Here is a 72,089-nt window from a genome sequence, read left to right as displayed (position 1 = left end):
TCCCTGGGAAGGAATATGATACCTATGAACAAGAACACTACACAAGAGCTTTCACATAATGAATGCTATTTACTTTTTTTGCTTGTTGGGTAAATGCTCATAAACCATTCCACAAACGTGTCACAGTCTAAAATCCCACCGCTCAAATGCTAAAATATATGGAGGACTTGTGACACCTTAGAGACTAACAAATTTATTTGAGCATAAGCTTTCGTGAGCTACAGCTCACTTCATCGGATGCATTCACTGGAAAATACAGTGGGGAGATTTATATACACAGAGAACATGAAACAATGGGTGTTACCATACATACTATAAAGAGAGTGATCAGGTAAGGTGAGCTATTATCAGCAGGAGAGCGGGGGGGCATGTTCTCTATGTATATAAATCTCCCCACTGTATTTTCCACTGAATGCATCCGATGAAATGAGCTGTAGCTCACTAAAGCTTATGCTCAAATAAATTTGTTAGTCTTTAAGGTGCCACAAGTCCTCCTTTTCTTTTTGCAGATACAGACTAACACGGCTGCTAGTCTGAAACCTGCTAAAAATATATATATCTCAAAGTTTGCTAAGGGTGAAATCATTCCTTTAGCGCTTAGGGGAATACATACCTAAGAAAGCCCCAAAAGACAGAAAATGCAACAGTACCACCAGGCAAGAAGAAGAAAGTGGAGAGGCTGTACAGGGAGACTTCACAGAACCTTGAGTACCATTTCATGTCATCTCTACATGAACACAGAAGAGGAGTGTTGAAGATTTAGGAGTGGCAGGTGTGTAGTAGTGGTCCATGCAATTCTCATAGAATCTTCATTGATAAATTGGAGAGAGTCCATAGAAGAGCCATGAGAATGATTGCAGGATAAGAAAACATGCCTTATAGTGAGCAATTCAAAGAGCTCAATCTGTTTAGTTTAATGAACAGTAGGTTGTGATAACTTGATTTCAGTCTGTAAGTATCTACATGGGGAACAAACATTTAATAATGGGCTCTTCAGTCTAGCAGAGAAAGGTATAATATGATCCAATGGGTAGAAGTTGAAGCTAGACAAATTCAGACCGGAAATAAGGTGTACATTTTAATGGTGAAAGTACATAATCATTGGAACAATGACAATTTTTAAATTAAGATTTGATGTTTTTCTAAAAGATATGTTATAAGAATTATTTTGGGGAAGTTCTATGGCCTGGTGTTATAGAGGAGGTCCAACTAGATGATCACAATGGTCCCTTATGGCCTTGGAATCTATAAAGTGTGACATCTCAGGGGGCTGCAGTCACTACTATAATCTAGCTTTTGCAAGTACCCAGTGCCCAGCCACTAAGATGAGGGAAAGAATCCATCCCTAAAAAACCCCTGCACTGGTTCCCATTACAAAGTCCTTGTATTCAGATTTCGTACTAAAAACTACAATTTCACTCTAATGATTAGCTGTACCACCTGAAAGATCAATTTTTGTATTTTTCTTCCCTTCTTTGAATTTAGTCATTTTGTCATGAAGTCTTCCAGCTATGCTAGCAACTTCTATTAGCTTTTCATATGCTGCTGAACTGTAAGTGTGGATTTAAGAATAAATGACATTTAATCTTTCTGCTGTGCATAAAAATTAGTCCGATTCATGATTTTTCAAGTGGGGTCTAAAAGCTCACAACTAAAATTGAAGTAAATAGGAAAGTAAATGACAATTTTGACTGTTGTTGGTATATATTCTAAACAAATTTAAGTCCACTTTCTACCTTTAAATACTGACCAACAATGAAGCAATGAAAATATCTTTAGTGTTTCACTTCTATTCTATAATCACATTTTCTCCACAAAATTTTTCGTATTGTAGGAAAATTACACTAATATTTCAGAACAGAACAAAATGTTTTGGCTTATTTAAGTTATAACCTACATAGACATAATAAAAAGCTGCTCAGATTTCAGCAACTGATAAGGAGCCAAATAATGCAGCTTTACCTGTAGAGGGCAGGAAAACAACAAGCCTAAAAGAATGAGCCAAAATTTGTAAGCGAGCAATGGCTAAGCTTGAGTGGCATCATCCCCTTCTCTCCTTCCAACTCCACAGAGGCACATATGTAAACTTGGAAAAATTAGATTTTTATCAGTAAACATAGATTTTACTGCACACACACAAATCAATAAAAAATGTTTCCATCAATAACAGAAATGTACAGATAAACAAAGTAAAAAAAGTGCTGCTTGAGAACTTATTAGAGTTTGCCTTAAGGATATTTACTTTGTATATTCTGACATGATGTTGATAATTGGTATTTTAATGGTTATCAAGCTTTAACTTTTTGAATCTCAATGTCTACAGTCAATAAATATTTATTGTCTGACCGCGACCCATAATGTCCCACAACTGTGAAAATTTAAATTGCTAAAAATAGAAAAGAGTGCTTAAAATTAAAAATGTATATTATCCTTCAAAATTATATTAAAAAAAGCCCTACAAAATCAAAATGTCACATCTACACATGTATAATCTATTCACATCCGGATGGTCACAGATGGGTTCAGTGTGGGGCCTGAGGAGAGTTGTTCTCTGTACCTTCACTCCCCACCAAACCCATGGAGATTTCTTCATATAGGATAATGCTGACCCTATCAATATGATCTTAGACTCAGAGATTTTAAGGACAGAAGGGACCATCATGATCATCTAGTCTGACCTGCACATTGCAGGCCCGAGAATCCCATCCACCCACTCCTGCAATAGGTCCATATAAATTGTGACTTGAGTTACTGAAGTCCTCAAATCTTGATTTAAAGTAGTGGTGGGCAATCTGCAGCCCATTTAAAGTAGTGGTGGGCAATCTGCATGTGGCCCATCAGGGTAATCCTCTGGCAGGCCACCAGACAGTTTCTTTATATTTGCAAGGCTGCCCACAGCTCTTAGTGCCACGGTTTGCTGTTCCCGGCCAATGGGAGCTGTGGAAAGTGGCGTGGGCTGCAGGGACGTGCTGGCCGCTACTTCCTGCAGCTCCCATTGGCCGGGAACAGCAAACCGCGGCCACTGGGAGCTGCGGGCGGCCGTGCAAATGTAAACAAACTGTCTGAAGAGGAGGAAGTGTTAGTTGCAGGAGTGGCCTCCTGGTCTAGAGCCTCCTCTGTTTCCTCAAAAGTCCCTTAGGGGGTTCACAGAGTCCTGTCTCTGACACCAATGGGGAGCTTTTCTGTCTTTCCCTGGAGATACTGGGACGCTTGAAATAATGTTGCCTATATACTGCCCACAAGTCCCAATATGGCCACTGTGGTGGGAATGGCATTGGTGGTGGCATCCATGGATGCCCATACTATCCCTGAGTGCCAGCTCTGGAACAGTGTCCTGGCTGTTCCTTTAGATCTGGTCTGATGATTCCCTGGATGAGTGAAGAGCGGTGTGAAGAATAAACATCTCCTTCCTCATCGTTGCCCTCCTCCCTAGAAAAAGGAGGGGCAAATCTGTTTGTTGGTGTGTGTAACAGTGCTGAATGTACCAACGCTATATTGGTACTGAGAAGAGGTGATACTGGTGCCTGAGCAACTACTAGATCCTTGCGTCAAAGAAACTGCTGCATTCCAAGAGATCTCAGTACTGAAGATGGCATTGGCAGTGATTGTTGTGGAACCGTGAGTTGTTGCGGTACTGGGAAGATCAGTGCCATGGATGTCTGTACCAAAGGAGGTAAAATAGACTTTGGCACCACTGTCTCTGCGCTATGTGCCAGAGAGCCAGAAGATGGTGCCATAAGCTGAGGCACTGCCAGAGGTGCTCAGTACTGAGTGTTTAGCTGCTGCAGTCAGTGCTGTAGTAGAAGGGGCAGTCTTGTCTCTGCTGTCTTTCTGAGAGCCTGCCCACTTAGGGTCTTTGGCTTTAGGGGTTATCTGCTGTACCAGAAGATCTTGCCGACCCGTAGGTACTTAGTTGCAGCGCGGTCAATACTGAGGATACGGAGAAAGTTGAAGAACGCTTCTTTTCCGAGCCTCCCTTTGTAGGAGAAGTGGAAGCTCTCTTCTTTGCCCTTTTTCTGGGAGACAGGTCCCTCCCATGCAGAGTCAGTGGGGGAGGTCTGTCAGAAACTGAAATAGGCAACTGATGACCAGGAGAAGTTTGTGGTCCCGGATCAGAGGCTAGGCAGAGAGATTTCTCCATAAGAATTCATTTAAGTTTAAGGTCCCTCACTTTCCTGGCATGGGCCTTAAGATTGTGGCAATGGGAACAATTCTGATGTATGTGCATTACCCCCCAAGCAGTTGACACACTGGGAATGTCTGTCTGAGACTGAAATTGCCTCTCAGCAGGAGAGGCAACATTGAAAGCCAGGAGACCTGGGCATTCTCAGGTAAAATTGTCCCCAAGAGGGGTGAATGAAATGTAAAAATAAAAATAAGATATATGTATTTTTAATGGGGAGAAAAAAGGAAAAAAGGGAACAAATGCTAACTAATTATTCTATCTACTGCACTATAGCGCTAATCCTATATCTAAAGGTAAGTTATGCAGAGGCACTGCCGAAGCTCCAACTCAGGTTAAAGAAGGAACTGAGGGGGCGTTGGCCGCACAATGCTAGTTAACCACCGCTACAGGTGTGTCGAGCCAAAGGGTGTGGGCTCGGATACACTCAATGAAGTCACATCAGGTGCATAAGTATAACTGGTTTTATTGCCAAAGTATAATAAGCTTCCCAGCCTTCACGTGTTACTAAATATGTGCTTTCCAGCAACCAAGGAAGCAAGCAAGCAACAATGCTTATGCCCCTTCTGTTATGGACAGTCCCAGACCCTCCAGCCTTGTCCTTGAGGGCTCATAGCAGGCGCTGCTTCAGCGTGGGGAATTCCTGGGCACCCACAAGGCCAGGGTCTGCAGGTGAGACTGTTCATCTAAAGCAACTCGCATAGCCGTTTTTAATCATCATCTCTGTCATAAAATATAAAGGGAAGGGTAAACCCCTTTAAAATCCCTTCTGGCCAGAGGAAATCTCCTCTCACCTGTAAAGGGTTAAGAAGCTAAAGGTAACCTCGCTGGCACCTGACCAAAATGACCAATGAGGAGACAAGATACTTTCAAAAGCTGGGAGGAGGGAGAGAAACAAAGGGTTTGTGTGTGTGTCTATATTCTGTCTTTGCCGGGGATAGACCAGGAATGGAGTCTTAGAACTTTTAGTAAGTAATCTAGCTAGGTACATGTTAGATTATGATTTCTTTAAATGGCTGAGAAAAGAATTGTGCTGAATAGAATAACTATTTCTGTCTATCTTTTTTGTAATTTAAGGTTTTGCCTAGAGGGATTCTCTATGTTTTGAATCTAATTACCCCGTAAGGTATCTACCATCCTGATTTTACAGGGGGGATTTCTTTATTTCTATTTACTTCTATTTCTATTAAAAGTCTTCTTGTAAGAAAACTGAATGCTTTTTCATTGTTCTCAGATCCAAGGGTTTGGGTCTGTGGTCACCTATGCAAATTGGTGAGGCTTTTTATCCAACATTTCCCTGGAAAGGGGGATGCAAGTGTTGGGAGGATTGTTCATTGTTCTTAAGATCCAAGGGTCTGGGTCTGTAGTCACCTAGGCAAATTGGTGAGGCTTTTTACCAAACCTTGTCCAGGAAGTGGGGTGCAAGGTTTTGGGAAGTATTTTGGGGGGAAAGACGTGTCCAAACAGCTCTTCCCCAGTAACCAGTATTAGTTTGGTGGTGGTAGCGGCCAATCCAAGGACAAAGGGTGGAATATTTTGTACCTTGGGGAAGTTTTGACCTAAGCTGGTAAAGATAAGCTTAGGAGGTTTTTCATGCAGGTCCCCACATCTGTACCCTAGAGTTCAGAGTGGGGGAGGAACCTTGACAATCTCCTTCTAAGGGGTGGGGGGTGTACATCCACAAGCAGGCTCTGGCAGGAAACACTACTGTTTTCTATTCCCACACATAAACCTCCTTATCTTTTTTCTTGTTTATTCAGTGGAGTGGCTGCAAACCAGCCCAGCCGGTCAAAGCCACTTCACTACCAGCTCCCCCCGAACTATGCTGTAACAACAGCCCAAGGTAACTTGCGGTCAGCACCAACAAGGTGCAAGATGGGGCGAGCGCATGTGTGGCCCAACCAGGTACTGCTGTCGAAATTCTCTGACTAGAGGCGCAGGGGCGCACAATCACTTGAAGTGGAGTACTCACCGGGACATCACTCAAAGAAGAAACTTTATTTCTCTATAGCATTTGAAAAGGAGATTTGAAAAAGCTGTCCTGAAGTACTACAAATGGAAACCAAAGGTCAGTGCACTACAATATGACATTTCCTCATGCTCATGGAAAACATTTTTTTTAATACCTCAAGTAATGTCCAGATATACATGCAGATTTCTCTACATGCTGCACCTATAGAAGCTGCTGGAAGTGGAAAGCAAAATCTATAATGAAGACAACAACTATGTGGTACAGAAGAGGCAAACTTTGACTAATCCTTATTTTGGCATATTTCCACTGAGTTCACTGGGAATTTTGCTTGAGAAAAGACTGCAGGATCAAGCCTCACATTTGTTTTGTCACTCACTCATTGACCAACAGTACATAGAGCTTCTGATGGGTCCTGTAATTTTTTTCCCCCTTAGACCCTGTATATACACAAACTTGCACTCTTTTAACTTGATTGGTTGAAAAACCACACTGTTACAGACCTAGCTGAGTCCCCCTCATGAACTGTCAATTGGTCTGTCGTACCCCACATACTTCCAAGCCAGACACATCTGGGCACCATTCAGTCACCATTTCTAACTCTGGGCCTTTGAGGTACTCTCCCGGGTGAAGACCTCCTGTCTAGCCCCTCTTCTTGGGATACAGGACTCAACCGTGCAAATGCCTTAGGCCCTGAGACCAGTTCTCTGACTCCTGGCCATTCATGAATGCTCCCCCGAAGCCCACCTCCATATGGCCTCTGGATTATATTTTAAAGCCTTGAGGGACACTGTGATGATTCGGATAATCTGTCCGTTCAATTTATAAATTCTGGATGAGATTATGAACCCTTGGTATGCATCTTTACCAAGCTGTGGGGACGGTGGGGCGGGGGTAGCTGTCATCTCTGTTTTGCCTCCACTCTGGACTGACATTCCAAAGGTGACTGGCAAAGGGCTAATAAAGATGGTGGTTGACTTAAGGGCCCAACCATTGAAATACAATTGCTTTAGACAAATGGCTGATCCCTGCCAGAGGAACTGGCTTAGCAGGGGAAAGGTCTCTTAGCACTGAAGTCATCTGTTGGGACTGACCAGGAAGTCACCTGACAGAAGGTCTGAAAGGCTATAAAAGGCTAGGAGCTTATCTCCTCACATTCTTTGGCCATTTTCACCTGCTCAAACTGAAGGGAGCCACAGGTAGGACCCTTATTAGGCAGTGGGAACCCTGCCTTTCTGACACAGATGGACCCCCAAAAACTCCCAAGGGAAGAGCAATGTAGTGAGGGGCATTGTGTTTAGGATGTTTGTTGTTTCCTAGGTGAGCTGTACTCTCTCTTGTGCTTTATTTCTTAAGCAAAAAGCAATGATGTTAGCATTCTGTGCAAAGTGTCTGGGTGTGCTGTGTGTCAAACTTTGTCGCATGTCTCTTGAAGGAATTACACTGTAAACTAGAAAGCTCACACCTTTGGGTGGACTTCTTAGAAATGGTGAGTCTGAGGAGCCAGCACTGGGTCCAGGGACTGGGTTGAGAAGCCACATGGGGTAAGCTCTCAGGATGGGTGCTAGATACATGGATCTGCACCCCGAGAGACTCCAAGACAGGGATATTGGCCAGGGCTCTATGCCCAAGGGGGTCCGCAAAACTAAGTTGCTCAGGCTTCGGCTTCACCCCCGGGGGCAGGGTTGGGGCTTGAGCTTTCGTTCTGGGCCCCAGTGAGTCTAATGCCGGCCCTGCTTGGTGGACCCCCTGAAACCTGCTCACAGCCTCCCAGGGAGCCCCAGACCCCTGGTTGAGAATTGCTGCTTTATTAGATAGGAAAGTTAACTAACTATAAATGTACATCCTAGTTCTTGTTTTATTATTTTGTTTTGTATTGCAACCATTTGTTTCCATCAGACTCATGTTTCCAATGGGACTTCCGTTCTTTCTTAAGTAAACCCTCTTTGATTTTATTGTAAGTGCTCATAAGTGCAGTGTGTTATACAAGAATGATGATTTAACATAAAACTCATAAACTAAGGGTTCAATGCTCCTTTGGGAGCAGAGAATCTGGGATTTCTGAGAGAAGCCAGTACCAGGCGCTGGAAACCACAGGGGAAGGCTTCAAACAGACAAAGGAACCTCTTGTTAACCTGCAAGACAAAGACATGGTTGGCAGAGCCTGCAGGAGAGTGACTGAGTGGCTTTAAGGCTGGTGGTGCCAGGGAGCTAACCTCCAGTCACCATAGGCAAGAAACCCTACAACTAGAGGCAGTGGGTAACAAGCTGACTCATAGTCCTGGGTATCCTGAAAATCATCACACCAACTCCTCCATCCAGTCAAGGCTTCAACACCTTCTTGCAGCTTCCCCGCTACCCCCGCCATGTCCACATCTTTGTGGCACTCCCTCCCCAGTGCATACTCCCTCCCCAGCTTCCCCCACCTCTGGCTGCAGCGTCCACACCTTCGCACATCTGCTCATACACATCCATCCACACCGCTGTACAGCTTCCCATCTTGCTGAGCAGCCCCCCAGCGTGACCCTTTTCATCCAGCTTCCCCAACAGCATCTTCACAGGACTGCTCGGTGCCTGACACCCCCTTGCCTGAAATTACACACCTTCCCCCCAGCCCTGCCTGTAGGTGCACAAGGCCTGCACTCCCCCCAGCTCCCTCACCTTCATGAAGCTTCCACTCTCACTTCTGCATACAGGTGGTTCCCACCCCCACCCCTTAGCTCACCCCTCTCCTCCCCCACTCACTCTTCCCCTTTCCACCCCACTCCTCCCCCAGCTCAGCTCTCCCACCCCAACACTTCCCCCTCCAGCTGGGCTCATCCCCACCCCCAGTTCTCCTGCAGTGCCGGCGGCTTGCCCTCTCCGAGTCAGGCTCTGCTTTCACCTGCATGGCCCACACGCGGGTGGGATGGGGGGGCACTCGCTCTCCCCACCGATGCAGCTGGGTGTACTCGCGGATGCGGGGAGGGGTGTGTCAGGGTTGGGCCCTGCGGGCGGACGGAGGAGCGGGGGTCGCGTGGCACTGTCCTTGCCGCAGGGCAGATCCCGCCTTGGCTGACGCTGTAGCACGTTGGTGTGAAGCAGGCGCGAGGCCAAACAGTTATTTAGCTGCTTAGAACTGCCTCCGCTTAGACACAGAGGAGTGGGCGGGGCCATGAGAACGGTTATTTGCGTATTCAAATCAGTGTCCCCGACGGCCGGTAGAACCTGGCCGGGCTACAGCGCGAACGGGCGCCCTCTCCGAGGTTTAACGGCCGCTGCGCCAGCTCCTGACGTTCTTCTCTCAGTCGGGTTCTGGAGGGGGGCGCTGGGCTGCCTCTCGCCTGTCGCTGTCTCACGGGCAAATCCATCCGCCGTGAAACGCGCGGGAGCTCAGCTCCCGCTGCATCCAGCGCTCCCCCAAGCTTTCAGGGCTCGAAGGGCCTCGAGTGTGTATTTCGGAAGTGCGTGTTTGCGGTGGATGTGGAAATACATAGCGCGAGTCAATGTATAAATAATGTGACCCCTTACACCAGATGCACCGAAAACTGGCACGTTCTCTGTACTGAGTTCCCACCTCAGTGGCTACATTCCCTGGGTTATGTCAGAAGAAGGCGATTAATGGACCAATGCAGCTGGTTCCCTCCGTCCCCAACGCTAAATTGTAACACATAGGGGCGTGGGGAAGGGTGTGTGACAGTGGCGCTCAGTAAAAACAGCTGCACGTGGTAGACTGCGTGATCATTAAAACTGATGGTGGCATCAGTCCTTTAGAACCTTTTTTCTGTACCATATTAATGAACCTATCTGGCGTGGTTATTTGGAATCTCCAGTATATTTCATAACAAACCAAAGGGTGGTTAATATTTAGCAACTTTTACTGTAACTTATGTATGTATTTTATATCACTAGGACTGATTGTAAATGGTGGATTCACAGGATATTCAGATAATATGTCCTTACAGCTTAGGATCTCCAGTCCATACCCTCTGAATCTCAGCTGACCTGATCCAAGAGATTCACCATTCTCTTCAAGAAGCAATATATGTAACAGGCTAAGTATGGCAGCTACTCAATTTCAAACAGATTTTGGCCTATTTTAGTGGGTTTTCAGCTATTTTTATTCCCTCTGTACCTAAAGATGGAATGAATATGGCCTACAATATTTGTGTCTGAAATATTTATCAAATCTATACAAAGACTGAAATTAGACCACTCCTCTTTTGCTGAATTGCCATTTCAAGAACTCAGAGTGGATTAAAAAATATAACTAAAGACAAAACAAGAGGGTAAAAATAATATGGTATTTTGGTTTATGCTGTTTGATACAAATAGCTTATTGGATCCATTCACAAAAACTTGGTCTAGCAATGTATTCCAAATATTTGTTTTATGACTGCTTTGTTTAAAAAAAAAAGTGTATCTTTTCTGATACCATGCTGGCTTTTGATAAATAGTGATTTGAACTGATTAGTTCATCTAAGGAATCTCTAATGAGACCAGCTCATATCAGGAAGTAATTCAAAATTCCAGCTAAGAAGAGCATGGATTTTCCATTTGGGGAGATTGAAGAGAGCACTATGCTCTGCTGGTGGAAATCACTCTGAGGTATCTCTTTGCTAACAAATTAGGTTGTGTTACAGCATGACTTTGAGGAGTCATGGTGACTAGGTGACTACTACAATGTTAAGCACTCTGGTCTTGGCTACACTGGGAACTTACATCCTGTTAGATTATGACCCTGAAGAGTTGTGATAACTCCCTTACTGTCTTGTGCCAGCTATACATACCACTACTCAAAATGCAGGAGGGGAAGAAGGCTCCGCAAACCAGCTACATCTCTGCTACCCCTCATGCAGGCCAGTGGGTAGTGTAGCAGTGCTGGTGTGCTGGCAGATACTGTACCACATATAGACACAGGATAGTTTACTTCCTCCTGGAAGCAATGGTGAGGCCATAAGATCATTAGCAAAATCACAATCTCCTTCCTGGGCTGCTCAGCAACATACTGGCCTTTGCTCAGGGTGGATCATTACCTCATGATCTATTGTAGCCCACAGAGTTAACACAAACTAGTACTCAGTGGAGACAGGGACTGTTGTGTTTATTATTGTGTCCGCAGGTAGTGGGTAACTCGAGGAAGAACTCTAACCATGACCAGTAGACACAATGTTAAACACAACAATACCTGTCAACACTGAGTGATGTTATGTTTACTATTATGTTAATTACCATAACCCCTCAAAATCATGCTCTGACACAACTTAATTTGTTAATGAAAACAAACCCTGAGACATGTGAATTCAAGCGATGAAGACTGAGAGGCCAGCTCTGCTCTTGTGGGAAGAATTTGTTATCTCCACATAGGAGAGAGATTCCACATCGATGTGCTTAAGTGTTTTTCTAAATCAGGGCCATAATGCATTTGTGTTATGCCAGCTAATACAATTAATTTATGATTATATTTTAATTTAAATAAATTAGAGCTATTTCTCTTCTAAAATAGTACAAATTGTTTCATTTTCCAATCAAAATTAAACAAGGTTGACAAAACACTCTTTGAAAAGGGCACCACTTTTTTTATTCATCCTTCCTAAAAAATGATTGAAATGATTACTTGGAATGTTTTCTTAACCAACATATTTGCATTCTTTCCAACTACATACTAGTCTAATGGCTCTTCAGGTACTGTTTTGTAATAATGCAGTTTTATATACAATGGCATTGCAATGAAAATCATATTGGAAGAGTGAGATTTCATGCACTATTTTAGAAAAATCAACGTATGGGGAAAGTTTGGCTGGCTTTTATGTATATATGTGTGTGTGCGCGTGCATGTGTGTATAGAGTCTGATTTTTCTCCTTCACATGTTTTACAAGGATGTAAGTCTCTTGACTTAAATGGAATTTCTTACTTTATCTAGGCATGAGAACATACTCGGTGCTCTCGTGTACAGAGATAAGCCTATTTGACTCTGAATCTGCATAGAAATATTATATATACATACACACACATACACACACTATGCTGTGTTAGTTTAACTTAAAAATGCCTACTTTCAAAATGTATTATGTAAAAATTGAAAATTCCTCAATAAAACATTCCATTTAAAACAACTCTACTGATTGCTTTTTACCAAATAAATAAATTTGATTACCAAATAAATTACCAAATAAATTACCTGATTACCAAATAAATAAATAAATAAGTGTATAGCAATACTGGTAGGGACAATATTTTTTGCATGCAAGGATCTTACACTAATCTTTTTGTTTACATTTTTATTACACACAACTGTATACATCATGACACTAGAAATCAATTGAATAATTTTAAGATGCTTTTAATATACTCAAGAAATTAAAGAAACATTGGCAATTTTAACAAAATCTGATTTAGGAACATTTACATTCTAGTGGTTTTTTAAGAATTGTACAAGTGGTAAGGAATAATTTTTGTGAGCAAAACACTATGTCCATGTATTCTGCATTCCCACAGCATTAGTTCTAGGTAAGGAAAAAAATCCTGAAAAAAAATAAAACAGTAGTTGTTTATACAGTTATATGATGTGATTCTACATATCTAAAGTACAATAAAGGGAATAAAAAGGATACTCAAATACTGAATCATAGTATTGGTAAAGGAAATCTTTCATGTACCTCTCTGAAGTTTTTCAATTAGCTAACTCATTTGGGGTCCAATCCTGAAGTCCTTACATGGTTTCAATGGGAGTTGTGTCTTTGTAAGGACCTCTGGATTTGGGCAAAGCTCTGTTCTCGTCTCAGTATACACATGCAACTCTCCTTGATGCTAATGGGATTTGTAGTGAAGTTCTACTCAGAAAAATAATTATAAAAATGAGATTGCGGGGTTTCCTGTTCATTCTTTTTTAATGATTTCTGGATGAAATTTTCACAGATTACAAGTTTGTTTTTTCCTCCCAAACAGTCACTGGCACTAGCTCTACAAACTTGACTTTCAGGTTCCAGGTTAAGTTGGATTCTGTCTGGTTCATATATTGTCACGGGTAAGTAGTAACTTTCCAAACTGTCCGTAGATTTTGGGTTCCTCAGATTTTTTTACTGAGACACCTATGGCCTGATTCTTAGGCTATGGTACACTCTGAGCAGGGGATATGATTCCCAGGTCAAGTACACATACTCAGCACTAGCTCTCATTAGCTAGTGTACTAAAAATAGTAGTGTAGCTGTGGTAGCATGGGCTACTCACCCCAAGTATGTGCCCATCATGTCCAGGTGGATTTATATTTGGGGCGGCCAGCCTGTGCCAGTCACTGCCCATGCTACCACAGCTACCCTATTTTTAGGGTGCTAACCTGATGACAGCTAGCACCAACTATGTCTGCTTGAGCTAGGAATCACACCTAGAGCACCAAGTGTAGACATACGCTTAGAGATACTAAGCATCTGAAGCTCCCATTGACTTCAATTTGAGATGTGGATGCTCAGCAATTCTGAAAATCAGGCCATAGGGATCTATGGCTACCCTAAAGTCATGGCACCCAAATTAGTGAACATTTTTTGAAGATGTGGACCTTGGTTTAATTGTATAAAGGGAGCAGGATTGGGATGTGCATCTTGATTAAAAATATGAAATAAATACCTTTTCAGCGGAAACCTGCTGATCTCCTTCCATTGCGTGGCTAAAAAACAAATATTTTGTAAGAAATTAACACTGTAAAACCATCCAGGGTTTAAAGAAGAAGGTCCCAGAGTATTGACTGCATTTTGCAAATCTCTTGAGTTATACCATATCTTTTACAGGATAATTTCTCAGTTAAAGAGACTGAAATGAACACTGTTGTCTATGCTTTTCAACTGCTGAAAACTGTTTATACAGTAAATTTACAACCATTAAAAACGGAGGGCCAGATTGGGCCCAGTTCTGTTTGAGTTTGCAAAGGGGGAGGAGAAGAGGGCAGAAGGAGCTCCTTTACATTCTTTCCTCCCCTTTCCATTTTCACATAACTCTCATCATGGTTATCCAGACCTTTGTTACCTCATGGCTAGATTATTGCAATGCACTGCAAACTGGACTAAACCTTTGCTATTGTCTAGCGCTGTCAGTGCAGAATACACAAATCCACAACATATAGTACTTCACACCTGTGTTCTCTGATCAGTGATTGATCTGGGTTAACTGTAAGGTATTGTTTTTGACTGTTAAACCTTGAATGGTTTGGGTTTTATCTATTGGAGAGCCTACCAGCTCTTCCTCCTCATATATTACAGGTACAGTTCAGGTCCTATGAGGCACTTGAGTTGAAAGTCCCCTATAAATGGAAAGGGGCTTGCAGCAGGGAATCATCACTGAGGCATCATTGGCTTTGGAATTCGCTTCTCTACTTAGTCCTCTAGAATTTGAATTTGGTGACTTTAGGACACACTGCAAGGACATACTGGTAAATGAGTATGTCCCTCGGCCCGTGCCGCTTCCAGAAGCTCCCACTGGCCTGCAGCAGTGAACCACAGCCACTGGGAGCCGCGATTGGCCGAACCTGCGGATGTGGCAGGTAAACAAACCGGCCTGGCCCGCCAGGGGCTTTCCCCGCACAAGCGGCAGAACGAGTTTGGGAACCACTGCCCTAGACCAAAGCCATGTGTCGTATATCAGAGTTGGCAAGGTCTCATTTACTTTACACCACCCTGTTAATTGCTTTCTTGCTAAATCCTTTCCACCCTCCCACTGGTGTACATTTCACTAATTTTGCACACTCAATGAGGGGCTGATTCAGCTTCCACTAAAGTCAATGGAACAACTGCCATTGACTGTAATGGGAGCTGGTTCAGGCCCAGAATGACCACCTTTTATCTGACAGGTAAAATACACCACTGTTTATGTCACCCTTGAATTTTATTTGGCCTTTCAGTTAATCATAATTGTCTAACTCCAAGTTTCATACTAGAGAAATGTAATATACAAAATGTGTACCGTTTGCCAGCCAGCTTTGTATTTAAATAGAAAAAAAAATGTTAAGACTTTACCCAACAAAAACCAGGAAAGTCAATATTAAGGATGACTTGTCACCCTTAACTTAATCCATTATGCTAAGAAACAGCAAAAAAGGCTTAACTGCTTAAGTTTAGGATGGACTAAGTATATTTTGATGAGGTATGTTTTATACATACTTTGCTGAAATGCAAATGACAAGACAAAATACAAGCAAAGTGGAAAATCAGGCCTAGTGTGTATCTTGTTGCAATATAAACTACTGGTGTCTGTATATATCATAGCACTATATGTAGCATGTAGAAATACTGTTTTATTTACCAGGTAGACAAGGATGATTTATGTCTGTCTGCATGTGCTCTAAATCCTTATTAGTTCAAGGCTTATAAACGTGATAATTGATCATTTATTAAGAAACAGCACGGGAACATGTCCATACAGCACACACTAAGACAGCATGCCAAAACTTCTTACAGTATTTTTGGTGGAAAAGCTTTAGAAAATCAGTTTTAGACATGATCTCAGAATATTCATTTAGTAGATTAAAAACATTTTTCAATTGGTATGTAGGAGAAAATGTTCCCATGTCAAGACACTGACACACTTCCGTCAAGGGTAAATATTTACAATCCAATTACTATCTAATCCTGAAAAGTGCCTAGTACTGACAACACCTATTTATTTTTATTTAATATTTCTTTTGCAGTAGCACCCAAAGGCTCTAGTCAGGTCCTGTTTTGCTAGTTACTGTACAAACAAACACACATTCCCTGCCCTGTAGAATTTATCTATAGAGCTCAATAGAAGTACCAGGTGCTAAGCACCTCTAAAAATGCTAGGTGTTTATAACGGGAATGCAGATAGATCCTTAACTATAATAAGTGCTACAATGGAAACAAGTTTCCCGGCTCTCATTGATGTTGAATACCGTACTTTTTGAAATCGAACAATCAGTTTGAAAAAGAAAAAATTGACCATACCCTGAACAAAAAGTAGCCCCTGCTCTGAATCCCTCCAGGTCCTTGAAGTTCCTCCTGAAACAATGCATTTCAAAACACACAAACTTGAATAACCCAACTAATAAAGAAAATTGTCCAAATACAATAATACTAGCCAAGGAAAAAATAAAATTTTACGCTATTCATATTAATTTCATTTCAACATTAAGATGGAGAGAGAAGGTTTCTAGCAGTTTCCCTTTAATACATATATGAGGCTGTCTATATACATAATACAACCATTATACAGTACCACTGTATCCTTTGCTTTATGCATAGTTCTCCCCTTAAACAATACAAGAGAACTCCTCTTCAGAAATAATTTTGACAAGGAATAACCATTTAACAGTTGAGGGCAAAATTTTGTTTCCACTTTTGACTCAGTTGAGTCAGAATTGTTCTAGAAATACACCAACATAGCTGAGCAGAATTCAGCTTTGACTTTCCAAGTTGCATCACTCATATTTGTGATGACTGCTTGGGGACAGCTTGAGAATTCTCAGAATTCATGGGCTTAAGGACTCCCCTCCTTCCCACATCTAGCTGCAAAGAAAAGGAGAGTTGTTGTGACCTCTGAACCTGTTCATGACCCACAAGTTTATTAGATCATTGGTTCTTCTCAACTATATAGTAAGAAAGATTGATGAATAAACAAATTTCATTTTGTCATATAAAGCGCAGTCCTGAAAACCCTCCTGCATGGAATTCCCTTTGGCTTCAATGAAAGTTCCATGTATAGAGAACTTGTAGGTGTCATGACTCACTGGTCTGAAAATCGGGTTCGATTTATGCGAGTGACCCTGCTCCAACCCTCTACCTGGTAGCCTACTGACATCTGCTTACCTAGGACCACAAAGCCCAGCCCCATTTTGAGGCTCTGCCTGAGATCCTATTGGCAGAGTCCTAGAACAGCTGATTGCCCCACTGGCTCTTTTTAATCCAGCAGCAGGAACAGGAAGTTGTCTGAACAATAGGGCTCTAGCTCCCCTGGCTTGACTTCCTGGCATTCTGACCTGGCTTGACTCCTGGCATTTGACTTGTGGTTCCTGAACTCCAGTTGTCTCCTGCCTCTGTTTCCTTGGCATCCTGACGTGGCCTGACTGACTCCCAGTTCTGATCTCCAGTTTGTCTCCTGCTTCTGATCTCCTGACCAAGCTGACTCTTGACTTTGTCTTGTGACTGTGGAATCCTACTCTGACCACTAGATCTGGCTAACTACTTCCCGTCTGTGACAGGAGAACTGAGCCCAACATGTGTAGAGTCCATTTTGAAAGCAGGTATTTCACGAAGTTGTTTGTTGTGAACATGAATCCAAGCAAAGTTCAAGACAAAATGGGTCAAACCATATGCTTCCCACAACATCCTTAGATCTAGATTCATCCATTTATCATAACTCTCTCAACCACCACTGGCATCTCCTCATTAACAACTGTCCTCTTCATCAGGGTATCACTGAGATTACAATCAAAGTCAGAATTCTCCAATAGAAAACCATGTTTTGTTAGCTCCTAATGTTATTAGAAGTCTATAATAGCACTTAGAGGACCCCTTTGATCAGGATGGCCCCAGGCACCTCCAACCATAGGACTCCCCAAATCCCAGGAACCTCGCCAAGGAAGAAAATTGTACATAATTTTCAAGTCTTGTAAAGCATGGTAGGACCCTGTTTTACTTGTCACAGGGTACACCGTTATCACCATGGACAAGTTATGCTTTGCCTTATAGGGATTGCCTATATGATTTTCTTTACATCATATGCTGTTCTAGAATTACATACATTTATACCAACTATACTAGGTTTTTATTTGAAAAGACTAAAAGAACAGTGTTTTAAGTGGTTTCTTGGGTTTGCTTATATATATTATGTGAGGTGTGCTACAGGAATGCAACTTACACTAGATTTAGAGGAAACAAGAAGGAAAGAAATACGGAAAGATGGAAAGCTGTAAAATAATTAAATACATAGAAATACAATAGATACCAGTATCAAGCCACCTCTATTTCCCTCCTCCATCTTGTTTGAGAGGTATATTCTTTAAAGGGAGCAGCAGTTTATAAGTTGCTAGCAAATGGGGAGGAAAGAGAAAGGTGCAATGGGGTAAATACAGTAGAGGAAATCCTGGCCCTATTGAAGTAAATGGCAAAACTCCCATTTACTCAACAGGGCTTTGATTTCACCTTGTATTTTCCTTCCACAATGGTAAAAGATTGGGTGTTTCACACAAAAATTTCTAACTCTTTGTTGAGTAATTATTTGCATTGTTTCACAAAAATGTGTGGGCCAATGAATGAAAGTGTTGTCACAGAACTTAACAGTATAAATAAGCTTGCAGTATTTATAGGTCAGCAAGAAGCACTAAGTTCTCAGGAGGACGTGATACTTTTTATTACTTTGTATGTACATACTATCAAACAGAAATAATTAAAATCGTAACTTGCAGAGAACAGATAAAATAACAATGATAAAAGAATTAACAAAAAAGATAAAATAGTTGTTAAAGTGATGCGTACATTACCACATAGTGCAGCCTGCATGAGTGTAGCCCACATGAGTGTGTCGGCTCTTAGCTTGAATATACAGAGTGGTTCTCTATAGGATTTTTCAGGAGTTTCTGCTTGACAGCTCCCATTTAAAAATCAATGTTCACTGAGTTGCAGATGCATGGACATTCAACAGCATGGCTGTTTTTCTCATCAACTGATTGTAGTTAATCAGATAAATCCATTCAAAATAGGTATCCCAAGGCATCAGTGCACTACAGAGGAATGCAGCAAACAGGCCCATCCTACATGATCTCTAACAACTCTGACTCCTGATCAGAAATACAATAATTCCAAGCAACACTTCACTGTCACTTAACACCTGGATCCTGCTGTAGGATACATCTCTTTGCTATATGGTCCTTATTCAGAAGTTGACTGGGTTGCCCAGTGTTCTTCAAGTGTATTCTGCAGAACAGATCCTTTCACAGAATAGAACAATGTCTGTGTTTCCTGCCAGTCTAAGAGAGGATAACTTCTTAAAACATAGTATCCTCCATGGGAAATTTTTGGTTCTTGAATATTAATGGGTGTCCTTGAATAGAACAGTTGTGCTAAGATAAATATTGAGGGACAAGGCAAAAAGAGGACTCAGTAGTATACCTCAGCTATACTTCCCCAAGATGGTATGCACAATGTCATGATTTTCCTGAGCTTTTCATAAAGCTTCCTGTAGACAATGCTGTTGCTACATCATCTTCCTTAATAGCATAACATTCTACTATACCTCAGGGCTATAATTTATATAATAATTCCATATTATGCCTATTAGAGAAATCCAAAGTAACTGTACCTACAAATACAGACTCATCAGAGGCCTTTCTACAAACAGAAATTGCACTAATTAAACTTCAATAGGTTTTAACCCGATTTCATGTAACTGGTGCAAACTCTTGTGTGGACACTTTTTCAGTTTATGAATGGCTTATTTCAGTGTAGCTTAAACCTGTTTCAAATTGACTTAAGCTAAAGTAAAATAATGCCCTCTTAAACCAAACTAAGTGTGTGCAAACAGCGTTTTGCACTAGTTTAGCTAAATCAGTTTAAAAAAAAAATCACACTTTAGGGACTTGTCCGTACAGAGCAGCAATACGCACTGTGTGTTGTGATTTCAAAAGTGCACTAACATGTTAGTACATTAATTAGTCCATGTAGACCAAGTTGGTGTTCACTAAAAGTTCTTTATTGCACTTTAAAATAGTACTGTTGCAAAGGTCTCAAAAGACCAGTATAATATAAAATAATATTATCATTATATTATAATTATATTATATTTATATTTAAATGCTACAGTTCATCCCTCAACAGAAAAGCTGTGCTGATATTTAATATAACCCAGGTATTAGACATCCTTTTCTGAAACTATTTTGGTGATGGCACCTTCTGGTTTTTGTTTCCTCTATGAACACATTCTTAGTCTCCTTTCCTAGAAATATCTAGTGTCCATAGTCCTCTGATTTTTTCTTAGAAATGGTGGCAACATAGATTGTAATAAGTGGAGGTCTGCTCAGAAGCTCCCAGTGAACTGAGAGCTTATGTAGTGTTCCAGACAGCAAAATGAGTTGGATAAAATTTCCCCAACACCTCCTTTCTGCAGCATTTCTGTTTCAGAGAATGGACTGTACTGTAAGTACAACACCTTCGCTACACAAGGTTTCCAGTTCCACTCTTGTTCTGATTTCTGAATTGAACTAGGCAGAATTGGAATTGCTCCATATCCTAAAATGCCCATTGGAGGCAGGACCTTTTCCAGTGAGCACTGAGAAGTTAAAATAATTACTGCAAAGCAGAGCATACATAAAGAAAGACTCTCATAGACATATAGAACTGAAGGCATAAGGAGCAGTTCTGGGCGCAGGTGACTCTGTCCTCCTGAACACTCCAGCTGGAGGAAGGAGCTTAAAAAGGGAGCCAAACAACTGAGAGGGGGGAATAAGACAGATCTACCCTGAGAGCTCGTGACCTGTGCTGCCACAGAAGTCTCCACCTGGGAGGAAGAGACTACCAGCTGAGACCCACAAGGCTGAAGGTTCAGTTACCTTATTTTTTTCCTTTGATATTTTAAAATGGACTGTGAGGCTGGGGAGGATAGGAAGTGGCCCAGGCACTTCCTGGTTTCTGACGTTGTTTGCCTCTCATAGGGCTTTGGGTCAGAGCCTAGTGGAGTGGGAGAGCCCAGCTCCCCTACCAAACATCCTTGCCATAAAGGGACATAGACCTTATTTCCACCCCTCCCAGGAGTAAAAAGATAGAGATACTGAAATCCTTGTGGCAAGGTTGAGCTACCTACAGGTGCCAAGAGATAGACTGAGGGTCCTTCCCTATCATCAGTAGGGTGACCATACATCCCATTTTGGCTGGGACAGTCCCTTTTTAAAGCTTTTGAAAAAAAGCTTTGGGGGAAAAAAAAAGTGGGCATTTGTCACAATTGCTCTTGCTGACTTGATCAGTTGGCAAAAGCAAACAGGACAAATGCCCACTAGGCAATGCCACTGGTAATCCTGGCCCTATCTCATTACCAATAAATAATTAAATCAAAAGTCATTAAATGTAGTGTCACTTTTCATTTTTTGCCTTACAAATAATGTCTGTTTCAGAAAAATGCATGGCAAGTGATAACATTCAATGTCCCCCTTTCTAAGAGACAACAACACAATGGAGACCAAGTTAGAAAAGGACATCTGAATTGAAGGAGCAATGGCCTGTTAATGATCACACTTAAGCCAATGTTAAGTAGTGTAAGTAAGAGGAGAATCAAGCCCCAAGATTGACACACCATCCTTTCCCAAAGATATGCCCTTCAAAAAGCTCCTTCTCTCAGTGTCTGAACATGATATTTAGACAATAACTATTGTGACAAAGCTCTGTCCATGTCTCCATGCGTCCCACATTTCCTGGCGGATTTCCCTAGCCTCAGAGGCTCACTGTGACCCTCTACGTAGCCCTTCTCTCTCTAGAGGCAAGGATCACAGCTTTTCATCATAAGCCAGCAAGGGAGGTGAGGAGAAGCAACCCTCCCTCACACAGTCTCTTTCTCCCAGTCTCAGTGATTAATTGGGGAGGGGAGGGAGGAGCCCAGGCCTGCCCTCTACTCCGGGCTCCACCCCAGGGACCCTAATAGTAGCAGCTATGGTAGCTGACTTTTTGGAAATAGGATGTGTACAATTCCCTAGGCCACTTCTCCACAGCAGCCTTCACTCAATATCTCCTTCACTGTTACCTCAGGGCCTCCTTCCTTGCACCTGATATGGATTTGTACTGCTTAGTTCCTCCAACAGCATGGCTTCCTCCTACAGCTCTGGACACACACACCTCACTGACTAACTGGGAGGCTTTTAACTAGTTCCAGCCAACCCTTGATTGGCTTCAGGTGTCCCAATCAACCTAGCCATCTCCACTGCTTTCTAGAAGGATCTTAATTGGCCCAGGTGTCTTGATTAACCTGGAGCAACTGCCATTGGTTACCATTGTACTAGGGATTTGGTTAGCCTGGGGCTAACATACCTGTTCCTCACTGCTTTACTATTGCCATTTAGCCTTGCCCTGTCACACTACAGATAGAGCCTTAAAATGTAAAAGTCCTCTGCTACAGGAAACCTAGAGTAGACAACCTGAGATTTACAGAGCTGTGTCTGTAATTCCCAGGAAATAGTTACTGTAGAAGATCAAGTACAGAACTCTTGAAAGAGATATATACACAACATAGTTCACTGGTTTAAAATGTTAATATTGTAGTCCTGCCAAGAAGAGAAATGCAATGATCTTTTTCCAATTTACGAAGATCTATTAGGAAAGGTATGGGGTTTGTATAGCAGAGTTAGCATTTTAAGACACTTTTATAGCATTTTGAAGAAGTTAGGGAATTTTACAAAACATGAAATCTTCTGCAGCTTTCTAGGAAGTACAGACTAAGTTATTTCTTGTTACATTTTAAAAAAATCTAACTTTATTTCCTAATATTAATTCTTATTTTGGTTCTAGTTGTTAGCCTAGATTCCATTTGAATTCCATTATGCCACCTGAGTCAGACATAGTATGTCTCTTTACTCCATTTTTCTGCTTCCCCAATCAATCTGATGATTTTACAGCATTTTTTCTTTTCTGTTTTGACACATTTCCAAAAATTTTCATTTGTAGTTCATGTTTCCAAACAACTGATGAAAATACATTTAAAATAATCAAAATCATCTCAGATTAGGTGATTTATTACATATTGATAGCTTTCTCTTCCCTGCTTCTTAAAAATTGTTCACTCTGATGAGAGTCTTCCATATACTTTAAAAGGTCACTGCATTAGAATGATATCATACAAATTGTTTTTTATCTTTTTCTTCCTAGAAGGCAACTGACTATTAAAGTAGTTTTTGTACATCTTCAGTGTATCATCTCTAGATCTCTTGGGAGAAAAGCAAATGGAGTCGATGTTCTCAGAACCAAAATATCAAAGAGGCAAGGATATAAATACAAACATTTTATTAAGACAGCAGCCATTTCATAATGGGCAGAGTGTGCTTCCCTATTATCTGAATTCTTTGTCATGACATATTTGTGAGTAGCAAAACTTTGCAAAAACTGAAATGTATGATCCACAAACCAACAGCTTTATAAAGAAGAGAAACAGAAATCTTCAAAGACAATTCTGTATAAAGAATGAATATAAATTAATAACATATTTCTCCCCAAATGTAAGGCACTCATGCTTAATTCTGCTATGAGTGTTTTGATGCATTAAGATACTTTGAGATGCTTCTTTAAAAAAGGGGGGAAAAAATCTGTTTTTAAGCTCACTGTTCCCCAATCACTTCCTCCTCATTTTCAAGCCTCTGATGCAGAATCTATATCAGATGCTGAGAACACAGTTGTCTCTTTAGTAAGTTAGAAAGCTAGCCAGCAACAAGTTAATCAAAGGCATTTTTTAAGTTCCCCCTGGATGAAATATATTGTCTCCCAAAAGACCTAAAAACTCTGAAGAGGAATATGTCCTCCAGGACGCAATTGACTGTTCCCAGTGGAGTCTATACAACTTTGATAAGGCCTCCAATTTTTGAATTTGTACTAAACTTCAAGGGAAAATGACAGCTATGCATAGTTACAGTACAGTGTTCCAATTAGTCCACAGAAGAAGAAAATATGCTGACAAAAGTGGCTGAGATTTTATTTCCTGTCTGAAGTGCATTTTTAAATATGATGGTGTTTTCTAAGGTGTGTATGTCTATGCTTCAAGCTGGGGGTATGATCTGATTGAGCTAGTCTGCTAAATATAGAGTGTAGCCACGGAGGCGTGAATGGCAGGACGGGCTAGCCCTCCTGCCCGTGCATGCCTAGTGCCTTTGTTGGATATATACTCAGGCAGCTAGCCCCTCCCAGGGGAAGCACACTCCCATGTATAGACATATCCTAAGATACGCATGGCCTTCTGGGTCTCAGAAACTCTGAAAATGCCACAAATGCTGTCTGTGCATCAGAGATACATCCTGGGAAAAGGCCAGCTTGCTTCATAAGGCCATAAAGAAAAAACTCCATCCAAGACAGTCCTGAAGATGGGGAACTTGTGTGAATATATGCTGTTTATCACCATCAGTATATAGCACCATCCAAATAGGGTCAGCTCCACCTCCAGCATCAATAGCTGGGATAGCATAGTAATCCAAAGGCTGGAGTAAACAGTACTGCCAACCCAAAGGATTCCAAATTCATGAGATTGGCATAAAAATGAGATTTAAAAATTAGTAAATTTGGGGTTCTTTTTATTTTCCTTCTGCTTTTTGAGCCTCTATTGTCCAGGTTTTCAAGTTTTTCTCCATAACCATGAGGGTTAGTTAAGAAAGAAAGAAAGAATGAAAGAATCTGAGAGTCTAACAGGACTCCAGAAGCTGGGGCTTTAAGAAGATCACATATTCCCTTACATAGCTTCAATATAGGAACAGGGACAGTCCTATCTAGAGATGGGTCTGTCTGATGAACCTGCTAAGCAAGAGACTACCATTCTCATCAACACTCTCCCCACTGTACTTCTCTTTCCCCTGGACAGGTAGGAGGAAGGACGCTGACCCAGGAAGTGACCAGAAGAGAAGGCAGATATAGAAAAAAAAATACCACTCAGGAACCACCCTTTCTCCACCTCATCCCCCAAGGCCACACCCCTGTCACTCGCTCCTCTCCCCCTCCTCCCCATGTCTTTGAATTGTCTCAAGGAGCCTGCCTGCACATTGAAGTCTGCCCCTGATGAGCAGGGGCTGGTGCGAGTTAGTAACCTGGTGCCTCCCCGTGCCTCATCGTAACCGGTTTTTTGGTTGGGGTGCCATTTAGGATTGCCAGGTCCCCAAAAACTGAGCACCTGGAAACCCTAAATGGCACACAGACACAGAAGCCAAAACCCAGACTGTTCGAGTAAAAAACAGACAGGTAGCAACCCTACTCCTGTCTGCTGCGCAGAGCAGGGGGTGGGGGCAGATGTCCAGGTGTCCCCTGCCCATGTACCCAGTCACCACTGAGCTGGGGTTGGGAAACAGAGGGAGTTTGTCTGCTGCTGCTAAGCCAGACGTCGCCAGAGGGCTGTGGGATGGCCGTGAGCCCCTGTGCAACAACATGGAGTCCACCTTGAGCCGCAGATTGAGTGCCAGGCACCATGAGCTGCAGCAGCAGTGCAGAAGTAAGTAACATCCAAAAATATTTAAATAAATGGTATTCTATTATTAACAATGCAATTAAAACTGCAATTAATAGCTATTAATTTTTTAAAATCATTTGACAGCCATATTTTGAATAGAAGACTGGGCTGGGGAGGGCAACGCAGACACTAGGCAAGAAGATACCTAAACCTTGGTGCCCTCCACCACCACCATGAGGGGCCAAATAAGAACTGCTATTGTCCCACTAAGTTATAACTGCTTAAAACACTGTACCTAATGTATCTGCAACCTTTCTCTTTCTTGCCAGCCCTAGAAAAATATGCCTTCACTTTAGCCATGGGCAGTGTGTGAACCTCCAGCTGGGGGAGGCTAGCTCCCAGCCCTGCCACTTCTGCCCGAGATCCTGCCCATTCCACGTCCCCGCCAGAAGCAATAGCCCCCGTCACCATAGCCGCTGGCCCCTGCCCCAGGCTAGCTCCCCAGAGTGCCGGGAAGGTGGGCTGCGCAGCCCAAGCCAGGGCCATCCCACACCCAATCAGGGAGACTGGAGCCATGGTGAGCGGGAAGCTGGGGGGGGGGCAGAACCTGGGGCCGGAGCACAGTTTGGGGAGGTACAGTCTCCCCCAGCCTAGGATATCCGCCACCCATGACTTTAGCCATGTTTTTGAGTGGACATTGGGACCCACCAGGGCTACAGCCTACATGGCCTAGCCGATGACACACCTATAATGTTCGTCTCTGAGTTATGGTTCCACAGGCATGCTACTATTACTTCAGAGGTTCAGTGTACCACCACACTGAGCAACTATACTAATTACACCCTGAATCTGACCTTCATGTACCTGATTCATCTTTCACATCAGTGAAAATAAGGAATAGCTCAACTGAAATAGAAGTAAAACAAGTGTCAGATGGAAGTTAGGCCTTCTCTCTCTATAATGGGGAAAATCAAGATCCCAGGTCCAAACACCCCAGAATGCAGGGGTTTGAAATCAAGATCTCAATTTAAACTTCCTTGAGTTTCAGTTTGTTGGGGAATCAGTATTTAACCCATTTATAGAGTTTTTAGCCCATAACAGAGATAAGCTTCAAGTGTGAACTCAAATCTAAACTCACTATATTCAGAGTTCAGCTCTGGAATATTGTTATTGAACCAGCTCTAGTTCGTATTTACCACAAAAATGTCCAATTTGATTATACTTTATGCCGTAGAAGAAGGGGTGTTATTCCTCTTTTGGCAGATGTTTCTTTCTTTGAACTGAACATATTGTGGAATGTGTAAAAGAGATAGCTTCTTATATTTGGGGAAGAGTATAAGAACGGATTCTGGTCAAATTTATGACACTTTTACGCTGTGGAATTACTCCTATTTAACACTAGCCTAAGCAAGATCAGAATCAGGCTCAAAGACTTCAGAACTATGGTCCTGTTGATTTAATCTGATTAGAATCCAAAAGTAGTAAAGGACTTCTGGCACTCACTATCTTGATACATGGTTCCATTATGAATAATGTTAGTGAAATAAAAACGAACAGGACATTTTTTTCTACTTTCACTGTGAAGACAGTTTTTAACCAATTATTAGCTTTATTCAAGAAAGTAGCATAGTGCAATTTTTCCAAGAACAGCATCTGAAAATGCTTCATAAATAATGCACGAAGGAAAGGGACAAGTCCCACTGTAGTCAATGGGGCTACTCAAATCTCTAAAGTTAAGTACATGAGTACGTGTTTACAGATTTGGAATCTAAATTGGTAACAAAAATAATATAACAATATGCCCAACAGAAACATTAATTTTACAACATTCCCAGAAGATATATACAGAGTTAAGAGATATGCAAGAATTAAAGAACCTGATTCAGCAAGGTGCTGACTGCTGATGTGCTCAAATGGCTTCATTAGGATTTGAGATTTCCCAGTAACTTTCAGGATAGAACCCATCTACATATTTGTGACAGAATGATCTGCCCTTTTAAAGGTGCCCCTTTAAAAGCCACCACCCCTTTAAGATTTTGAGACATCTCATAGGCAAAGACCAAGGAGGCTTTGTGAGAGAGGAAATGGTCCCAGAAATAAGTAGTGTTTAGAAAGAATCCCATTACTGTCTCTTTAAGGTTCCAGGAGCCTTGCAGAGTGGGTAGGGCAAAGTGCCTCACTCTCCCAGCCAACTGGGATGAGCTATAGGAAAGGGACCAGCATATATACTGCCTCCTGCCCCTTAGCAAGGCAAGGACTGGCAGGAGAAGGCTGACCTGTTAAATCTGCCAAAGTGGAGGGCTAATCAGGGAAAAGGATCCAGCTGAAGGAGAAGCTGACTAGGCTTTACAGCTGGCCTAAGCCGCGGCTTGGAGGAAGAGAGTTGCAGGAACTCCTGTCTAAAGGAAGGAGATCTTGACAGCCACAAGGCAAGAGTCAAAGACTGCCTGACACATAACCCCAGACCCTGAAGGAGGGAGATACCAATTGCCTTAAGATAAGAGACAGAGGAACTGTTTGAAATACAGTACCACCCCAGCTGCTGGGAGAGAAAGCACCTCTGTAGCTGGCTAAGAAGAAGCCATGAGGAGCCACAAGTCCAAGATGGGGACCTTGTAAAGACCTGGTAAAAGGCAAAGGTAGGAGTGGCAAAGGGACTGAAGTGTATAGCTGTAAAACAAGATCCCTGGGATGGATCCCCGAGGAGAGGGTGGGCCTGGGTTCCCTTACCTCTTCCCTAGACCAAGAGGGGAAGTACAAGCATCAGGAGTGAAAGAGGCTAAGAACTGAGTCCCAGACAGAGGCCAAGGACTGAGCTTAGAGACCACTAGACTGAGTTTTCTTATATTTGGATGCTTCTGTTAACCCTGGAAGGGGAATGGATTGACACGTGACCTGGCTGGAGGCTAAACCTTGGAAGCAACAGAAAACTGTGGAACCAGGACAGATAAATCCTAGACTGAATGAGAGAAACCCTTCAATAGAGTGCCTTGAGATGGGGCAGGGTGAAAATGTGCACATACATGCTCTGACAGTGAGTATGCCATAATAATATTAATATCAGGAATATTTTTAAATGGTTCTGTTATTTCTATTAGATTCCTATAAAACTTTTTAGTCTGCAAAACATCTAATGGATTAATTGTACTTCAAGTCTAAAAATAAGATATGGAATTAAGAGTTTTATTTGGGAGAAAAATGTCCATGGCTTGGTTCTCCTCTCACTTGTACCTGTTTTACTCCAGTGTTTACACCTTTGAGTTCAAAGGCATTACTCCCAATTTATACTAATGTAAGCAAGAGGAGATTTGGACTAACTGTGTACTATTTTGCTCTTATCTATTTATCTTGGATCAGTTTACACTAGCTAAATTTTTTTGAACAAGCTTATTAAAAATAGAGGCACAAAGCAAGAGAAGAATCTAGTCTCAAAGGCCATGTTTCTACAGCTCGGAAAAATAAGACTTTTGAGGCTCTGGGCAAAAATTAAGAGGGAATTTTCTGACCTGTGCCTTAAATTAAGCCATATTTCGGTCTGTAATTACTAGGACAATTCTTGATGTTACAAGTGTTTAAGTCATAAATACATTTTAATAAGCAGACATTGTTCAGTCTTGTAAAAGAAAAAGAGCCCTTAGGCAAAATTAAGCTATATGATAGCACAACACTTGTCTGAGATTTTTAAAACTGTATAAAATATCTAGATTCATTATACAGGATATGGCATCTGTCATTGTTCCTTTTTTGGGTACTTATTAAACTTATATTATTTTAGTTCTCTTTTTTTAAAAATGTTAAGCACCGAAGGTGCATGAGTATTTTCCAGTAAATAGGACATAGAAAACCTCACTTAAATAGCATACTGATGTGATGATGCACCTTGGAAAAAATGCTATGATCAGAAACACTTAAATAGGATGTTTTCAGAAAGAAGTAATGAAACCACACAATGTAGGAGTGCAAGTGTGACACTGAGCAAGAAAGGATTACAGAACGAGCAGGCTAAATGACCCAAATGATACCTTTAAAGACATTAGAAAAGTATTATAAATGGTAATTAGGTCCATTCTTTATAAATAGCTAACGAAGCCATGTTAGATAGACTAGAGCTTTGAAATGCAGTCTTGTATTGTTAGTGATCTTATTTGTCTGTGGTTACCTATATCTTGTTAGAGGTTAACATTGTAACGGATGGTTCCTGTTTGTTACTGTATTCTATTGATTCAGAGATTAAAAGGGAATATTAACATTTAGAAGAAACTTGGGTGTAATAATGGTCTATATTTCTCTTTGAAGTTTGTAGTAAACTCCATATGAACTGCTTATGGATGCTTATGCTGATGAATGCACCTAATTATCTGTGTATACATCAGAAATAGGAGATTTTACTTCAAATGCCTGCTGTCAAGAGGCTATCGATAGCCTGCCAGAGATCTATAAAAGAACTCTAAGGCCTCAATCCTGTATCTCAGATCTGCTTAAGCTTGGTCAGGGGAAGTTTGAGTCGCAAGACTGAGGTCTCCAGCTCCAGTCTAGATTACCCTGCCAATTCTCATGAAATAATTTGAACTCTATATATGGACCACCTATTTGGACTATAACCTGATGAACTGATTCTGGAAAGAACCTTTTGCAACTCAGCAGCTCACCATCTTTATTATGAAACTGACCTAGTGGGTAATGTGTCCAATCCCTTGGGATTGGTAGAACTTTATATATGATGGACAAGATTTTCAGTAATCCTCATCATATGACTTGGCTTTGTGGGTGGGAACCCAAGGCTGGATTGCTTTAAGGAAACTGTATTTCTGGCTTTGGGGTAACCAGAGATGTATTGTAGAAGCTGTTTTGTTGCTGCCTTAATGAATCTAATTATTAGAATAACCACCAGTTTTGGGGATTGTATGCCCCATTCTTTGCAGTTTGACTTGACTGAGCATTCTCAGTGTGGCCCCCCCAGGCACCAACGGTCACAGCAAACATACATAGTTTAAAGTTACATACGTCTGCTTTGTATCTCTTCAATCTTCTCTCATGAAGTTGGGGAACAAGTTGCAGCAAAGGATGCAGGACAGACGACTGAGAGGACATGAACACAGACACATGAGCAACAATGAAATCCTGGTCTTGTGATGCAAAGAATGTCTCTTACTATACTGCTGGATTATGGACAAAACATGCAAAACAAAGGACTGAAGATGTTAACTGATAACTTTTTGGGTACTCTGAATTTATATCTGAAAGATACAGCATGTTTATTTAGTCTAGGAATACACTTCCTAGAGCACTGAAGTGAAACTCCTCTACTGTGTTCATTATAGATTAGTCTGTATATTGTTTGGTCAGGAGCAAGTCCCAGTTCTGACTTCGCTCAGCCTTTGTGAGTGCACTACTAGCTCTGTGATTTTAATATAGTGAACTGTGCAGAGAACATTTTTGGGAAGCTTTCATTCTCCGTTTCCGATTACTACTGTTTCTAAGACGATCTGCTATTGTAATAGCTTCAAATTTCCTGGCACTCAAAGTTAATTTTGCTTTAAAATAGTTTGAATCACAGAAATAAAAGTGATGTTGTTCTATTAAAAAGTAATTTCTAGTAGTGTTTCTGCCAGGCTAGATATGTATTTGAAGTAAAATCGGCAGGTTGTCCTATTAGCTTCGGGAAAGACAAACTAAGGCCCAGACTCTGCAATTCACATGCTCAGGCACACTGATGTGCTTGCACTGAACCCTGTTGAACTCAGTGGGGCTCCATGCAGGTTGAGCAATGTGCCCCCATGCAGTGAATCAAAGGATCAAGGACTGAGGGATCAAGGCCTCAATATGGATTATTTATTACATAAGGAGTAACCTGTTCCAAGAAATAAATCAAACTATAATTACCTGCATTCATTCAACTAATTTTTAAGACCAAATTGATCCCCTTGTTTAAACAAGAGAACATGGTTCACAACATCGAAAAACAGTGCATATCGGACTACTTTTATACAAAGTGCAACAAAAAAGAGGTCATTTGTTACAACAGTAATTTAATCAAAGTTACAGCAGAGTTAATAGGCAAAATGACAGTCATTTTCCTACATTTGTAGGGTACAGAAACAGAGCAGGTGCTTAAAGAAAATAGCATTTCATGCAGTAGAAAAAGTGTCAAACCTAAACAGCAAATAAAGTCCCAAAGCAGCTAGCAAAGTGCTATCACTAAACTAAGCTGCATTGGATCTATGGATGATAATCAACCAGGAAACATATTGACTATAGCTTTAACACTCTTTCACTGGAGGGTCAGAAAATAACTTGTACTGTGCTTTAGCAATGATGCAGTATATTCCCAGTGGAAACATATAGAGCAAGACAACAGTGAACATAAACATGACAGAATGATTACCAAAAAGTGAAAAGTCTGAATATTACACTCAAAATGCAGTGGTACACAATGAAAGAGCATGGTTGCACATAGAAAAGAAATATCTGTTATGTCTGCACTTTAAAAGCAAGAGCTGATCAAAATGTAGTCTCTGAGTGATGAGAAATTTTTAAATATCAAACATTAGGATATTTGATTTATTCTATTTTTTGTTTACTGTGAAATCCAAAAATCTTAATTAGGCAAAATATAAGATTCTAAAATGCTTCCTTAGATATATTTAGTAGTTGTCAACATTTAAGACCACCCCCTCAATTAGTATAAATCAGCATAGCTCCATTGACTTTGGCGGAACAACACCAGTCAACGCTAGCTGAGGATCAGGCACATGAGATCTTAATTTCAACATGTAATTATATTAGATATGCTGTTTATAAAATACCAGAAATGAACATGGTTTTATTTTTTCTAGGATAAACAAGTGTCTTGTGGCACCCTTCCTAGATTTTTGAAGTTACAATGTTCAGACAGGCACCATTCCCTGGATATTCCTTAATTTTGTTTAAATGTACAATATTAAGGATATTGTGTCATAAAAAAACTCCACAAATTATTAACTTGATCTCCAGCTGGAGAGACTACCAAGACTACTGCTAAGAGAAATACTGTCTTGTTTTTAAGTACAAGCACACACGTACTCACAAAGAGGGGTGGCGAAACTTACCATGATGTCTGAATTGCCTGAGTCATGAGTCTTAGAATAATGAAATAAGAACTGTTCAGAAAAAATTAGAAGTGGGATTTTACTACAAGACAGGTTAATGGTTATGGTTTTCTTGACAATATAAGTGTGACCAAAAATATGTATGACAATCTTACCCTTTTGGTGTTGTCTTTTTCCTCTAAACCCTGTGGGAACAATAATTGGTATATATGCTTTAATTTCTAAAACAAGCCAAGATCAGTTTTAGTAACATTAAATATCTTGGTTCTTTCTTGGAACATTTTACTCTTCTGATAATTTAACAGCCCAAGAAATATAATGTGGTTAACTGCTGCTTTCAAAAACTGTACTGTATACTGATTTCCACCAGAAAACTTGACTAAATAAATCCTTTTTAGTCATTAAATACATTTCTTTACAATCATTAACATGCTACTACTGGGCCACTTTCTTCTTTCCACTATTCAGAATAGGAGAACTTTATTGCTTTGACACTAATAGACTTAAAGGAGTTCATGTTTTAATGATTCAGCAAGGTGTGAGGCCCCATTCTCCAGTAAAAGTAAAGTACCAATGCGGGGAGGACAGGAGACTCCCCTCCCAGGTAACTTAAGGAAACTAGTTAATTCCTACACTGGCGGCTGTGTAGTTACTCTAACCAATAAGCTACAAAAACTCCATAGACTGTATATTCCAAGCGGAGAGAGATTGTTTCCCAAACATAGGGCTTGGTCCAAAGCTAATCAAATGGTCCAAAGCTAATCAGTCTTTCAGATGGATTCAGTGGGCTTTGGATGAGGTCCATAAGGCATTGCAGAGTGAAGGAGATATGGATTTATACTATTCCTCCAGGACCTGAGCAGCACCATAACTACACAACATGGAGCTGGAGGCTGTGGCAAGCTAGTATCCACGGTTATCCAAGGATTGCCCGGCTCAGAAAGCTGGGGATAATTACTGTTTGCATAGATCCTCAATTTATTCTGAAGTTTCAAGCAGCTAGTATACTGAAAATCATGCTTCAGAAATGTAAAATAGTTTTAAATTTGCACTACCTGAGGTTTCTGTAGAAATCCCATGACCATAAAGCAAAGTTCTTCCAGTGCACTGGATGCCTATTGAAAAGGAAACGTGAACTCAGACACCAGATTGCTAGTTAATGGCACTTGAAAAACAATGATAAATAGTTAAAATAATAGCGCTTTAACTAGTCTCACCTCAGGGTGAGGATCTATGATGGACAGATAAGCAGAACATGCACCATCGATCTGTAAAAATTGAGAAGTTAATCTTAGAAAGTCAGACAGAACAGTAAACAGACAAAATATATACATTTTCAAATAACGTTCGGTGTAGCAAAAGGTATGACAGGATTATCAAAATAGGTGGTTTGTATATGCTTTGCATGCACTCTGAAGCACAAAGCTGGGTTATTTTCTCTCTCTTTCACCCATGTTCCCTGCATGTTAATATATTTTTATTCAAGTAAAAACCTTGACTGAACAACTGAGATTTGCACATGCCCAATGTCAGTAACCACATGGTCATATTTCTGCACCCCTCATCCTTCCTCACTTTTCCGACTTCCTACTGTCTGTCACCTTCACTGACAGTTATATCTTAAAAGCTAATTGTAAACTCTTTGGGCAGGGGTTGTGATATCTCTTCTGAAGCAGCTGGAACATTTTGGGATTCCAGACTCTAAATAAAATAGCGCCATGCAGGAGGTACATAGGCCATGGCTCCCCAAGAGCGCCCTTGAGACTGAATTTCAGCTTTTCTAGGGATTTACAGGGCTGGCCTTACCATGAGGCGAACTGAGGCAGCCACCTCAGGTTCCAGACTGTGAGGGGGCACCACTAGGACCCAGAGTGTAGAAAATTGTGTCTGCTGCTGGTGCATATGTATTCTCTCCGCTCTAGATGCACAGAGATGGTGGAGTGCTGTGCTGGAGGAAGGAGGGCACAAGACACATAACAGACAGGCAGGATAAAGGGTAAGAGGGAATAACAGAAAGCAGCAGGAGCTGCAGGGAGAGAGAGGAGGAGCCTCTTATGTACCTCTCTAGCACCCCCAGGAGCCTGGACTGATTAACCCCAGCTTCCCAGGGAGCTTCCTGTTTCCTGCTGCTTCCCTGAACCCACTTGAGGAGAACAGGCAGTCAATTGAAAGAGTAGGAGCCAGTTAGGCCCTTAAGATGCTGATCTCTTCCCGCACTCAGGCCCTGCTACCAGCCTGCTTATTTGTCCCCTTCAATTGAGTGTTGAGAGCCACTCTAGCTGGCACAGAACAGGAGTCATGAGTGAAAGAAAAAAAAAACCCTCTGAGGCAGCATTCAGAAAAAGAAAGCAAAGGAAGCTTTTCTATCTAAGCAGGAAGGAACTCTCCTGAGATACACAGACACAAATGTTCACGGTGAACCTTCCGGCCCCAGTGTGGATGTGAGTGGTGAGGAGATGCCTGATCTTCCATTTAGTCAGAGTGCAGGTGACCTGGCAGCTATTGCAACATCCATATCTCCATCTGAAATGGATGTAACCATGCACATTCCTGAAGAAAAAGTGTAGATCAGAGAAGAGTGTGGTGGAGGCGCAAGAAACAGCTGCTGCTGAGGTTAGTTCCTTAAGTCTAGATGATCCAGGACTGTGGACCCACTTGAGCAGTAGCCTGAGGGACTTCCTTGTACTGCATGGGCCACAGCAAGTGAAAAACTTCATGTTCCCCAAAGACAACGAAAACAGAAGTTTCCATCCAACCCATTATTGGCGTGAAAAGTCCCCAATGGTGACAAAGTGGAGAGGCCATGGCTTATGTACTCAAACACAGAATGCTGCATACTGTTTTTGTTGCAAACTCTGCCAGTCTAATGTTCCAGCCACATTGGGTTCTACAGGAACAAAGGACTGCAAAAATCTGGCTAGAAATCTGGCATGCCATGAGAAAGCAGCAAATCACCGGAGAGCATTCATTAGGTGGAAAGAGCTTGAGATGAGACTAAGGTTAAAGGCCACCATAGATGATCAGCATCAAAAGAAGATTGCATCAGAGTCTCTTTACTGGCAAAATGTTCTGAAAAGGCTCATTGCCATTGTGAGAATGCTTTCTACCCAAAACCTAGCATTGCGTGGCACTTCAGATCAGCTGTATGTGCCAAACAATGGAAACTTCCTTAAAACTGTGGTGCTGATGGCTGAGTTTGATGCTGTACTCCAGGAGCATCTAAGAAGAGTCACCACCCAAGAAATGTACTCACACGACTACCTTGGAAAAACAATTCAAAATGAGATCACACAGTTACTGGCAACAAAAGTCAAAGAAAAGGAGTACTTGTGGCACCTTAGAGACTAACAAATTTATTTGAGCATAAGCTTTCGTGAGCTACAGCTCACTTCATCAGATGCACAAATAAATTTGTTAGTCTCTAAGGTGCCACAAGTACTCCTTTTCTTTTTGTGAATACAGACTAACACGGCTGCTACTCTGAAAAAAGTCAAAGAGAAGATTGTCGCAGATCTGAAGTCAGCAAGATATTACTCTGTTATTCTGGACTGCACACCTGACATCAGCCATACGGAACAAATGACTTTAATGGTGCATTTTGTAACAACCACAGAACCTAGTGAAAATGACCCTGCAATGGTGACTGTCAGAAAGCATTTTCTACAATTTATTGGCATTGATGATACTACTGCTTCTTAAAAAGCTGGAAGATATGGGAATTGAGATAGCTGACATGAGAGGTCAGGGCTACAATAATGGTGCCAACATGAGAGGAAAGAAGAGAGGAGTGCAGAAACGGATTCGAGTTAAACCCTCGAGCTTTTTTTGTCCCATGCAGTTCTCATTCATTGAACTTGGTGGTCAGTGATGCAGCATCAGCTTCTAGTGAGGCTGCTGAATTTTTTAATGTAATTCAAAGCATCTATGTATTTTTCTCTGCATCAACTCATCGATGGCAAATTTTGAAGCAACATCTGGGAACATCCTCTCTGACACTGAAACCACCGAGTGCCACGCGATGGGAAAGTCGAGTGGAGGCGATAAAGAAGATAGATGATGGCATAGTTGCCATCAAATTGGGAAGATAGATGATGCCATAGTTGCCATTATGGAGGATAATGCTATGACAGGAACTGTTCGTGGGAGAACAGTGGCAGAGGGAAATGGAATCCCCAGAAACATACATCACTTCAAATTTCCGTGTGGTTTAGTGTTGTGGCATGACATACTGTTTGAAATAAATGTTGTAAGCAAGAGACTCCAAGGTGTTGACCTTGATATATCTGGAGCAATGGAATAACTTGACAAAGCAAAGTCATACCTACACTCTTACCGGTCAGATGAGGGATTTCAAAACATTCTGCAGAGTGCACAGAAGTTGGCAGAGGAACTTCACACTGAAGTTATTTTCCCACCCATTCAAGAATACAAGAGTCACCAAAGAAGAAGACATTTTGATTACGAGGCACGGGATAATCCCATAAGAGACCCCAAACAACAATTCAAAGTTGAATTCTTTAACCAGGTGCTAGATTGTGCAATACAGTCAGTTGAAGAACGTTTCATGCAGCTTAAGGAACACAGCAGTATATTTGGGATGTTGTATGATATTCCAGGTATAGTGAGGAGTTTTGAAGAAGACCTACACCAGCCATGCAGGGCACTAGAGACAGTGTTGACAAATGATGACATGCGCAATATTGATGCGAGTGATTTAGGTGATGAACTGAAAGCCCTTTCAAGATATATTCCAGAACAGCCTTTGAAGTTGATCCTGCTGAAATGTATGTGCACAAATAAGATGACCACCCTCTTTCCAAATGCTTTTATTTCTCTGCGCATACTTCTAACACTTCCTGTAACCGTTGCCAGTGGAGAACGCAGTTTCTCCAAGCTGAAGTTAATAAAAACACATCTATGCTCCACAATGACACAGGAGAGGCTGGTCGGCCTTGCAACCATCTCAATAGAGCATGAGCTGGCCCAGACTGTAGACCTTCAGCAGGAAGCAGTTCAAATCTTTGCAACCAAGAAGGCACGGAAAGCACCACTTTGATTATTCAAACAGATAGAAATGCCAGTGTTTACTATGCAGACAAGAAAAGTTACATTTGCTGTTCAGGCATTTGAAAGTTAGTTGTTACTTAAAATTTTTGAACAAGGCATTTTAAGTTGTTAGTTCTCCTTTATTGGAGTAGGTAGCAGAGCAGTACCATGAGAGGAGTAGAACAGGAAGAAGGCATAATTGAGACCTTTCAAAGTTTTGGCCCAAGCAAGGGGACATGGGGGCATCATTTGAGCTCCCAAACTCAGATGCCAAAATTTTGTGGGCCAGCCCTGGGGATTTACAATATGTATATCTCACTGGAGCTATGGTGTGTATGCCACCCCTTCTGTGAGACACTAAGGACCCTCAACACCTCACAGGGTTGGTTTAAAGGGGATGCCATATATATATTAAAAATTTCATTGCCAATGTGAGATATATTCCAAGGAAGTTGAACTCAGACCAAAGGGCCCTGCTGGAGGTGTGACTGATTGTGGACTGTGGACCACCTACATAACATACAACACCAGTGACAGGAATAGACACTTATTGATCAGTTCTCTAGTAATCCAGGAGAGAGTGAAGAAAGGGAAATAGGGGACTCAAAGGCATATGAATTCAAGTAATTAATATTTTCAGTGAAGAAAGTTCAAGAGTACAGTACACTCCCATTTATCCAAATGGCCTGGGGCACATCCAAAACTTTCAGATAACCAGTGTGACAAAGTTCCTGCTCTACCTTGGTGGGTCTTGTGCTTATTGGTGGATTTGCTCGCCTTGGAGCTTCACGGCAGCTCTCAGCTTGGCCGTTTTTCTGAATTCACAGTCCAGGTAGACTCCTTCTGTGTCTGACCAGGAGTTGGGAGGATTTGGGGGGAACCCGGGCCCGCCCTCTACTCTGGGTTCCAGCCCAGGGCCCTGTGGAATACAGCTGTCTAGAGTGCCTCCTGGAACAGCTGTGCGACAGCTACAACTCCCTGGGCTACTTCCCCATGGCCTCCTCCCAACACCTTCTTTATCCTCACCATAGGACCTTCCTCCTGGTGTCTGATAATGCTTGTACACGTCAGTCCTCCAGCAGTCTGCGTTCTCACTCTCAGCTCCTAGTGCCTCTTGCTCCCAGCACCTCACACGCACACCACAAACTGAAGTGAGCTCCTTTTTAAAACCCAGGTGCCCTGATTAGCCTGCCTTAATTGATTCTAGCAGCTTCTTGATTGGCTGCAGGTGTTCTAATCAGCCTGTCTTAATTGTCTCCAGAAGGTTCCTGATTGTTCTGGGACCTTCCCTGTTACCTTACCCAGGGAAAAGGGACCTATTTAGCCTGGGGCTAATATATCTGCCTTCTATTACTCTCCTATAGCCATCTGGCCTAACCCTGTCACATATCCTCCCCCTCTGCTCAACACTATGGGGTTGGGCAACTTGGGATGTCAGGCAGTGTACTCGTGACAAGCCATCTGCATTGCCCTGGTGACTTCCAGCCCGGTGTTGTATGGTGAATTGGAAAGGTTGTAGGGACAGGAACCATCTGGCCACCCTTGCGTTCTTCTCTTTATTTCGCTCCATCCACTGGACGGGTGCATGGTCGGTCACAAGGGTAAACCGTCATCCCAGAAGGTAATAACATAGTGTTTCCATGGCCCATTTCACAGCTAGGCACTCTCTTTCAACCACGGCATACTTCTGCTCTCTCGGGAGGAGTTTCCTGCTGAAGTAGAGGATTGGGTGTTCTTCATCTCAGACCATCTGCGATAGGACAGCTCCCAATCCTACTTCAGATGCATCTCTTTGTAAAATGAATTCTTTGTTGAAGTCTGGGGCTATAAGCACAGGATTACTGCAGAGGGCTGTCTGTAGATCCATGAATGCTTTCTCTGTGGCATCTGTCCACTTCACCATGTCTGGACCCCGGGCTCTTATCAGGTCTGTCAGGGGACTCGCTCTGGTAGCAAAATGGGGAATAAATCATCGGTAGTACCCCACCACACCCAGGAATGCGTGGACTTGCTTTTTCTGATTCGGCCAGGGCCAATTTTGGATAGCCTCCAGTTTCTTTAGTTGGGACTTGACCATGCCCCTTCCTACAATGTAGCCAAGATATTTAGCCTCGGCTAGCCCTATAGAACACTTGGGTGGGTTGGCTGTGACGCCAGCCTGTCTTAGCGTGTCCAGAACCGCTTCCACCTTTCCTAAGTGGGTTTCCCAGTCGGGGGTGTGAATAATCACATCATCCAGGTATGCTGCTGCATAACTTGTATGGGGCCGTAGGAGCTTGTCCATAAGATGCTGGAAGGTGGCAGGTGCCCCAAGCAGTCCAAAAGGAAGAACAGTATATTGAAACAGACACTCTGGTGTAGAGAATGACGTCTTTTCTTTCGCATCTTTGGCAAGGGGAATCTGCCAGTATCCCTTTGTTAAATCAAGGGTGGTCAAAAATCAGGCATTGCCCAGGCGGTCAACTAACTCATTGATATGGGGTATGCATCGAATTTGGATATCTCATTCAGCCGGAAAAAGTCCATTACAAAACCTAGTGGTGCCATCAGGTTTGGGCACCAACACAATCAGGCTTGGCCACTCACTGTGGGACTCTTCGAGGACTCCCAGCTCCAACATTCTTTTTACCTCTGCCTTGATCTCCTCCCTTTTCACTGCTGGGACCCAATAGGGCCTTAAAGTTACCTTTGCGCCAGGGTCTGTGATAATGTGGTGATATGCTTCGGTGGTCCGGCCCGGTTTGGTTGAAAACACATCCTGGTATCGGTTGATCATCTCAGTTACCTCCTTCTGGTTTGGTGTCAGCTCAGTGGATATCCTGATCTGCTCCTGCATGTTATTTCCCTGGATCGTGGTCTCTTGGGCCACTACACATGCCTCTCATTGGTGCCAAGGCTTTAAGAGGTTAATGTGATAAATTTTGTTCTTGTTTCCAGCGTCCTGGCTGCCGCACCTTGTAGGTTACTTCCCCCACGAGTTCAGCCACCTCATAAGGCCCCTGCCATTGGGCCAAAAGCTTGCTTTCTGCCGTGGGTACTAACACCATCACCCAATCCCCTGGTTGGAACTGTCGGACTTTTGCCTGGCGATTGTAATGGGTTCGCTGGGCCTCCTGCACCTTTTCCAAATGTTCCCGTACAATAGGGGTGACCCAGGCTATCCGTTCTCACATCTGCAACACAGGGTCAATTATATTTCTCCCCTCATTGGGTTCCTCTTCCCAGATTTCTTTTGCAATATCTAGTATGCCACGGGGGTGGCGTCCATATAATAATTCAAAGGGGGAAGACCCAGTTGAGGCCTGAGGTACCTCCCGGATTGCAAACATAAGGTAGGGTAGTAGGGTGTCCCAATCCTTCCCGTCTCTACTTACCACTTTCCTTATCATTGGCTTGAGGGTTCGGTTAAACCTTCCTACCAGCGCATCGGTCTGCGGATGATAGACTGAAGTTCTCAGGGTATGTATATGGAGCAGCGTACAGAGGTCCTTCATTAGCTTCGACATAAATGGGGTACCTTGGTCTGTTAATATCTTCTTTGATAGCCCCACTCGGGCAAAGATCCCCACCAACTCTTTAGCTATCGTTTTAGAAGCTGTGTTCCGCAGGGGGACGGCTTCTGGGTAGCGAGTAGCATAATCCAGAACGATAAGTATATATGGGTGGCCCCGGGCTGTCTTCTCCAGGGGTCCCACTAGATCCATGGCTATTCGCTCGAAGGGGACCTCTGTGATGGGAAGGGGTACTAAAGGTGACCTCAAGTGGGGACGGGGACTGTGCAGCTGACACTCCGAGCAGGACTCACAGTACCTCCGCACTTCATATACTCCGGGCCAGAAGAATCGTCGCAGGATCCGTGCCAGGGTCTTCTCTACCCCCAAATGCCCCCCAAAAAGATGACTATGGGCCAGACTTAATACAGCATTCTGGTGTTTTCGAGGTACTAGGATCTGCTGTACCTTCTGCCCCTGTACTGGAGCAATCTGGTATAAAAGATTCTTCTTCATTATGAAGTAGGGTCCTGGTCCCTGGGTTTTCCCTTCCATGGGGACCCCATCTATTTTACCCCGTCTCTTCCTAATGTTGTCGTACCTTGGGTCTTCAGCCTGGTCCCATCCAAAATTTCCTCTCCCGGGGCTAATCTGCCCGAGATCTAGGGAGCCAGTCTCTGTTGCCTCTACTGGTTCAGAGGCGTTAGGGTGTGGGTCAGACTCGGGTGCTTCTCCCTCCTGAGTGGCCTCCTTTTCAGCTGCTCGGGTCCCGCCTACCTACGAGAGCGACCTTCTGGCTTTGGGCTAGTATTCGGGTTTCCAAGGCCTTAGCTGCCCTTCTTTCCCTTTTCGTCTTTCTACACTGTCTGGGAGTGGAGAACAAATCTGGGGATATTTCAGAGAAGGTTGGGGGTTGACCATCTACTGTGGATGCCTCACTACTTTCAGGGCTTCCCCCATTCTCCAATTCCCCTACCGGGAGTAAGTCTCCAAACCCTGGTAAGTCCCTCCCTATGAGCGCTGGGTATGGGAGTTTAGGGACTACACCTGCTGCTACCTCAGTAGTGTTCCCCTGAATCTCGATTTTTACTGGGATGGTGGGATAATAACCAACTGTCCCATGGACGCATGTTGTCCCGGTACGCTTAGCCCACAGCAGCTGACCACGCTTCACGAGCTTCACTGAGACAAGCGTGATAGCACTCCCCGAATCAACCAGTGCTGTGGTCTCTATCCCATTTAGATTCACAGGTCTAGTGTACATATGTGGGGTTAGTGAGACCCCCACAAGGTGGATTAGGGAGCATGGGTCTACCCAGTTCCCCAGGTTACACTGCATAGGCTCCTCGGCATTGGGACACTGTGCAGCTATGTGTCCCCACTCCCCGCAGGCATAACATCTGTATGGAGCCCTAGGCATTCCCTGGTCTCTTGGTTTGGGTAGTCTAACATCACAATCCTCTTCCGACTCTTTGTGGCTTCTGGTGGGCCTTCAGCACCTCTCTTTTTCCACCTGCATTCTCCTGGTGGCCCAGTAACCCGAGCTCTAGGGCTTGGTGCTGCTAGTTTAACCCGGGGTGCTTCTTCCTTAACTGGTCGGGTCAGCTCCCTCGCCATCCTTCGCCTTTCTACCAGCGCGACAACCTCATCGTAGGTGGAGAGTTCGTTCTGGCTTACACAGGCGCGAAGGTCTAGTGGTAGTCCTCTCATGTACCGGTCGATGACCAGAACCTCTAGTATCTCCTCCGGACTGCAGGATTCAGTTCGTAACCACTTTCGTGCGAGATGGATGCGGTCATATAATTGGGACCAAGAGGTTTTGTTTTCCTGGTACTTCCACTCATGATATCGTTGGGCCTGCACTGCGGTCGTTACCCCAGATCTGGCCAGGATCTCTGCTTTCAGCTGGGGGTAGTCTGCCGCAGCCTCTTCAGCCAAATCACAGTAGGCCTTCTGGGCCTCCCCACACAGGAATAAAGCGAGGATGCCAGACCACTGTTCTCAGGGCCAAGCCTCCCGCAGGGCTGTCCTCTCAAAGGCCAGGAGGTATGCCTCTACGTCATCCTCCCGCGTCATTTTCTGCAGCCAATTGCTGGCTCACATGATCTGTGTCCCATCATGGCCGCGGTTCAGGTCTGTAAGGGCCTTTACTTGGTTTACCAGTTCCCGCAACATAGCCCGGTCTTGAGCAGCGTGGTCCATCAGCTGGCAATTAGTCTCTTGCTGCAGCCGCACTGCCTCCTGTTGGGCAGTTGCCTGGACACGAGTAGCCTCCTGCTGGGCAGCCCTGGCTTGTATCATGGTGGAAAAAAATAAAAATAGACCCTCTTCCCCTTTTTTTTTTTTCCCCCCCCTTCCAAACACCCTCCTTCTTCCGCCGCGCTGTGGACACCAGATCCCACCTCTGACACCAGTTGTGACAACGTTCCTGCTCTCCCTTGGTGGGTCTTGCGCTTATTGGCAGATTTGCTCGCCTTCGAGCTTCACGGCAGCCCTCAGCTTGGCCATTTTTCTGAATTCACAGTCCAGGTCGACTCCTTCTGTGTCTGACCAGGAGTTGGGAGGATTTAGGGGGAACCCGGGCCTAACCTGTACTCCGGGTTCCAGCCCAGGGCCCTGTGGGTTACCGCTGTCTAGAGTGCCTCCTGGAACAGCTGTGCGACAGCTACAACTCCCTGGGCTACTTCCCCATGGCCTCCTCCCAACATCTTCTTTATCCTCACCATAGGACCTTCCTCCTGGTGTCTGATAATGCTTGTACACGTCAGTCCTCCAGCAGTCTGCGTTCTCACTCTCAGCTCCTAGTGCCTCTTGCTCCCAGCTCCTCACACGCACACCACAAACTGAAGAGAGCTCCTTTTTAAAACCCAGGTGCCCTGATTAGCCTGCCTTAATTGATTCTAGCAGCTTCTTGATTGGCTGCAGGTGTTCTAATCAGCCTGTCTTAATTGTCTCCAGAAGGTTCCTGATTGTTCTGGAACCTTCCCTGTTACCCTACCCAGGGAAAAGGGACCTACTTAGCCTGGGGCTAATATATCTGCCTTCTATTACTCTCCTATAGCCATCTGGCCCGACCCTGTCACACCAGGTACTTGGATAAATTATGGAAGTGCTATTCTGAGCTGCAGTTTTGCTGATACAATCATATGGGGAATGAAGGGAGTAATGCTGCTGTTTGCTTAATACTTCTGTTTTAGATCCAGCATAGATCTTTTTCTTTTTGACATGGTCCTGCCAATATGCTGTTGCTGGTGAAACAGGATTACATTTCAGTAACTGCAGGTAACTGCTCAGAACCACTATACAAATATAAAGCTGTTGATTAGCACTAAGTGATTAGATAAAGCAGGTGATTAATATAGGGCAACATGGGGGACAGAATGTGGCTTCAGATAACTAGGATTTTCAGATAAAAGGAATTCAGATAACTGGAATTATACCGTATTTTATAATGAAAAAGGAAGGGTTACCAAAGCCCAGAATGCAGGACCACAATATACTACTGTAGGGAAATTTAAAAAAAAAAAAAAAAGAGGAGGTTTAACTGTCCATGACAGTGTAAAATTTGTGTCACTTGCAATGTACAGTAGCATGTCATACATATTTTCCATAAAATATCCCATATTTTTAGTCCAGATGACAAATACCTTTTGCAATCACCCTCTCAATCATGCATTATGTTCCAGGGAAGTGGTTTTCAAAAAAGACTGGACAATACAATAAGTTCTATAATAAATATCAGAGATAAAGAACTCCAAACGCTACTATTTGGCAAGCACAAGTTACAAAAGAAGATACAAATAATGTTGGTTCAGGTGCCTTAGGAGAAGCTTTTCTGCTCAGAAATTAATCATATGAAAAAAACATTAGGAGAGATTGAGGGGAGGCTAGTAGCTCACCAGGCTCCCTCTCCAAATAGCCTTTAATGTTAAAATGTCTCCCCGACCCCTCTTTTGCTGAATCTCCATGACTCTGGGAATACTAACAGATTATTAAATTTTGCTACTGTGGGCCTAGTGTTGAAAATGTATAGGTGTAAAGCAGAAGTGGATAAAATAGACCAATTCAAAAATCATATTTTGGGATCCCAGGCTTTGAGCCTGATTCCCACCCAGCACAATACCTTCCTGCTGCTGGAGGTCTCTGTTAGAGGGTTATTGTAATTCATGAACACTAAGCAAGATAAGAGATAGGCCATCTTGGCCTCAGTGGAGAGCAACACTGAGAATCTGTCAGCCAAAATCTACTTTTAAATGGTTGAGTTGAGAAGAATCTCTAGACTCAGAGACTGCTAAAAATCAAGAACTCACATTAAAAAAAAACATATAATTTTTATTTTTACAGATTTATCTCCTCACTACCTTCCTCCTCTTTTCTACATCAGAGGGGTGTTCTGATGATTAAAAATTGTGAAGTACTTAGATACTGTAGTAATGTAGGACATACAGGTGTGTGTGTGTGTGAGAGAGAGAGAAAGAGACAGACAGTACAAGTGCATTAAATTCCCCAGCAACTACAGTGTGAGATTCTGGCTCATGTAGACATACTAAGATAGCTTTAATCTAGCTATCTTGGGTCCTGGAGTAGCAAAGCTTCAGCAGCACATGCTTCAGCATAGGCTAACCATGCAAGTAATTACCTAGGGTTCAGGGTGGGCGTATATAGACAATACTGAAGTATGTGCTGCCCCAGCTTCGCTGCTTGGTACTAAAGCTATCTAGATTAAAGCTGGTTTGAATACATCTCTATGAGCTGCACTCACACCCCATTATTGCAGTTAAGACCAGGGACGGCTCTAGCAATTTTGCCACCACAAGCAGTCGCTGCTGAATTGCCGCCGCGGGACACGGAGTGCCGCCCCATTCTAATTGCCGCCCCAAGCACCTGCTTGGAAAGCTGGTGCCTGGAGCCGGCCCTGGTTAAGACATAGCCTAAGAGTCAGACCTGACAAGTATTCTGTTATTCTGGGGATGCTATCTCTCAAGTGATCTGTTAGTAAGAATTAAAAGGAACCAAATGGAACTGCTCATTCTCATAACCTAGACAACTACCGTGATTTGGAGGATCCTACTACCAGGAGATGGCTGTATCTCTTTTATTAGTTTGCAGTCTTGCCATATATAATCCAATCCCACATTAATTTTGCTGTAAAACACACAGTTTTTGTAATTGATTGTTATATCATTTTATGCAGAGTTAATCATATTATGGACTGATCCTGCATCCACTGAGATCAATGGGAATTTTGCCTTTGTCTTCAATGAGAGCAGAAGCAAGCCTTTTGTTATAACATGTCTAATTGTAGGGATGTATAAAACAATGTCTTCTAAGTTTCTGATTTTTCATCTCAACCCCTAAGTGGTTTGGGGCCCATTTTCCTGAGAGATTGTCCATCAACTCATATGATCAGTATCACAATGGCTGTAATTGGTGCGGGTGTTTGCACTAATACTCCTGAGTTTAAAAGGGAGCAGAGGCTGGCAGCAAGGCATTCCCTGGGAGGGGTCTTTGACTCAGGAACTTCCTCTATCCCTACCCCTTTGGTCCACCAGAGCCCAGATTTGTTAACTTTCTAAGAAAAATTGTGCATTACTCTTTAGGGTTAAGCTTGCAAGAAAGTATATGGCTGCTGTTGTTTTATTAGTACTGTGTGCACATCCTTTTAGAAGAAATGTCTTGAACTTTTAATAGTAAGTTTACTGTGCATATATAAGGATTTTATAAAATATGCATTATATATATTATATATAATATAAAATGCATCCTCTTCCTATGATCAGTCTCCTGTTTTCTAACAGCATAAGGATGTGACAGATGCGAGCGTATGCATATCCTGAGGTAAAGCCCTTCTAAGTGTTATATGTCAATGCTTTGTCCATATCACAAGGAAGAGAACAATGCTCTCAGGCCACCTATCACACATGTAATCAAAAGACTTGCACATAAATCAAAAAACTCAGAACTGAGAATACAAGATGCTATAACATCAGTCAGCACCCAAAATGTTAAAATATATAATTGAAGCAGTACATAATCCAATATCGAGTGAACCAAAATGTTAGGATGTGATTCAGTAAGTGTTTTAGTACTGTATACTGTACCTCTGAAGTAATAGCTTTTGCTGTAACAATCACTACATTGTATGTATTCTACATTATTATACATATTTTCTCTCTGGCCCATAAATATGCCTAATCATTGCCAGTTAAATGAAAGCTTGCCTCCCACTGCCAAGTCTAGCTCTGCACGAGCCAACACAATTTCCTCCTTGCTCTAACAACTTCCCAACTCCCAACCTAATGATCATTTGGGTATTTGGGTTAAGACAAAATATTTAGTATTCAGCAATCTGAAAAGAGTGGTTGCATCCCATCCCCAAAATCAATATAGAAGGGTACAATCTATGTAGGAGAGGTAGAAAGGGACGGAGGAAGGACTCCACCAGTATGTCAGAAATATTTTCAGTGCAAGATTGGTACAAATGAGAGCAGTAGGAAGAACACTTTTCAATGCACTCCAATCTGAAACTACTCTGCTTATGATCAGAGATGACTTGATTAGTTCTTGTACTTCAATGTTTCCTTCTTTGGGGGGAAGCCTGTGCAAAGGATGTGGAATGCCAAAAAATAAGTCTCTATGATTGAGGATGTCAGGAAACGACCGCAGCTCTCAAACTCTAGCCATGTAGCAGGGATCATATGGAGTATACGGCCCCGTGTGAGGATGGGCTCTATGATAATGCATCAGTGGTGTTCTGATCTTTTATATCTGCCCCTTATACAATAAATTAACAAGAATCATCCACAACTGTCAAACTGTAGCAGAATATTATTAAAACACCTGGTTGATCCAACACTTGAAGATATTGCTACTTACTTCATTCCACAGCTGCAAATCTTGTTCTGCCTGTAGTTCTTGAGATGGCACTGGTACACCTGGAAACAGAAAGAGTGGATACCATAGAACAAAGACTATAATTATTCTATTTGTAATGATTTTTCTCATATATATATAGTTTTATATAGTATCTCATATATATAGTTTTATATAGTATGTCAAGTAGTCTGATGAAGTTGCTTTCTTCATTGGAGCAGAGAGTTTATTTTGCCATTCACAATACAGCTTCAGAATAACTTTCTTGAAGAAAATGGAGTTACACAAAGGTGGAAGGTGGCCCAATACATTTTAGCTATTCTAGATCAGATTTCACATTATTTACACTGCTTATGTAACAAACAGATTTTGACCCTCCATATGTAAAAGTTGTGGAAGTTATTCTATTTCCATCAGCATTCATGCTGATGTAACTCTGTGTTCAGCTGTAAGTAGCAGGCTGGAAACAATGTCTAGCAGTCCCAGACAACTAAAATCCCAGTCTAAAAAAAAACATTCCAGTTCCTCCAAATCTATCGAGTCTCATAGCTCTCCAAGAGCTCATCTCACTCTCACTATTTTCATTCTTTGATGAATGTACTAACTACAGCTCTGACTTGTTAATTTATTGTATATTACACTAAACATATGTAATATTTTATATGTTCACATGTGAAATATTTTATGTGTATTTTGTTGAGTGGTACAGATAGCATTTGATTTTTTGACTTTTTGAAGGTGGCATTTTTGACAAGATAAAAAATGTTATGTATCAGCTTTGCATTCTCTCTCTTTTGGGTCTATGCTATGTGGAAATGCTAAGATTGTTGTAAGATAATAAATGTCTGTTAATTATTAATTTATGTGACACTGGAAAGCTGGAGCCAAGCTGGAGCCTTAAATTTACAGTTTGTTGGTGTATGCATTGAGGGTAATATTGTTGAACTGAAAGGAGTTTCTCAGAGACCATATTAGTGTGTTGGGATGAGGGAGTATTGTGATGGTGATAGGCAAATGCCTGGAGTTTAGTTTTGAGTTGGGTGTGAATGTTGCCTTATGGCTAGAGCTGGTTGGAAATTTCCATCAAAATGGTCTTTCATTGGAAAATGGAAATTTGTCAAAAGAAAAACATCACGCGGGAAAGGGTCAGTTCAGCTGAAACTTTTGTTGGGAAGGTTTCTCAGGTCCAGGATGGAATTTTTGATCTTAACTGCAAGAGGAGGGGAGAATGATCAACAGCCTAGTGGTTGCGGCACTGACCTGGGATATGGGACTCCTAAGTTCAACTCCCTGCACCAAATCAGACAGAACTTAATTGAACCTTTTCTTCCCAGACAAGTGCCTCAACTACCTGGCTAGTCTGGGGGGGGGGGGGTCTCTCTCAGTTTCTCCTGTTGAAGCTGTTCCATTTTGTACAACTAGTTAAATATTAATTCAGCACGACAGATGCATTCCCCTCCAAATCAAGCAGCGCAGAGATCTGAATGTGCCTACCCCACATCCCAGGTGAGTGCTCTCATCACTCAGCTTTGGTTATTCGTCTCTCACACATGCCCTTTTCATAAAAACGACAAAAGGGTCTCAGTTTCATCCCAATATGGAACAGGAAAATTTTTGAAATCTCAACCATTTTGGCAGGATAGGAAGCTATGTCCCGCCAGCCCTATTTACATCTTCCTTGCCTCTCAGTGTTTATGTTAGTGGCAGGAAATACACTGTAACAACCTTAACTACAAATTAATGAATATTTTTGTGTTAAAATTCCCTAGTTTTCTTTTATATTTTTAATTAATGTATCCAAACTTGGGTGACAGCTGGGGCTGGAGAAAGGACCTATTCGGAAAGTAAAGCTGGGGAGCAGATAATAATCTTTGCCGATGAGCAAGAGAAAACTTTCACTGATGCTCCAGTTGCTTCTGTATAATTCTCAAAGCTTTTTACATTAAGCAACAGGAGCCTGGTAGCATGAAAAGCTTTGAGCACCAGGCAGGAAAGCTTGAGTATTGGTTAGAGTTTTCTCTGCCAGCAGTATAAACTTTTGAACAGAGCAAGTACAATTGTTTCACCAGCTCTGCAGTTTCCTTCTCCCTCCCCCTGGCCAGCTCTATTCCCAAGACTTTAGGATATATCTACACTATAAACGCTACAGTGACACAGCTGCAGTTATGCCACTGTAGCATAGACACTTACCAGGGTGACAGAAGGATTTTTTTCCAATTGCTATAGTAAATCCATCCCCTCGAGAGGCAGTAGCTGTGTTGACAGAAGAATTCTTCCATTAACCTAGCAATTTCTACAACCAGGGCTCAGGCTGACTTAATGAGGTGTCTCAGGGTGTGCATTTTTCCACTCCCCTGAGTGACATAGTTAAGCTGACCTTCCTCCGTCTCTATCCTCTGCTTTAAGCCCTAGACAGGCACTGTCTGCACTACAGCCACCATCACTGCCCCCTCCACTCTTCATCTTGTAACCTAGATGGACTTCATTGATATACATTGTATACAATTTTGCCATATAGGGATAAAATATCCATGTATAGAAACGACATGTTGAAAAATTAAGCACTTAAACCCTGATTCAGGAAGGCATCCCTATTGAATTGCCTCATAAAGGCCACTTATGAGGCAATCCAATGATCAGGCTAACTTCATCCACTACATATTCAGTCTCTCTTCTTTCTGTTCTGCCATTTTCCTTGCTAAACTTTACTTCTCCAACTTAAGTCAATCTCACACCCACAATCTCAGCTACCTTTTTGCCATCTTTGACTCACTCCTCAAACCCTCCCCTTTTCCTGACTCCACTTTTCTCTCCCCACAAGATCTCACTGATTTCTCTCAAGAATAATTTGACAAAATAACACATGACTTCCCCTTCCACTCCTACAGCTTGTCTTCTTTTCCCATGTCACAGGTACAGAAGTTTCCCATCTGCCCTCTTTCAGTAACCTATCTGTTTGTCCCAATGCTTCCATACTATCCCATCTCCTGATCTCCCTTGTGCCCTCTCTCATATCCTCCCTTATTCTTCTGCTTAACTTTCTCACTCTCCTCTGGCTTGCTCCCCACAAAAATATACACATGCTTTAATCTCTCCCATCCTAAAAAAAACCCTCACCCTTGACCCCATTTGCCTCTTCAACTACCATCCCATCATCCTTTCATGTCTAAGCTCATAAGCACTGTATACAACTGCTGTCTGGAGTTCCTCTCCTCTAGTTCCATCCTAGACCCTGAAACCGCTCTTGCAAAAGTCACTAATGACCTTTTCGTAGCCAAAGCTCAGAATCGATACTCCATCCTCATCCTCTGTGACCTACCAGCTTTCAATATTTCTCTTCTTGAAACCTTGTCCCCCGTTGGCTACTGTGACTCTGCCTTCTGCAAGTTCTCGTTACCTCTCTAATCACTCCTTCAGCATGTCCTACAGAGGATCCTCCTCATCTTCCCTCAGACTTTCTGTGGGAGTTCCACAGGGCTCAGTTCTTGCCCCATTTTCTTCTTCTTCTACACCTTATCTCTGGGTAATCTCATCTGCAAACACAAATTCAAGTTCCATCTATATGCTGATGACTTACATATCTACTTCTGTACTCCAGACCTGTCTTCTTCTGTCCAGCGGAGGTACTGGAACAATTTGTATAGTGGGGGTGCTGAGAGCCACTGAACCAAAGTGTTATCCCTGTATATGATGGAAACCACTTCAAACCACGGGGTGCGGCTGCCCCCCTAGTTCCAGCACTTATGCTATCCAAACCAAAATCTTGACTGTCTCTCTGACATGGATGTCAAGTTGTCAGGTCAAGCTCCAACATGGATAAAACATAACCCTTAGTCTTCCCCCAAGCCACACCTGCTACCTCCTTTCTTGATCACTGTGGACAACACCAGCATCCTGCATGTCATTCTGATCCATAACCCAAGCATCATGTTTGATTTGGACTCCTTTCTAAGTCCTCATATCCAGGCTATGTCTAAGTTTTGCAAACTTTCTGCATAACATCTCTTTCCTAACCATCCACACAGCTAAAACTCTCATCTAGGTTTTCAGTCTCTAGTTTCAATTACTTCTGTCTGGCGTTGTCAGTCTTGCCCTGCTCATATCTGTTGAGAAAGCTGCTGCAAAGATCATTTTCCTAGCCTGTGTCACTTTGACCATCTCACCCCTTTCTTTGCATTCCTTCTTTATCACATCAAACGTAAGCTACTCAGCTTCACTTTAAAGGCCCTTCATGGCCTATCCCCACTCTACCTATCATCTCTCATTCACTACTGAGCTGTTATTTCCAGCTGAAATTGGCCCATGATACCAGCCTCCATCAACCACTTGTTACATTTTCAAACAAGTACCTTTGAACTTTCTCTGATGCTGCCCCTCATGCTTGGAAGGTGCTCCACATAAATATCACACAACTATTATTCTTCTTCATAACCCTTTTTAAAACTCTCCTTTGCCATGATGCCTACAAAAACTTAACAGGTCACTGATCTGCTGAGACACCTGCCTGTCATGCTGAGCAATATGGTCTCATTGTTTCCTTGTATTCCCCTGTTAGTCTGCATCCATCTGTTGTCCCTTATCCTATACTTAGATTGTAAACCCTTTTGGGCAGAAACAGCCTTTTTGTTCTCTGTTTGTACAGTGCCTAGAATATGGGCTCCTGGTCCATGACTGAGCTGCTGGGCGCTATGGTAATACAAACAAATAACAAACAATAACAACATAATTTTAACCATGAGTTTAAAGTAACAGCATTGCCAGCTCCCATAATTTTATTGTGGGTCTCCTGATATTTGGAGTTTTTCATAAAGGCACAGCTTCTGGAGGCATGTAATTAGGTAGGACTTTCATTTTTTTGTTAAATGAAAGCTAAAATTAAATTTCTAGCCCTCATACTTGCTGAGAAAAGCTTGAAAAAATGACCCACGTGCACGCTAAAGACTTAAAAAACAGAAAACCCCAATTCTATGTTTTTTTAAAAATCACATTTTTTTAAACTAATCTACTGCTTTTGGGAGTCCTGATACACAATTTTTAAAAGCTTGGGATTTGAAATACTGAGTTAAGCACATGCTTAAATGCTTTCCTGAACTGGGGCCTTAGTTTACAACCATAAATATTAGGAATGTAGGTACAGTGGAGGATACTGAAGGGGTGGGAATGTCTGGGATTAGAGAGCACTGGATGAGGGAGCAGCTGGCAAGAGGGTTTCCCAAAGCGTGCAGAAAGTCCAGGAGAGAACCTGGTGGTGCACAGATGGTGGGATGGCGGAATATCTTCTGCAGCCATTAAGAAGTTGGCAGAAGAGCAACATCATCCTGCAGACTCTCTAAAGTACAGGAGATCGAGAAGACAAGCTTAGCCAGTGAAACAGTGAATTATTTAACTGGCTGAACTGTGAGAAAGCCCTCATCCTCTAAGGAATGCTTTCTCCATTAGCTACATCTCTATTTCTCTACATCTCTACCTCAACTCCATTACTGCAGAGTAATGTCAAACAATATAGTTAACAGGTTTCAGAGTAGCAGCCGTGTTAGTCTGTATTCGCAAAAAGAAAAGGAGTACTTGTGGCACCTTAGAGACTAATTTATTTAGTCTCTAGGGTGCCACAAATACTCCTTTTCTTTTTGCGAATATAGTTAACACTTTTGGTTTTTAGAGGACTGATTTTTAAAATAAGTCTATTTGGGAGATCTAATGACAAATGATGAATATGAAGTATGAAATCCGAGTGTTATAAGCATCTTGTTATTATAAAGCTTAGAACTATGCTAAATTTTAAAAAGGAGAGATTTGTAAAGGTTCAGAATAACTAATTTAATAATATAGTTGTATAGTAAATGTAATTAGGATCTGCTGAGCAGATACTGTAAGCCTGGGGATGATTAATTTTTACAAAAAAAACACCTAAGGATTTAAATCTTGCTTTAACTGAAAATACAACACAGCCTTAGCAATGGGAAGGGTCAGTGATACCTCCATAATACCACAAGTCAGATTTTACATCCATAAGTGTAAAATAAGTAGTTAAAAGCAGTCAGCTCTAAATACTTTTCCTCTAAGCAGTCAGCTCTAAATACTTTTCCTCTGCTCGGTATGTAGTGTATTTACCAGTCTCTTGAGACTTTTATTTGATTCTTGTCTACAATTATCCCGACCCTGGATCTAGTAATTTTGGTTAGCCTGAACCTGAACACCACAGATAAACAGCCCCTTTGCCCGAGCCCCATGAGCCCAAGTTAGCTGGGACGGGCCAGCCATAGGTGTCTAATTGCTGTGTAGACATATCCTGGGACTATTTACATGAACAAGGCTGGCAGGATTACAACATTGGCCCCTACAGTTACCAATCCTCGATTCAGGAATTATGTCTGTGGTTGTTTGTTTGGTTTTTTAAGTAAATAATTTGTTGCTTACTAATATAAAGTCCAAACATAAGGTTCTAAGCCTCTCCAGTGAGGAGTGCAGAAACACCCAAAAAACCTAACTCTGTTCCACTCCAATCTGAAATCATTGGGTTTTTAGGGTACTCGGCACTTTTCAGGGTGGGCCTGTCATTTCCAAAATAAAAATAAATATATTTTAAATATGTTATTAAGAATCTCAGTTTATGAACTAAAAGGATTCACATTTCAGTGTGTTAAGTTCTTCAAGTTGACATATACTGACTTTACAGTGTAAAAAAGATTAACTCTTTCAGCTATTTCACTAGTTTAGTAATATCAGATCAAGTCTATCAATATGACTAGAAGTTGATTAACTTTATGGTTTAAATTTACTCAAACTCCAGAATTAAAATGTTATAGAACCTTTAGTTAAGAGAAAATGAAATGTTGCCTTCTTGAGTGTCTTGTGAAAATAACTACTGTAGTGACAACATTGTATTGTATTGAATAATAAAAGGAATTTGATTTGGGGTGCACAAAAAATATCCGTGCCATTCTACGATTTTACTCATGATGTTTGTTGAGAATGTCTTTGTATAATTAATGTATAACACTTGCCTTCTTACATTAGAGTAATATGGAGACAAAGAAGATGAAACACTAACAATATTGACAAGAAAAGGTATTTAAAGCCTTGCTTATTTTTATATTGGTACATTTAAAATGACTCCACATGCTGTACACTACTAACTATTTAAGACTACTGTAGAATTTCATTTTACACACAGGATTCGCAGAAATTTAAACATCTCTCCACTCCACCTTAACAAGTTTATGCCTAATCAATGTCTAATGGCCACTGCATTATATACTTTGGTAATATGATTTATATTCATTTAAGGTCAAGGGGAATTTTGGCTGCACAAAGACCATAAGACTGTACCCTTTTTAGATTTAGAACATGATCCAACTGCCACTAAAATCGGTGGTGGTTTCCATTGACTTTAATAGGAGCCGAATCTGATCTTTATTCATTGCTACACATCATCAGATATTGGATTAATCAGTATGAATATATTTATTTTCACAAGTATGTTCTCTTAAATTAAAAGTAGGTACTATAGTTTTAAACCTGCACACAGTCTTCTTTAAGCAAAGGTTATTGGTTACCTCACTCTGTAATCATTATGGGCCTGATCCTGCGAGGTGTTGAATGCATGCAACTCCCATGAGCTGAAATCATTGGGCACACACCAAGACGGGTCCCATAATCCTTTAGAGGGCAAGTAAATATCACTTTATTTCAAGTGGGTCCTTTGAAAGGAAATAGAAGCATCAAAAACTTCAAAAGGAGTTTGGACACTCAAAAAATTCAGAGTTATGCCCAATATCTGTGTAGCTATGCAATTTCAAAAAGAATTTACTTTTTCAAAAAAAGGGCCACACCAGAGTACTTAGTATGATTTAAACCTCCCTCCTTCCTGGTGCATTTAAATATCATAGACTCACAAATGAAAAGCAACGTTCAGATAAGCAGCACAAGCAAAGCAAAAATACTCATTGTGTGATGACTTATTGTGTGACATTCCTCCTCAATGAATACATAACTAACTACTTTGTAAAGCATCTGGAGATATGCAGAATAGAATAATACTATAAAATACAAATTATATTATATTACAGCACCTTTATAAATGCATAATTTTCAGATTTAATGTCTTATGCCTTTCAAATGAAATGAGGCTGCAGAATAGTTGATTATTTTTTTCCTTTAAAATAAATTGTTTGAGAACACTGAGCCCTTTTTTACTCAGAGTAGCAATAAAGAAATAAATATTTCATGCCTTGTCATTTGCGTTTATGCCAAGTTTTTGGTTTAAAATAATATTAGTTTTAATAAATTAACTTTTCCATAGTTCTTTCTAAATTTGAACTTCATGCCTTTGCAATCAAAATATATAAAATTGCAGACTTGGGTGTGTGAAAATTTAACTAAAAATCATGTGCAGTACTTGTTTTTGAAACTTTTCAAAATGATATATACAGGATTATTACACTATTCTTGCTTCACATGAATAAAAATGTATAAGCAGTAATATGAATAAGAAATTCCATGAGGTTGCCACAGTGGTATCTATAACCTGCCCTGATGCGCTGAGGTACTGCGGTATGTATCTTGGTACGCAATATGGTTTGGAGTACTGTTCTGAAAGTAATGAGAGAGACTCAAACAAAACAGTGGCTAGCAATATTTACAGGACTTTGTGCCATTACAGAGCTCTTCTCTGTGATTGCCATATTATTTTCAAAGGCAAATGAAATGTCTGTGATGTCCCATAGTATGTAACAATCTGTTCTCCTTTCTAGAGTTGTTTTAAACCATCCTATAGAATTTAAAAGTGAAGTACAGTATATAGAATTCTGAGACATGATTCAATTAATCTAGAGAAAGGACATCATTCTCTATTAACTTCTATCACAGTTTAGAATTTTATAGGATCCGATTGCTTTTATCCCTACCAAAATATTTCCTAGGGACTTCTTTTTAAGGGTGTGCATGTCTGGTGGGTACCTCTGTATGTGCTTACGGTAGCTGCCTGGACTCCCAATTTCGTTGCTCTTAAACTCAAGAGAAGGTTTTCTGTATTCAGTATCACTGCAGGACAGTATCACTGCACCCTCCATCCGCATGTTCAGAAACGGATGATTACCTCAAACGTCTTATTTCTCTGCTAGGTTCAGTGCAAGGGTCTGTCCCAAGACTCCCTTCCGCCCCATTACCTCTCCTGTGAGCTACAAACATAGATGAAGCACATACACTCGGTGGCGACACCAGATTAGGAGACTCCCACTCCGGAAGTCTTCCTACTGGACACCTTGCATCTTTTCAGGTAGCTGCATCCCTGAATAAACGGTCTCAGGTACTTGGAGTGAGAGTTGGAGAGTCAGCGCCCCTGAATGCTTACACTAGCCCAAGCCTTGTGTGCAGTGCAGTTGTTGTCTCTTTCACCAAGCAAAGCTGGTCCAATAAAAGGTATCACCTCACCCACCCGTTCTCTCTCGCTCTCTCTCAGCCTAAGCCCCCCGAGAAAGAGAGGGACTCGCGGGGAACCCCCTGTAAGCCAGCACACCGCCAAGGGGAGCAGAGAGGGGCGGGGATGGGGCCAGGAAGCGGCAGGACCCAGCAGCAGCTAGAGGCACCCCAGAGGGGCAGGCTCTGGGGGCTGGGCTGCTTCTCACCTTGGCAGGCGCACGTCCAGGAAGCGAGGAGCAGGAAGAGCAATAGCAGGGGGGCTCCTGGCACGTTGCTGTGGCCCCCCGGCTGGTTCCTAAGGCTGGGCTGGCTGCCGCGGGAGGAGGCGGCGCGGTGCTGAACAGGGGGCTGCCGTTGGCAAGCGCCTCTCCTGAGCATTGTGTCTGCCGAAGGGCGGCCCGGCTGGCCCCGAGTCTGCGCCGCGGAGCCCTTCCCGCCTCGCCCGCTGCTGCGTGTCTCGCTTCCCTCCCGCTCTGGAGTCGCCGAGCTGCGGAGCCCGCGGTCCCTTCCCAAACTTTTAAATCCCCCCGACACGTGGACTGCGTCATCCTGACTCCTGGCGAGCGCGTCATCCTCGCTCCCCCGCATCTACGCGGGTCCCAGGCTCGAGGAGCCCCACAGCTCCGCCGGGGCAGCTGGTGACTCAGCCCGGGCGCGGGGTCGTCCCCCACCCCCCCAGCAGGGCGGGAGCGCGGGGCCCCTCGTAGCTCGGCCCGCTGCTGGCCGACTGGGAAGTGGAGAAGAAAAGCCCGTAGGTTCCACGGCGGGGGCCACAGGCACGGCGGGATCAAGGCATAACCAACCCCCCTCCCGCAAATTTCGACCCTCTCTTTAACGGAATTTTTCCCCATGAAAAACAATCCCAGGCTGTGTTTGTGAAGGGTGGCACACAACGCCCTTCGCGTGCTCCGCTCTGCCTGTTTTGTTGAGAGTCATTTGTATTTGGTTAAAATATTGTATGTCGCATTTGGAATTGGGTATTTTGATTAAAAACGACTTACATTTTTAAGAAATAGGACCCTGTTAACCCAAAATAAGTGGGTTAGATTTGCACCCAAGTAACTAACCGTGTGAATGAAAATGAAAGTAGTGAAGTGGGTTCCAGTTTCTGGGCAACCAAACCTTAAAACAACTCGGTGAGAGATATGGAAAATAAGGGAAAATTCTGCTGTCAGATGCATCCGTTTATGTTATTTCTAAAGCACTCACCCCTGCAGTATCTAAGCTGACTCTTGCCTTTCATTCTCCCCTATAGCGAATGGGAAAGCAGCACGGTGGAGTTAAGATCTTTAGCCCCCCAGTTTAGGAAGCTACTTAAGCATGTGCCTAACTTTAAGTATTGTCTTCTGACCTGCCAAAATTTGTGGGAAAGGCACCTGCCCAAACATGTTTTTTTCCACACATGTGCACTTCTAAAACGACTAAAAGGGTTTATTTCAAGAATCACCTTTGAAAAGAGATCAGTGGTGGTGAATTTCATCTCTACAGTGTGTGGTGCGGAAATGTTTTTAATTAGAGCAATGAAGAGGATGGAAGTTCTGGTTCATGAAAAAAGTTCAAGATTTTGAAATATGCCTTCATTCCAAACTGGAGGGAAAACAGAATTTTGAAATTCTCTGAAGAAAAAGTCCAGGATAGAAAATGTTTCAAGTTGATTAGAATGTTTCATTTAAATTTTGACTTTTTAAAAAAATTATATTGTATGTTATAATACAACATTTTTTTCTTCCAAATAAAAATTCTGGTGAAATTGGACTGATTTTGTGAAGCATTTTGACTTCAGTGGAACGTGGTTCTGTCACAGTTTCTCTGACCAACTCTAGTTCTAAGCAACTAAAAATAGATTTTCATAATGGAAATCATTCTAACAACTTAAATGAAAGCCGTCACTCCTAGTGTTGCTAGAAAAATAAATATAATTAAAAATGATAGATTATTAAAAAGAACACTTGCAAATTGCAGTGTGTGTGGATTAAAATCACATAGATTCTGGTCAGCAAGGTTTTTCCTGAAACTTCATCTCTTATTCTATATGCACTCTTATTTATTATCTGTGATGCTCATCCATCTTCTAGACTTCCAGTAGAACTTCAGGGTGAGGTTTTCAAAAGCACTCACTGTTAACCTAACTCTGCTCCCATCAAAGTAAATGGGACTTTTAACCTGTGCACAGGGACATACAAGGAACTTTCCTTCTCCCCAGCTCTTGTATGCTGGGGAGTACAGGGGTTGATCACTCATGCCCCTAAGGGAACATGATGCTGGGAAGGGGAGAAGAGATGGCAAGGCTACAGCGCACAGCAAGGCTGATGCATCCTGGGCCACAGTCTAAAGGATGAAACAAATTACTCACCTCACCATCTGCGTGCAAGGAGCAGCAGTGGAAAGATTGTGTTTCAGTGAGTTGCACCTCCTGGGGTGGCACAGCTTCACACTATCCGCTACTCAGGGCAGTGTCTTCAAATCCACAATCTTGCCCTAAATTTCTGTAATTTTCCATCAGTCCTCAATACTTTATTTGTGAAATCTTGTTTGTTTCTATTGCAACATTGCATAATGCTTAAGCAATGACAGAATTATGGACAATATATATGAGCCAGGTTCCCTCAAAAAGAACGTACTATTATGTTTTATTGAGAAATTCTAACTGCTGATTATTTGACAGGTGAGGAACAGTAGATGATGGAGTGAGGCTGCTTGATAAGAAGAGTTGGTTATTCTGTGAAACAAAGAGCCGATTATACCTGCAACAACAATCACATCCAGTGTCCAATCTTCGCCCTTAGTACCAGTCACTCTGCTCTACCTGTGGCAAATCAGGTATGTCACTAATTGTACTCCACCACCCTGAACAGCCTCACAAGCCATAAAATCTGTATTCTTTGATTCTACCAACCACTGTACTAAAACAATTCAAAATTCTCTGTCATAGCAGTCCTTTTCCTGTTCCCACTGGAGCTGATGAAAACAGTTCCCACTGACTTCATTGGAAGCAGAATTGGGCCCAGTGTCAATAGAATACCAGTCATCAGAGCATTAAATTAAGTGAGTCTCTATTTTACATATCATATTACTATGTTTATCTCTGCTTAATGAAAACAGTTTGTTTTAAATCAATATAGATCATGACTGTGTTTCTGTCCTGGTTTCTGTTAAGAAGTCAGACTTGTCATTTTAAAGAGATTAGCCCAAATTAGTAGGCATCATCTCTGCAAAATATCTCCTTAATCTTGGTCCAAATTAATGAATCAGCGTCCTGCGGTTTGGCCAAAGGAAGGATTTAATTTACTGTGTATGTTGTTAATTAATTCACATGTTAAATACTGAAGGTACCATACAGCAATATATTAAAATATAAACAAATCTGGTGTTGAAATAGCTATGACTCTTCCAGACGTATTAAACAGTGCTACAAAATGTTTTAAGAAACCTTTTTCTTGACCTAAAGCTTGAATTAAACTCAGTCTTTTGTTTGAAAAAGATCTTATTATTTGATAACTGAGTTTCATCTGATGTCTGTTTTAACATTATAGTCTAAACGCTTAAGAGCATATTAAATGAGATTTCTACAATGACAACAAAATTGTCCAGTAGGATGATCCACCCACTCATCTCTCCATTTCCTATGGATCTGCTGTAGAACCGATATGACTCTTCCTATGCCTAACACTTGATTTTGTGTGTTGCCTCCCAAATCTTCAATCCCAGCCCCAAGTTTGGTTAACAGTTGAATTCTATGTATGAGAAAGATCAATAATAATTAAACATGAAATCTTGTTTGTACACTGAAGTAATGCTGCTGTCCAAACAATTGTCCTTCCTCCCTCACCCCCTTCTGAATCCTCATGAGGTGAATTCTTCTTGTATTTCTGGGACAGAAAAATGTCAAAAGTTGATTACTCTCTCAGAAAAAGTTCTATCCACAAATTTTAGCCTATATATTCTTACTAATTGTAAAGAGCATCAATGCCTTATTGTTCTTTCCTGATGGCGGAGTAATGTGAATAGATTTGGGGGAAAGAATAGTCATTCTGGTCATGTCACCAGACAGCAAATACAATTAATAATGAAAAGGCATGTTCCCATTAGGCTAAATCTGAAGTCTGTACTGAGACAAAATTCCTACAGAAGTCAATGGGAGTTTTACAGAGTAAGCATAAACAACAAGGAGTCTTTGTGGCACTTTAGAGACTAACAAATTTATTTGGGCATAAGCTTTCGTGGGCTAAAACCCACTTTATCAGATGCATGGAGTGGAAAATACAGTAGGCAGGTATAAATACACAGCCCATGAAAAGATGGGGGTCACCTTACCAAGTGGGGGGGTCAGTGCTAACGAGCCAATTTAATTAAGGTGGAAGTGGCCTATTCTTAACAGTTGACAAGAAGGGGTGAATACCAAGGGAGGAAAAATCACTTTTGTAGTGCTTTTGAGGCCAATGCAATCAAGGTGGCACATTTCAAACAGTTGACAAGAAGGTGTGAGTATCAGTAAGCCAAGCTGCACTCTGGGATTTTCAGTGTGCTGTAGCAGAGTTCACAAGGGATATTTACTGCATATCAAGTTTGTGTGCTGTAAATTCACACCTTGGCTTAAGCAGTAACTTGACATATAGAAAAAGCTCCAAGTACTTAGAAATTGGCCCTTAGTTTTCATAAAGCGTTCATAGTTTATGACAATTAACTTTGTCCTGAAAAACTGTAACAGTAACTTGCGTAATTGCAAGTAATACAACACCTTAATAGGAGGAGGAGAAAATATGGCATGCTGTATCTGTTCTTGTTTGCATTAATTGCTTGATGAAATTGATGTTACCCAGCTTGCAGGAATAAGGCACATCCTTATCCTAAACTGGAAATATCCTTTTAATGTTTTGGAGTTCATTGCTTTCTATACTCTGATGACTGAAATTAGTTTCACTGGAATATTTGCATTCTTCCTATTGTTGATTGACTAAACACTAATTATGGCTAATGGAAAGGAAATCAAACAGCTGAGGATGTAAAGGCACCATCGTTTCTGTCACCAGAAGAATCAAGGTCAAGAGGTGCATCTTTGAATCTATTCAGCTTTTGTGTACATGTAGGGAGCCTGTAAGAATTCAGTCCATGCTAGTGGTTCTGTCACTTTGTACTCATGTAGTAGGGAATTATTACACCCATATTGGAACGTAAACACAAAGAAGTGGTATCTACACGTGGGTTTACTTTACCAAAAAATTCCCATAATTGCTACCACCAGTCCAGGTATAGCAACAGTAACAACAGCAGGAGGCAATGTGGAGACCAGCTTCCAGTGACATTAGCTCCATGCCTAATCCTTCCAAGAGAAGGTCGACACTATATGATGCTTAAAACACTGACATCCTGTCTACACTAGAATTCCTACACAATTTTGGGGAAATAAGTTTAGGGTAGGCAAGGCCCTGATGGTCAGTCAATCCCTGCTCAGATGACACTTGGATCTGATGTACTTTCTTAATATCTTACTGACAGCATATTCATAGTAAGAGTATGAAGGGGCCAGAGGGTTGGATATGAACAATCAGCATCTCTGATTGATCTTTTGTTGCAGGAGTTCTGGTTCAACCCAGACTGACACCAGTTTGACAAAAGCCTTTAGTTCCATCTCCTTACAAGCAATACATTCAAAAACAAAGTACAGACAATGCAGGGTACAATACTTCCTAAGCTTCCCTAGAACATCCTACCTTTGATCTGATCAACAGAACTCCTCAACTCTCCCTTCTGAGAGTAGAATCCTTTATTTAATGTGTGGAGCTTGGATAGACACTACAGCTTCTAATTAGCTCCTAACTAGGAGTGCCTCCCTGAGCTGACTTGGAATCCTGGCTGGAAATTAACCCTGTGACAGCTGTTGTCTGACCCAGTGAGGTCTACTTCTGGGAACAGTGGCATGAGGTTTCCAGGTACTTTCATAAGTAAGATATGGTTAAACCCACAGATAGGTGAAAGAAAGCTGTGTAACAATATACACAATGGGCCAAATTCAGCCAGCTTATAAGTGGGTACAGCTCTTCTAGAGTCAACGGATTCATAACCACTTAACAGCTGTATTTGACCCATTGTGCATGTCTGAGTCTGAAATCCTCTATCCACAGAACATGTACAGCATGGACATTGGCAGTGCATATTTCTCTAACTGTCCACCTGTGTCCCTCAATCCTATCTTGAGGGGACCCTTTAGACTGAAGGAGGTCATAGAATCATAGGACTGGAAGGGACCTTGAAAGGTCATCTAGGCCAGTCCCCTGCACTCATGGAAGGACTAAGTATTACCTAGACCATTCCTGACAGATGTTTGTCTAACCTGCTCTTAAAAATCTCCAATGATAGAGATTCCACAACCTCCCTAGGCAATTTATTTCAGTGCTTAACCACCCTGACAGTTAGGAAGTTTTTCCTAATGTCCAATCTAAAACTCCCTTGCTGCAATTTGAGCCCATTGCTTCTTGTCCTATCCTCAGAGGTTAAGACATTTTTTTTCTCTTCTCCTTGTAACAACCATTTACGTATTTGAAAACTGTTATCATGTCCCCTCTCAGTCTTCTCTTTTCCAGACTAAACAAACCCATTTTTTTCAATCTTCCCTCACAGGTCATGTTTTCTAGGCCTTTAATCATTTTTGTTGCTCTTCTCTGGACTTTCTCCAATTTGTCCACATCCTTCCTGAAATGTGATGCCCAGAACTGGACACAATACTCCAGTTGAGGCCTAATCAGCGTGGAGAAGAGCAGAAGAATAACTTCTCATGTCTTGCCTTCAATACTCCTGCTAATATATCCCAGAATGACGTTAGCTTTTTTTGCAATATGTTTGCAATGTGTTGACTCATATTTAGCTTGTGGTCCACTATGATCCCCAGATCCCTTTCTGCAGTACTCCTTCCTAGGCAGTCATTTCCCATTGTGTATGTGTGCAACTGATTGTTCCTTTCTAAGTGGAGTACTTTGCATTTGTCCTTATTGAATTTCATCCTATTTACTTCAGACCATTTCTCCAGTTTGTCCAGATCATTTTGAATGATAATCCTATCCTCCAAAGCACTTGCAACCCCTCCCAGCTTGGTATCGTCTGCAAACTTTATAAATATACTCTCTATGTCATTATCTAAATCATTGATGAGGATATTGAACAGAACCAGAACTGATCCCTGTGGGACCCCACTCATTATGCCCTTCCAGCATGACTGTAAACCACTGATAACTACTGTCCAGGAATGGTTTTCTAACCAGTTTTGCAACCACCTTATAGTAGCTCCATCTAGGTTGCATTTCCTTAGTTTGTTTATGAGAAGGTCATGCAAGACAGTATCAAAAGCAATACTAAAGTCAAGATATACCTCATTTACCGCTTCCCCCAATCCACAAGGCTTGTTACCCTGTCAAAGAAAGCTATCAGGTTGGTTTGACACAATTTGTTCTTGACAAATCCATGCTGACTGTGCTTATCACCTTATTATCTTCTAGAAGTTTGCAAATTGATTGCTTAATTATTTGCTCCATTATCTTTCTGGGTACAGAAGTTAAGCTGACTGGTCTGTAATTCCCCGGGTTGTCCTCATTTCCCTTTTTTATAGATTGGCACTATATTTTGCCCTTTTCCAGTTTTATGGAATCTCTCTGGTCTTCCATGACTTTTCAAAGATAATCGCTAATGGCTCAGATGTCTCCTCAGTCATCTCCTTGAGTATTCTAGGATGCATCTCATCAGGCCCTGGTGGCTTGAAGACATCTAATTTGTCTAAGTAATTTTTAAACTTGTTCTTTCCTTATTTTAGCCTCTTCTGATCCTACCTCATTTTCACTGGCTTTAACTATGTTAGAGGTCCCATCACCACTAACCTTCTTGGTGAAAACCTAAACAAAGAAGTCATTAAGCACCTCTGCCATTTCCACATTTTCTGCTATTATTTCCCCTCCACCCTTATTGAGTAATGGGCCTATGCCGTCCTTGGTCTTTCTCTTGCTTCTAATGTATTTATAGAATGTTTTCTTGTTACCCTTTATGTCTCTAGCTAGTTTGATCTCATTTTGTTTCTTAGGAAATTAGTTGCTGACCTCTTTGCTGAGACTACAAAAAGAGTGCCATTTCCTAGAGGCTGATTTTATGAAAAAGATACCTGTCCAATAGGAACTAAGCTGAAACCACTAAAATGACTTTATAGAGGCCACTAAGCAGTTTCAGTCACTATTACCTGGGATAGATTTAAATCAATCATTTAGCAGTGAAAAGCTTTGCATCCCATTAATAATCCCTTGAACCATCCACTCCATCAAAAGCAATCACCATCTTTAGAGCAGGCAGACTTCATGAGAAATATACTCAATAAAAATATATAATTTTCATAGCCTGGCATTCAGTTTAAAAGTAGAGTTGGTCATGGACCATAAACTTTTCTCACCCCATTTACACCATTCAGTGCTTCAATTTTTCCCCAACATTCCTCATTAATTCCATATAACAAACAGGACATGGAACAGAATGATTTATTTGCTTTATGAAGTTCTAATGATAAAACAAAAAGTTGTAAATATATTCAGTCAGAGAAAGCTAATGAACATCTACAGTCATTGTCATTTATGAATCAGGTGTGGTCCGATGAGATGTATGAAAAATGGCTAACATTCCAAAATACTGAAATCTCTCATAGACACAGTCTGAAGAGGAAAGAATCATACTGTGATCTAACACAACCCAAGGCACATCAGCAGCAGTGAGCCTTTAAAAAGATTAGTGTCTAGCTTTGCCCTGGAGAAACAAGTGGCTAAGCACACTGTCAGTGACTAATACATAATTAATAAAATAATAACAATCTCACACTGATCTGTAATTTTCAGACCTTATAACTAAGAAGATGTTAAGCAGGAAAAGAAATGAAATTCAGAAGTGTGACCATTCAGTCTATAAAAAACTGTCCTGTCTTCCAGATGATCATGAATTTGGAACTTCAGAGTTGGAATTAAAGAGAACTTTAGAACTACTGTTTCCCTTTGGAAGAGAAATAAATGATACCGAGAATTCTTGTCTATTTTAATCACAATACATGCACAAATCTTTTTCACCATGACCAAACCTGGCACACAAGAAATCCAGCTTTCAGACCTCTAGAACATTTTGGCAAAAGGTCTGCCATTCCCATTGGCTTAATTGAAAGCTACAATTGTAGCTGAATTTGGTACACTAACAGCAGAGATCTTACTGAAATTGGAAGGTAGTAAGGTAAAATGCAATCCTGTCAAGAGTTTTCCCTTGGTTTTTAACCTCTACTTCAGATAGGGCTCAATCCTGCAAGATGCTGAGCACTCTGGCCTCCATCCAGCAAAGCACTTAAACACACGCTTAACTTTAAACATGTGAGTATTCCTACTAACTTCAGTGGAACTACTCTCAAGTTTAAATGCTTTTTATAACACTCAGAACCTTGCAGGATTGAATCCATAGAGGGGCTCCACACCCAGCAGGGGGAATGACCCACCTGCAATTCCCAAAACTACAACTGGAGCAAATGACAAGGATAGGACAAACAAAGAGTGTTTGGCTGGAAACAATTAAGATGTCACTGGAGTTGAAGATGACTGATTTTTGGAGTCTCTGAGTTTTGAATGAGCTAACAGTTGATGTTACAAAATTGCTACTGCAGATCTGTAAATCAACATAGGCTGTTCTGGATTTGCTTTTTAATAACCACTTGTGTGCAAAAGTATTTTAATTAGGCCTGATCTACACTAGGAAATTAGGTTGGTATATCTATGTCACTCAGGGGTGTGAAAAATCTACACTCCGAGCGACACAGTTAAACCAACCAAACCCCAGGTTAGGTCAATGGGAGAATTAGGTAGACAGTGCAATATCAACGGGAAAATTCAGTTAACCTAGCTACCACCTCTTGGGGAGGTGGATTATCTACGCTGATGAAAGAACTCCTTCCGTCAGCATAAGTAGTGTCTTCACTGAAGTGCTACAGCAACGCAGTTGCACTGCTGCAGCACTTTAAGTGTAGACAAGCCCTTACTGCTTAGATTGTAGTTTGCAGTGTTGTAGCCGTGTTGATCCCAGGATATTAGATAGACAAAGTGAGTCAGGTAATATATTTTATTGGACTAACTTCTGTTGGTGAGAGACCCAGAGCTCTTCTTCTATCTGGGAAAGGTAGCGACAGTATGACAGCTAAATACCAGGTGGAACAGATTGTTTAGCATAAGTAGTTAACACATCCAGTACACTAAATGTCCGAGTAACAACTATGGGGGTGAAACAAGACAAATCATAACACTCTTGAATGAACTCATCCAGAAAAAATTATAAAAGAAAAATGCACCATATCACCCATGGGTGAACACCTTTCTCAAAGCGATCACTCCATATCTGACCTCTTCATCCTCAAAGGTAACCTGTACAACACCTTCAGAAGATGAGCCTGGGAGCTTTGTAACTTTGCTGGACACTAAAAATCATGGACTTAATAAAGACACTGGATTTATAGTTTATTACAACAATCTGTAGCCTACTATCCCACCCTTTTTGTCCTTTGACTACAGAGATGTTAAGCTGCCACTTCACCTTGAATGGTGTCTTACAATATGTGCTGACTACTTATGCTAATCAATCTGTTCCAGTAGTTTCCAACAGAGGTCTACCAGGGGGTACATCAACTCATCTAGATATTTGTCTAGCTGTACAATAGGCTACCTAAAAAGCACTAACAAAGTCAGTACAAACTAAAATTTCATACAATGACTTGTTTATACTGCTCAATACACTGTACACTGAAATGTAAGTACAATATTTATATTCCAATTGATTCATTTTATAATTATATGGTAAAAATGAGAAAGTAAGCAATGTGCTGAGACACTTTTGTATTTTTGTGTCTGATTTTGTAAGCAAGTAGATTTTAAGTGAGGTGAAACTTAGGGGTACACAAGACAAATCAGACTCCTGAATGGGTACAGTGATCTGGAAAGGTTGAGAGCCACTGATCTGTTCCACCTTGTATTTAGCTGTGACACTCAGGTTACATCTACACTGCGATTAAAAAAAACCCTATGGCACCAAGTCTCAGAGCCCAGGTCAATTGATTTGGGTTCGTGGGGCTTGGGTGGAGGGGCTAAAAATTGCAGTGCAGACACTGGGGCTCGGGCTGGAGCCTGGGCTTTGAAACCCAGCCCCCCATGGGATTTCAGACCCTGGGCTCCAGCCAAAACCCAAATGTCTACACTACAGTTTTTAGCACCAAAGCCTGAGCTCCATGAGCCCAAGTCAGCTGACCTGGGCCAGCCATCACCATGCCATGGGACTTTTGTTGTAGTGTAGATGTACCCGCTGTGTACCTTTTCCAGACTTGAAGAAGAGTTCTGTGTAAGCTTCAAAACTTGTCTCTTTCACCAACAGATGTTGGTCCATTAAACTATATTATTTCACCACCTTATCTTGCTTAGAGTATAAGCTTTTGGGGGTACGGACCATCTTTTCATTAGATATGTGCACAGTGTCTAGCACAATAGAATCTGAATCCTTGCGGATTCAAGGTGTAACACTGACAGACCCCGGTCGTTGGTGGACGGGCGGGATTGAACCTGGGTCCTCTGTTGCTTAGTGCATGAGCCTCTACTGCATGAGCTAAAAGCCAACTGGCTGTTAGCTAAGGCTGTAGAGCAGACCTATTTAACTCTCTTTCTCTGTGTTCTCGGTGCCACTAGATAGGACCGAACACCACACCCAGGAGGTGTGTGGGTTACAAAGGCACTACCACAATACAAATAAATAATATTTCATCAGGAAACTATGATAATATTGTACATAAATAATAAATATTCCCATTCTTCTCTATGTGTTTAAATCCATTCCCTTCCTGCTAAAAAAAGGAAACAACCAACTCCAACCATCCAAAGATTCCTCACTGCTCTGAAATCATAACAATATATTGAAGCTACTCAACAGTTTATGAGCTCTACTACTAGCTGAACTAAAAACTACAAGCTTAACTCACTGTGGTAGTGGTACTTACGTTTTTGAAGGCGAAAGTCATAAATTCTACTCCCCATGCCACATATGCAATTAGCTGACACTCTGGTGTCTGTGTATGTAGCCAGTTACAATATATGTTCAATTAAAATGACAGCTCAGAACAAACTGTCAGGATGAATGCTGCATGAACCACTATCTTCTTTCTCCTTAGCAAAAATCTGTGTCTGTCTCATAGTATTTAGTTTGGACATGTGGGTTCCTTTAAAAAAAACAAAACAGGTAAAGCAGAAGATTGTGATCAAGTAGTATTTTCTTTAAGAAAGAAAAAAAAAGCATTTATAAAGTCCACATAAGTAGAGCTATCACTACTGTCATTTCAAAAGACAACTTTTCCCACAATAGCCAGCAAAAACAGGTACCCCCTGTCACAGGTCCAGTCCACATCTTAAGTGATGGCACTGGAGCTATGATTATCATTTGTTATTCTTATTGTGGTAGTGCTCCAATAAGGATGAGGATGCAATCAGAATGAGCTCCTCAGGATGTTAGGTGCTGTATAAATACATATTAGGAAACACTGCCTGCCCTGAAGAGCTTACAGTTTAATTTGAGTTAGGACCAAAATAATTATATTTTTATGGAGATCATCATTTGGGTCTAATAATGTAACTAGTTTTCCTTTAATTGGCTATTCCATTGCTGAGAATGTTATTTTAAAGTGACAGGTTTCAGAGTAGCAGCCGTGTTAGTCTGTATCCGCAAAAAGAAAAGGAGGACTTGTGGCACCTTAGAGACTAACAAATTTATTTGAGCATAAGCTTTCTTGAGCTACAGCTCACTTCATCGGATGCATTCAGTGGATGAAGTGAGCTGTAGCTCACGAAAGCTTATGCTCAAATAAATTTGTTAGTCTCTAAGGTGCCACAAGTCCTCCTTTTCATTTTAAAGTGACCGATGCTTTTGTAGAACACACAAAAAACGTGTTATACACATTTGACTGGGATTGCAGTATCTGTTAAAACTGTGTTTGCCACTATTCCTAGAGGTGTGATTACATTGATTATTCTAGTGTGCAAACAATTATATTTTGACATGAGAAATGCAATGAAAGTCAAAGGTGTTGTTAAAGGAAAGCTGCTATTGTTAATGTCAACGCTTGCTGAAACACAGTGAAGCAAAAATCAGTAGTTGCCAAATGGAAAAATGACAAAATCCGTGGGAAAGAAAATTTTATTTTCAGACTTCTAGGGAAGTTTTACAAAAACAACTGAGAGTAGGGGAAAATGAAAAATATAAAATAATTACTTGATAGCTTATTTTTTAAATAAAGAAAAACCTCCAGGGCAGAAATAGTACTTTTAAATGACTTTTAGTGCTATATTCTTTTCTACCCAGTAAATAGCATAAATGTTGATATTACCTAGGTAGTTTTAATGTATTCTAAATAAAGTGCAAAAGTTTTCATTTTCTTTTCATGAAAGCAAGCATAGATAATGACAACAGTGCATAAATCTCTTATAGAAACTGAGAACTGTCTACACATCAGATACCGCATAGGAGCTGAATTATAAAAGAGAAACAATCTTAATAATACATCATTCAGAGGTTTACTTTTTTTTAACCTTAAATTTGCTACACACATGAGTTGTAGTAAAATAATTTGCATTAGAATGCACTCTCAGTCAGTCCACAGTATTGTAGTGTCATAGCTCCCAACCTTTTCAGTCAGCTGTACCAGTTTGCCAGGCTATGGGCCTAATTTTCCAAGATGCTGACTGCCATTCAGGGTCCTCAACACCCCCACAGGATCAGGCCCTACTACCTCTACTATACTGGCTAATGGTTGCCACCTCCCATTCAATTAGACCAGATCCTGCACCATTTAAGTCAACAGGTGTTTTTCTTATTAATGTCAATGGGAGAAAGATCAGGGTTTTACTGTGTTCCTAGCCACAATAGATCATTGGTATCATAACAGACAAGTTTGGAATGGCTTAAGCTGCACTGCTGGTTAGAATGTGGAAAACTAAATACTAGGTGGGAAGAAGCAGTATTCAGAGACTCAGCATTAGGGGCGCAAAGCTGCAGGCTTTACTCAGGTAGCTACCGACAGACTTTCCATGGAAGCCATGCTTGAGTAAAGATATCAGATTCAAGGTTAGGGAGGAACTGAGAGTAGCAGTCCCAAATGGTACTATGAGCCATATATCAGTGGCTAAAAACCAGTGGTGGTATAATTGGACTTTTATAAATCTTGTCTCTTTCACTAGAGTGAGAGGGTACCAACTGATTATTTGCTGTAAACCCAATAAGCAGCCATTTTCTTGCTGAAGAACAGTAAAGGTGACATCACTGAATTGTTGCAGTCAGATAAAACTGAAAAATAAATAACCAGTAAAGAGGAAGAGAAATATTTTATATGTGGATAAAAGATTCAAGAACAGGACAGCCATGAAAATCATGACAGATTCTTTTCTCTGTTTCTCAGATGCAATTAAAAATTTAAGACATGTCAACAAAATTTCATTTTTTATGTCAGGTACAGCATAATAATATCACATCTTATGGGGGAAAAAATCACTCTGACCTTCACCAATACGAATATCCTGCCTAAGTTATTTTCTATTTGCAATGTCTTTTTGATTTAACATTGCTTTCGTCTCACACAAGATGACTGTACAGAAAGTTAAATAATCTGTTTAAGAAAACAGATTTACTTATAATTTCAGTTATAATTAAAGTTGCTAGAGTTTGTTTCTCTTAGTGACTAACAACAACTAAGGAGGACTGCAAAAAAAGACAGGATGAATGAATGATATATTCATATTAGCTAGTAGGATAGATGAAATGCAGGATAGTGCATATTCAGAAATACAGTCTAAATTACTTTGTAAATGAGCTCAGAACTGAAAGGATCTCCCAAAGAAAA

General features: G+C 41.6%; 2 protein-coding genes across 2 annotated transcripts in view; both read right to left on the bottom strand.

Moving 5' to 3' along the window:
* The window catches only part of PDCL2 (phosducin like 2), a 20,909-nt gene extending 18,250 nt beyond the window's left edge, over positions 1-2,659 (bottom strand). Inside the window, exon 1 of the mRNA XM_074952058.1 lies at positions 2,558-2,659. Coding sequence (XP_074808159.1) covers positions 2,558-2,659 — 102 coding nt within the window. The remainder of the gene's footprint in view (positions 1-2,557) is intronic.
* Positions 2,660-12,509: 9,850 nt separating this feature from the next.
* NMU (neuromedin U) lies at positions 12,510-57,717 on the bottom strand. The gene is given in 11 exon segments (XM_074950087.1): positions 12,510-12,657; positions 13,756-13,795; positions 16,083-16,136; positions 30,256-30,330; positions 32,340-32,390; positions 32,495-32,524; positions 33,395-33,454; positions 33,557-33,607; positions 47,753-47,811; positions 57,376-57,615; positions 57,618-57,717. Coding segments are annotated over 10 exon segments (756 nt in total). The 3' UTR covers positions 12,510-12,657; positions 13,756-13,759.
* Positions 57,718-72,089: the final 14,372 nt, after the last annotated feature.

Source organism: Natator depressus, chromosome 4 (assembly GCF_965152275.1).
Source record: "Natator depressus isolate rNatDep1 chromosome 4, rNatDep2.hap1, whole genome shotgun sequence".
Classification (NCBI taxonomy): Eukaryota; Metazoa; Chordata; order Testudines; family Cheloniidae; genus Natator; species Natator depressus.
This window is presented reverse-complemented; position numbering and strand designations above follow the sequence as displayed.